At 45.4% G+C, this 71,657-nt stretch overlaps 2 protein-coding genes across 3 annotated transcripts; both read right to left on the minus strand.

Moving 5' to 3' along the window:
- Nucleotides 1-27,700: 27,700 nt before the first annotated feature.
- LOC115659640 (putative methyltransferase DDB_G0268948) lies at nt 27,701-37,710 on the minus strand. Of its 2 annotated transcripts, XR_004002613.1 has the most exons (8): nt 37,628-37,710; nt 35,258-35,386; nt 34,852-35,012; nt 34,157-34,370; nt 31,792-31,892; nt 31,244-31,381; nt 30,712-30,860; nt 30,116-30,199 (listed from the first exon to the last, which is right to left on the minus strand). XR_004002613.1 is itself a non-coding variant. In XM_030580079.1 (7 exons), the coding sequence occupies exons 2-7, from the start codon at nt 35,366-35,368 to the stop codon at nt 30,109-30,111; spliced, it is 816 nt and encodes a 271-aa protein (XP_030435939.1). In that variant the 5' UTR covers nt 35,369-35,386; nt 37,628-37,710; the 3' UTR covers nt 27,701-30,108. The 2 variants fall into 2 exon arrangements, 1 of the variants encoding a protein (XP_030435939.1); XM_030580079.1 differs by lacking the exon at nt 30,712-30,860 and having other exon boundaries at nt 27,701-30,199.
- Nucleotides 37,711-40,633: 2,923 nt separating this feature from the next.
- Nucleotides 40,634-47,890, minus strand: LOC115659639 (putative methyltransferase DDB_G0268948). The gene is made up of 7 exons (XM_030580078.1): nt 47,705-47,890; nt 45,033-45,161; nt 44,628-44,788; nt 43,933-44,146; nt 42,390-42,490; nt 41,843-41,980; nt 40,634-41,075 (listed from the first exon to the last, which is right to left on the minus strand). The coding sequence occupies exons 2-7, from the start codon at nt 45,141-45,143 to the stop codon at nt 40,985-40,987; spliced, it is 816 nt and encodes a 271-aa protein (XP_030435938.1). The 5' UTR covers nt 45,144-45,161; nt 47,705-47,890; the 3' UTR covers nt 40,634-40,984.
- Between the last annotated feature and the right edge of the window lie 23,767 nt (nt 47,891-71,657).

The following is a 71,657-nucleotide window of genomic DNA, read 5'->3' on the forward strand; positions in this document are numbered from 1 at the left end:
GGATTTTCCCAATTTGGCTGCTACCTGAAAGTGGATTTGATTTAAATGTTTTTACAGATTCTGTAGGTATCCATTTTTATTCCCTCTAACTGACTGCCTCTTGTGTCAGATTAAATGGTTTGGTAATCGCATCAATCGGCCTGTCATCACTTTAAAGGGTGTTTTATCAGTAGATGCAGCTGGTGTTGCTCTCAATGCCATTACAATTACAGGCATGAGAGTGTTCCAGTTATGTCCATTGGCATCAACCAGTTTCCTCAATATCACTTTTTATAATCCAATTGGTTCATTCCACCATCCCAGATACTGTGGTCTATATGGGATGTGTAGTCTCTGCGGGACTCTCATTAATTTAAGACAATCCCTAAAGAACTGTCCAGTGAAATGTGATCCCTGGTTTGATTCTATCTTTGCAGGGATCCCCCACTGAGAGAAGATTTGCTCTACTAGGACCTTGGTGGTGGCTTTTGCAGTATTGGCCTTAAGAGGAAATGCCTCTACCCACTTTGAAAAAGGATCGACCACTAATAGTATTGGTTACCTCTTTGAGTCCTTGGTAAAGGACCTACAAAGTCAGTCGGCTAAGCCATCCAAGGACCTTCCTACACCTGAGATTTCAATGGTACATTTCTTTTGGATGGAGTTGGATTAGCTTGGGCACATGCCAAACAGTTATCACAATACTGTTGCACATCCATCCTAAGAAGTGGCCACCCTGGGACAGTGATTGTAACTGCTAACCAGTGGATAGATTTTATCAGTGATGCATACCTAATAGGTGCGCCATCAGAAGATGTGAACCCATTTGTCTCCCAACATGGGTAGAAACTCTGTGAGAGAATTGCATACCTATGCGGAGTCTGAAAACAGACAGATACTTTGGGATGTGGTGGTGATGGAGAACTGCACACAGTTCAATATGCAAGCCACTGCTGCTAATTCAGTATATTGAGCTGAATGTGTAATGCATGAATATGCCTTCTCCCAAGGCACTCCTTTCTCCTTGGGAAGAACTGCATAGATATCAAACCCTGTATAAGGTTTGCCTGGATGGTAATAACTAGAACTGTTAACAAAGAAATGATTAACGGAATCTGTTCCCTGGATGAATGGTTGGAAAAGCTTTTGATTTTCCTCTCCCCTTAGATCCAGTTGATCAAGATTGGGCACACATATGGCTCTCCTTGATACAGTAGGTCAGTTGGTAATAAAGATGATGTTCTAATAGGTTTTACTGCAGTATCTTTTCCTTGCAGCAGCAATGCCTAGTGGGCTAGGTGAGCATTTGAGACTTGCCCATCTTTTACCCTGTTGGACAGTAAGAACTGAAGGGGAGTGTGCGATGAGTGTAATATGATTGGGCTGAGGCCAATTAGAAACTAAAACTGTTGTATGGCCCAGCTGGTTGCCAATAGGTACTTTCACAATTTTCATACTTACATTTAATGTCACCAATTGAACTTGAGGAATAGGCCCCAGGTCTGATTTTCCCATGCCTTTCTTGTGAAGCCACAGCCACTAACGCATTATCATTCACCGCTACCTCCAGATGGTAGGGTATCCGAAAGCTGTTACTGATGGCAAGGACAGTAAGCTACACAGCCTCTGGATCAAAGGACTTGATTAGATCTGACATCTTGGCCACTATAGGGGCATAAGTGGGTGTGACCTTATTCAGGCATCTGTAATCAATTGTGAGACACCAAGAACCATCTGCTTTCTTTATGGGCCAAACAGGGGAATTGGCAGTGGAAGTACATCTACGTAGTACTCCCTGTGTCAGTAAAGACTTGATAGTCTTTTCTATATATGGATTTGCCTGTTCTGGGTAAGGATATTGTCTTTGGGCTGATATATCTCCTCCTTCCACAATAATTGTGACTGCCATACATCTGCAATTATGTTTGTGTTTAGCAAAAGCATCTGCATACTTGCGAAGTAACACCTGTAACTTAGGTTGGTCTGCATGGTTAGCCACTATTTTGTTTAAATTATACCCCTCAGGTTCAGAGTCCTTCATTGGAAATACCATACCACAGTCAGGTATGATCACGGCTGAGTTATCCTTTGCCTGCTCTGAGGTAAGACACAACAATTGGTTATCCAAATTAAGAACAAATCCCTGTTTGTATAGAAAATCAGTTCCCAATAGGCAATTCCTTGTGTCTGCTAATTTCTTCAACGCAAAGGTATGAACCTTTTCTTAGGTGACCAATTTGTACTTCAGTGGGTTTAGAAAGTGTGGTAACAACCTGTTTACTTGCAAAAGTTGCAAGTGTTTTCATATGCCCTGATGACAGAGAAAAGGATCTAGGCTCCTTGACACGGCTAATGCTAATTGCTACCCCAGTATCTATAATAAAATTCCTGTGGCAGTACCCCAACCACTGCAGATACTGTAGGTCTCCCGCTTGCATCACTGCCTAAAAGGGCTATGACTACATTCGGGGACAATTGCCATCATGCTGAGTAATTTGTAGAGAATGCAGACAAATAACCTACGGGTTTTTCCTTCTCTCTGTGAAAGCTGGCTGGCCCCCCTTAATAGTTTACAAGCGGCCAGTGGGGGGGAGCAGTACACAGTACTGCTCAGGGACACAGGAGCCTGAACTTTAGCACACTCTCTTTTCTTCTGCCTCAAAGCAGGGAAATCCTGCTCCAAACCAGTCAGTACTACCCAGATAATGGGAGCATGAGATTTTACACTTACCAATCAAGTGTTAACACGCAAGGGTCTTTGTCTGAATGTGTATAAAAAGTTTGTGAAATTTGTGTAAGACAGAGTCTTTTGTACCAAGGTACAGGCTCTCCTTTTTTCTGCAGAATAAAGCATTTTTCCTTGTCCCTGTCAGGCTGTTAATTGGCTCTCAGCTAGGCAGACCCGATATTTTGGTAATAGTTTCTGGCGACCCAGATGGGACTCTCCTAGCTCGGACATTGGACTCTGGAGGCTGCGGCGAACTAGGAGCAGTGCCACTGGGGTCTTTAACCCCTCTTCCTCACTTCTCCGTGGCCCCTGGGGTTCGTGCTCCGATAAGGTGAGCCCTAATAGAATAAGGAAACACTATCTGGTTCTGGTTAGAGGCGGGCCTCTTATCTGGTAATCTGGTTCTGGTGCACTATCTGGTTCTGTTCTGTTTAACCGGTTACTGCTGTTCTTCTGCTCTGTATACATTTGGGCATTAGGTGTGTGGGCAGAACTGAGCCTCTCGTTTGTAATTCCTCAAGGTGGAAGCCATTGTGTGCGATGAAGCTCTGAGGTTGAATTGAGATCCTTCTGTCCCATCCCCTGTAGTGGTCAGTACAATAGAAGTAGAAAAACCTGAATTAGACCATAATTCCCTCTGCTCGCTGTGTAATTCTCTTTTCTGTTTGAGTGTCAGCAGATGGGTGAGTCTCTGGATAAACCCTCTAAGGATCGTTCTTTGAATTATATGTTAAGTAAATGGCCCCTGCCCGGTGTTCAAAAAGGGATGTCAAGGAAGCACTTTTTACAACTTTGCACCAAGGATTGGCCAGTCCTGGGAACTGCATGGCCCGAGTTTGGCTCCTTTAATATTCCGCCTCATTTAACCCCTTTGCGCCTGATATTGGAGGATCAAGCGCCAGGTCAAATGGATTATTGCTTTTTGTGGGATGATGAGGCTCATCGTCGCTTAAAGAAGGCACACATTCAGGCCCCTCTGTTCCCAAAAGCCTCTGGCCCTCGCGAAGCTGATTGTTGGGAGGATATTTCCCCCATGTATTGCCCCAGACCGCGGCCACCTTCGATGGTAGCACCATTGACTGTGGCGGATTCGGTATCCTCCTCTACAAAGCCCGGGACTGCAGATGTATCAGAACAGGTCCCGCCAATAAAAATTGAGGAAGCCACGATTCAAGCCAGTGAGCTTGAGCGACAGGTGGTGGGTACACTTCTTCTCTGACCACTGTCCTTAGTCCGTCTCGTATGAGACAGGGAGTAGTCTATATGGAAGAAGCAGTTAATATTCAGGCACCCCTTTGGACCATCCCAGTCCCCACAATGGAGGGGAATGTGGTAGACCATTATGTCCATGTCCCTTTTACTACTGCAAATCTTATGAACTGGCAAAACACTACGCCTCGCCTTAGAGATGACCCGGACATCATTCACAGGCTATTCCATGCTATTTTTCAATCTCATAATCCTGATTGGCAGGATGTGGGCCAACTTTTAGATTGCCTACTGCACATGGAGGAGAAGAAGCCAGTCCTAAGGGGGGCCAGGGAGGCTGTGGAAGCTGCCGGTAATAGGCACGATATTATAGCTCTCACTAACCCTACTCAATAAAACCCGAATAATTCAGCCCACTAGGCAAACTTAAAAAAATTCCCAACCCATATTTTGACAGATATAAAACAAGCAGGAGAAAGAACTCTAGATTGGTCTAAAGTTCATAATACTGTGCAAGGGAAAGAAGAACACCCTTCTGACTTTTATGAAAGACTTTGTAAAGCATTTTGTACTTTTACTAATATAGACCCCAAGGCTGCGGACACACAGTCCACGGTCAGGCTTATTTTTCTCTCTCAGTCAGCTCTGGCTATTAAGAAGCAGTTGCAGCAGCTCGAGGGTGCTAAAGGAAAATCTCTGGAGGAACTGGTAAGAGTAGCCACCTGTGTGTATCACACAAGAGATAAAGTTCAAAAGACCAAACAAGTAAAAATGCTAGCAGCCCTTGTAAACATGGGGAGTAAGAGATAAGGTGGGAGGCGGGGACCCCCCAGGTGGCAACCGAAACCGGATGGGGGCGGGGGGCCAAGCCGCATTAATAAGACATGTCATTACTGTAAGCAACTTGGTCACTGGAAAAGAGAGTGCCCAAACCGACGTGCCAGACGACAGTCCCGACCTCAGTACCTGATGGCTGTGAACAGAACAGACGCGGTCAATAGTGAGGAATGACGGCGACCTGGGGGTCCACTTGTTACCTATTCGAATGACTTTACCACTTATGTTTGTTCCTCCACAGACCCGCTGCTCTGTTTAACTTTGGGAGGAACCATTTATTCTTGTCTTCAGGACTCTGGGGCTGCCCTTTCCACTGTTACTGCTAAGCCAAAAGAAGGAAACCTTACAGATAAAAGCATTCAGATAATGGGTATAGGCGGAAAGTCGTTCAAGTGTCCTGTATTGCAGGAGGCTGCTGTAAAAATCTCCGGTGTCTCAGCCTCCCATGCATTTTTGCTGGCTCCTGACAGCCCAGTTAATCTCTTGGGCTGAGACTTGCTGTGTAAATTACGTGCTCAGATTTTCTTTACAGATGATAAAATCATTCTTCGATTGCCTCAGAATCAGCTCCCCCAGCTATGTGCCGCATTAACCCAGGCTGCTGAGGACCCGATTCTGCCTGTGAGCCTGATGAATCTGCCTGAACGACTCAGACAAGAGGTACACGCCTCCCTGTGGGGCACTTCCAAAACAGACCTTGGCTCTTTCCAGGCAGAGCCTGTACAAATAACCCTGAAGCGAGACATTGACATTCCTCGAATCCGGCAATATCCAGTCCCTCGAGAAGCTTTGCTGGGCCTCTGGGATCTTATCAACACATTCCTACGGTTGGGAATGCTTGTTTGTACTGAATCTCCTTTTAACACCCCCATTTTGCCTGTTAGAAAACCTGGCCTGGATTCAGAGGAAAAACCGGCATACCGATTTGTCCAGGATTTGCGTGCAGTGAATAAAATTGTCTAGGCTAGACACAATGTGGTACCTAACCCTCATACAATCCTGACTGCCATTCCAGCAGGTGCTGCTTGTTATTCAGTAATAGATCTGTGTAATGCCTTTTTCAGTATTCCTCTAGATTGGGACAGCTGAAATATCTTTGCATTTACATGGACGGATCCAGAGACTGGAAGAGCAGAACAACTGACCTGGACTCGGCTACCCCAGGGATATGTCGAATCCCCAAATATTTTCTCCTCCATCCTGGCACGTAATTTGGCTAATATTAACTTACCGGGTATGCAGCTCAATTTCAGTCCCTACCCGCTGATGTCCCTGCCCATTGGATCACTCCAGGAGACTGGGTCTACGTAAAAAAGTGAAAACACGAGCCTCTCCAGCCCCAGTGGGTGGGCCCTTTCCGGGTCCTCCTTACTTCTCACACTACAGTTCGAGTGTGGGAGAGAAACACTTGGACTCATCACACCCGAGTCAAGCTAGCCCCTGGGCTGGGGCCAAAAGCAGATGACTCTGGACCTTGAGGGAGCCCCGCCTGCTCTTCCCACCATGACCCGGAGGAGCCAGAAGCAGACGATACCTGGAAGCCTGAGCTTTTCGAGGGACTAAAGCTCCTGTTCTGATGGAATAAGTCCTGAAACTTTACTGACTATGAATTTCTGGGGGGTGATACAATGGTCACTTGCTTTCAGTTTGCCCTTTATACATGCCAACCTCCACCCAGCAATTGAGTCCTTACAGCGATTGGCTACATAGGGACTCCTATCTGATTGCTGGCTGTGCCACCAAACTCATTCTGAAGAAGGAATAGGGTTGTGGGCTGTTCCTGCAAATCTCTCCGAAGTACTCTCCTTGCAGGTAGTACAAAAAACTGAATGGGCCTGGGTAGGGGAATACCAGTATAACAAATACGAGAAGGTGTCTGAAGTTTGGCATTATTGCTGGGCAGCTAAGGGGGTCCCTCTTTTTAATATCCTTGGGATTGGGTATAACCTGCCCCTTTGTTTGGAAAATACTAAAGGAATTGAGAAAAGGTAGGCTACCTTCCCCTTAAGGCCTGTGACCAAACCCTTCGGTTTGATATTGAAACTGGGATGTTTCCCCCTTTGAATACTTCTGAGAACGCCCAGAAACTCCCTTGCCTCCTAGACGGGGCCTTTACTGTAAGGTCAACAGGCATTCTTTATCAAGGGAAATGGATCCCCTCGTTCCTCCTGCTGGGCCCTGTAAATAGTACTCATACGTTTTATATGGATATTTACTCTGGCATTGTGTTGCCTCACCCATCCCTTGAAAAAAATGTCTGAATACCCACAGCCCATGGAATCGCTTGCAAGTTTTACAGCTAATTTGTTTGCTGTTATGTATTGTGGGGGCATCCTAAATGCTACCCATGCCCTGGGACGCTTAAATATCTCCCATTGAAGGTGCCAAGACCGCATGGTAGGTACCCCCAAGCAGTGGGATGTATTAGTAACCTGACGCCACCGAGTCGCGGGTAATACCCTTACCCTCTATTTAGAGACCCCTGGCTTGTATTTTATCTGTGGCCTGAGCACGTACAAGGCTCTCCCTCCCGGCTGGCAGGGTCGGTATGGTGTGGCCCAGGTATTGCTTGATGTTCAAATTAACACCACATTAGGTTCTAGTCAAATCCTCAACCTGGAAAGCTATTCTCACAAGCTTTTTACCCCCTCCATAAGGGCTAATACCAAGCGCGCCGAGAATCCCTTAGTTGCTAAGCAGACAGGATTTCATTCCTTTGTCCATGCATTCATTCCTGGGTTGGGGGTAGCTGAACTAGAGAGAGCAGTTGTAAATATTTCTGCAGAGCTTAAAAAAGCAGCTAATGCATTAATAGATGCTTTCCAAAAGTTGCAACAAAAAATTAATGAAGTAGCAGAAGTAGCTATGCAAAATAGACGTGTGCTAGATGCCATGAATGCTGAATTGGGGTGGGGGGGCTTGTGCTCGCATTGGGGAAAAATGTTGCTTTTATGTTAATCACTCTGGCTTAATTGAACAGGATTTACAGGCTATTAAGAATGCTGCTGTTGTTTTCCATGCTGTATCTCTTAATCACATGTTTAGTTTTGAGGACCTTCTCCCAGACCTTGGGTCATGGTTTACTGGCCTTTTCCGTACAATTGTTAAATGAATTATTTTCTGTCTTTTCTTTCTATGTATTGTTTGAATAGTAATACAATGTGCAAAATGTCTGTATAATGCTGTAACCAAAGGTTCTGCTGTCAGTAAAACAACTTAGTACCTGTCTCTTCAGCTTGATCGTAAATTACATAACGGGCCTGGCAATCTGGGCTTGCCAGGCCCAAAGGGGGGATTGTGAAAGCTGGCTGGCCCCCCTTAATAGTTTACAAGTGGCCAGTAGAGGGAGGAGCAGTACACAGTACTGCTCAGGGACACAGGAGCCTAAACTTTAGCACTCTCTTTTTTCTTCTGCCTCAAAGCAGGGAAATCCTGCTCCAAACCAGTCAGTACTACTCAGATAACGGGAGCATGAGATTTTACACTTACCAATCAAGTGTTAACACGCAAGGGTCTTTGTCTGAATGTGTATAAAAGGTTTGTGAAATTTGTGTAAGGGAGAGTCTTTTGTACTAAGCTACAGGCTCTCCTTTTTTCTGCAGAATAAAGCATTTTTCCTTATCCCTGTCAGGCTGTTAATTGGCTCTCAGCTAGGCAGACCCGATATTTCGGTAACATCTCTCTTTCTCCTTCTTCTGTCCGCCAGAGAGAATGAAATGGGTCAACCAAGGCCACCAGATGGTTCGAGGGTGCTGGGTCTTGGCCATCCATCATCAGCTCGTTCACGCTGGCTTGGAGTTCCCAGATATCCTGCCATTGAGCCTCAATCATCTGCTAACCTTTTTAAAACATCATTACAACTGAGTCCTCATCTTTGTGAGGAGGTGGTGACTTGGGTCTCTGCAGGTATGAATTGTTCTATGCAGCATCTGAAAAGAAAGAAACATGGTACCAGGCCCCTACATGGGATCCAGATGCATAACCCTATCGAGGGGCACACCCACTTGAAGATCCAGGGTTACTACGTAAGTTAGGGTCATTTGCCAACGCTGGTACCCTGGGAGTCCCTCAATCCTCAAAGTGGGAGTAGCTCATGGTTCCTGAAGTATTGCAACAGTGGCTCCACACTGACCTATTTTAGGACCTCCCTGAGAATATACCTTGGCCAGTAAGGCTACTGCCTCCTTTAAAGAAGTATCCTCAATTATATGTATGTTAACCATTTTCCATAAATGGGGAAGAGAGTTATTAACCAACAAACTAAAGTATGGTGGCTAATCTGTTTCCTCTTTCATGTGACTATGCCATGCTGCACTTAACCTCAGGTGAAATTGATGTGGGGACTGAAGAACTGTATGAATTCTGAGTTATTGCGGCCTCTTGGTGGCAATAAATACATAGATTTGTCAACTATCCTGCCACCACTAGTGTGGGTCATCGGGCCCGATGCTACTGCTAATATCTTATCAGTACCATTCGTTATAATTTCAGCCTTTAACAAAACCCCTTAAATGTGTGTATCACTTTAAATAATACCACTATTACTCTCTATCTTGCAAGATTAAATTTCAAAATCTCTAATCTAAAACTCTAAGTTAAACCACAGTACAGAACAGGAAATACTGGGATTGATGCCAAGCTGCAGCCACAGGAAATCAGGTTCTGTGTTCTTAAGAGTGAGTAAGACACACAATCTTGCTCTAACTCTCTGTAACTTTAACTCTTTACTTATGCCTCAGGTGAGATTCTAAGGGTGCCCGGAATCCTTGAAAATTCCTGTCACATACTCCTCGAGTCTCCTGGCTGACTCGCCAGTCTGTTAACTGATTTAGGGTGTTGTTAATATTAATTTGGATAGTATGGGTTTTAGGCTCGCCAATCTGTTTGATCCAAAGATAAAAGTTCTTGTCCCAAATCAGGCTCCACAGAATTTACAAAGGACCATCAGGGATATGACAGGAAGCTCACACTGAGACAGATAGCTAAAGAGCTATCAAAGCTAACTTAGAGTTTACTTGAGTAACTTAAACGTAAAATCAAAAGCTAATAAATAAAACTAAGAACAAAAGCTTAGGGAAACCAAGCTTAGCCTGGTCCCCTTGGAACTTAGAAAGTTAAGAAAAACAAGTACAGTCTACTAATAGTAATAGTTGTGGTAGATAGACAGAGGAATAGAATAGAGTAGAAATAGAGAGTAGGAGTACTCTAGCGAGGTGGCTCACATCTTTTATAGGGCACAAGTGCTGGAAATCCTTCCTCCTATGCCCAAATTTCATTCCTCACCCACAAAATGTTAGTGTACGCTTACTCCATAGGCTAGTATGTTGGTGCTTATTGATGACATGTCCATACACACATTATTTTTATTCTTTTTAGTTATGTCAGTTCTTTCCTTGTGGTGTACCTGTTAAGTCTGTGGGTACAAACTTGGAAATCCCCTATACCATTATCCCATTATCTGTGTCCAGATAAAAGGTCTTAGACATATGTGTGGATATTTATCTAGGTAAAAGGTCTTAATATAGATATGCTGACTTTGCCTTAGCTTAACATACAGCATATGGCCTGTAGGTCCCTTTGCATTATAGTCAAACTTACTTTAATATAAATGTATACAAACCTATTACAAGAAACCAAAATACTTAAACTAAGATATATGTAGATAGATAGATATATGCATATGCAAGCAGGTTAATCCTATAGGCTACAACAGGGTTGGCAAGCGAGCCAATTTTTAATGGCACGTTGGAGCCTACTGAGACTCCAGCATTCTATTAAAAATCCTGCCCAGCCTGGCCCAGATCCCGAGGGGGGCAGTGGCTAGGGGCGGGGGTCTCTGGAGGGGGGAGTCAGGGAGTGGGGGGGGTTGGATGAGGCATGGGCATCCCTGGGTTTGTGAGGGGGCAGCACATGGATAGGAGTCAGGGCAGTCAGGGGACCGGGAGCAAGGAGGGTCCTTGGGGGGGCAGTTAAGGTGAAGGGTCTGTGGAGGGGGTGGTCAGGGGACAAGGAGCTGGGAGGGGGGTTGTATGAGTTGGGAGTTCTGGGGGTCCTGTCAGGAAGCAGGGGTGTGGAGAGGGGTTGGGGCACGCAGGGAGTAGGGGTGGGGTTGGATGGGACAGGAGTTCTGGGGGTCCTGTCGGGGTGGAGAGCGGTTGGATGGGGCATGGGAGTCCTGGGGGTCCATTTGGGGATGGGGGTGTGGATAAGAGACGGGGCAGTCAGGGAACAGGTAGGGTCCAGTCTGGGGACAAGGAACAGGGAGGCTTAGATAGGGGGTGGAGTCTTGGGGGGCAGGGGTCCCAGGAGGAGGTAGTCAGGGGACAAGGAGCAGTGGGGTTGGGAGTTCTTAGGGGGGGAAGTCACCCAGCCCTCTCCCCTGAGTCCTGACCCCCGACCCCCCCCCCCCCACACCATGCCCTCTGCCCTGAGCCCCACACACCTCCCAGGCCCCTGCCCTGAGCCCTGTACCTCCCTCATACATACCCAGCCCTCTGCTTGACTCCTTCCTTTCCCCCACCCCCCCAACCCTAGCCCTGACTCTGGCACCCCCACCCATACCTAGCCCCCCCCCGCCCTGACACCTCCAGCCCTCAGCTCTGACTCCAGCCCTCTGGATCCTGGCTGACGGCCCCACACAGTTCACTGCTGGTCTGGGGTTCTGGCTGACGGACCCTTGCCAGCCAAGGTCCCGGCTGCAGGCCTCGCTCAGCCTGCTGCCGGCCTAGGTGAACAGAACCCCAGACCAGCAGTGGGCTGAGTGGGCTGGTGGCGTAAGATCAACATTTTAATTTCGTTTTAAATGAAGCTTCTTAAACATTTTGAAAACCTTGTTTATTTTACAATACAACACTAGTTTAGTTATATACTATATAGACTTAGAGAGACCTTCTAAAAAACATTTAAATGTATTAGCGGCATGCGAAACCTTAAATTAAAGTGAATAAATGAAGACTCGGCACACCACTTCTGAAAGGTTGCCGACCCCTGGGCTACAATGACCTCCTGAGGTCCCTTCCAAACCTGATACTCTATGATTCTAAGCTAAAGGTGAGTGTGTGATACACGTCCCCAATCCAGAAGACTTGGGTCTGTTACAGCTGCAGCTAAGGATGCATGACTTTTTAGCTCAAATTGTAACAGCTTGTGCTTTTTTCTCGGAAGGCAGAGCCGGCTCCAGCATTTCTGCTGCTCCAAGCGGCGAAGGGAAAAAAAAAAGAAAAACCCAATTGTGCTGCCGCCGAAGTGCCGCCAAAGACTGACACGGAATGACTGAGCTGCCGCCAAAGTGCTGCCGAAGAGGAAGAGAGGGACTGAAGGACCCGCCACCGAATTGCTGCCGCAGACCCAGATGTGCCACCCCAATAACGGTGGGAGTGCCGCCCCTTTCTATTGGCCACCCCAGGCACCTACTTCCTTCGCTGTGCCTGGAGCCAGCCCTGTCTGGCAGTTTGGTTCAATACCGGCTGTGTTGGACAAGATGGCTGCTATCACATTAGCACAGCCTGTTTTTCTCTTCTCTTTGCAAAGCCAATGGGCAGTATTTTTTTTTTTGAGTGCTTCTTCCCTGAATACATATTCTAACATATTTGCTTTTTCAATGAAAGAAAAATTGATATTGATCAATTAGACAGCAGCAAAAGCTTGTCAGACAAAATGTTAAGAGTTTGCTTTCAAAAAGGTTATGATGAACGAAGAGGTTATTTTTAGAACAGTATTGATAACTCTCAGGACTTTATCAGGAGTCTTGCAGCAGACAATGTTTTTGTTAGAGCCCCAGCTCCTAAAATCAAGTTACTACCGGAGAATCTCAGCTTCGAATGTTTTAAAGTAAATTCCTAGCCCTCATGGCTGCAGAAAAAAGCATGAAAATGTTCATCCAAAATACTCCAATTCTTAAAGGCAACTACAATGAACACAACATTTAATCTCATGATTTTTCCAAGATTTGACTCAATTTGTAAACACCTGGGGTTGCAACACTGTGAAAAGTGCCTTAATGGTATACCTTTTTAAGGGAAAGTGGCAATGTGTTAAAAACACACTCCAGAATCAGTTCCACTCATTGCATTGGCTGAGGCTGCATTACAGGTATCTTAAAGCCAAAAATACATTTGTCTCACATACTATTAATGTAGCCCTTCTAGTCAGCCGTAGCAATTATCCATCCTAGATTTGTTTCATGTAAGGTGAAATATGTCTAGCGGGTGAAACAAAAGTATCCATAGCCCAGCTCTTCAAAGATATCTGGGTGCCTAACTCCCAGTGGTGTTGGGAGCCTGAATACCTTTAATTTATTTATGTGGGCTCAGCTCCTCAGTACCAGTCAATCTGACCCAGTTTATCTAGCTGCTTGGGTCACTCCAGTGACTCAAAGCAGCCATGAACTCGGCTACTTACCCAGCCAGTTTAACCAGGGTTACTGATACATTGTGCTGCCTGAGCAGCTGGTGTGTACCAGTGAATCTGCCTCACTCTTTTTTCTCACAGAATTACTGTATCTTCAGAATGCAGCTTAACATGGTTATTACTATATGGATTTGCTAATAGAATTTTCCCCTTTTGGGGCACAATATTGATTTATTATTGCCTTAGGCCCTTGCCAATATTTTAGCTCAGAATTAACCACTCCATAACAATCCGAGTTACAACAGCATTTATAATAATCACACGTATCGCTGTGCCAAACAGTTACTCTTTGTTAGCTAGCTGTCATAAACAGATAGCTAAGGGTTAATGTCTCTTTCACCTGAAACACCTGACCAGAAAACCAATCAGGAAACCGGATTTTTTCAACTTTGGGGGGAGGGAAGTGTGTGTCTGAGTCTTTTGTCTGTCTGCCTGTTTCCTCTGAGCTTTGGAGAAGTAGTTCTATTTTCTAGTCTTCTGTTTCTAAGTGTAAGGACAAAGAGATCAGATAGTAAGTTCTATGGTTTCTTTTCTTTGGTATTTGCATGAATATAAGTGCTGGAGTGCTTTGATTTGTATTCTTTTTGAATAAGGCTGTTTATTCAATATTCTTTTAAGCAATTGACCCTGTGTTGTATCATCTTAATACAGAGAGAACATTTGTATTTTTTCTTTCTTTTTTATATAAAGCTTTCTTTTAAGACCTGTTGGAGTTTTTCTTTACTTCAGGGAAATTGAGTCTGTACTCACCAGGGAATTGGTGGGAGGAAGAAATCAGGGGAGGTCTGTGTGTGTTGAATTGGCTAGCCTGATTTTGCATTCCCTCTGGGGAATAGGAAAGTCCTTTTTGTTCCCAGGACTGGGGAACGGAGAGGGGGAATCACTCTGTGTAGTTTCACAGAGCTTGTGTCTGTGTATCTCTCCAGGAGCATCTGGAGGGGGGAAGGGAAAAAGGATTATTTCCCTTTGTTGTGAGACTCAAGGGATTTGGGTCTTGGGGTCCCCAGGGAAGGTTTTTCAGTGGGACCAGAGTGCCCCAAAACACTCTAATTTTTTGGGTGGTGGCAGCAGTACCAGGTCCAAGCTGGTAACTAAGCTTGGAGGTTTTCATGCTAACCCCCATATTTTGGACGCTAAGGTCCAAAATCTGGGAATAAGGTTATGTCACTAGCGTATTAGGTATTTAATGGAATTGGAACACAGAATGAGCCATTGGTCTCCCTATGTTGTAAATCAATAGCTAGATTACATGCTGTTAACATTTCACTGCTCTTAATTAGAAAGGATATTTGGAGGATACATATTCTGCAGGGGCTCTTTTACATTCACTGAGTTGGAGGCCCAGTTGAAACCACTTTAAAATGTGGGCTCAGGTCCTCAAAGATGTTTAGGCTCCTACCATCCACTGAAATCAGTAGAAGTTAGGCGGCTAAATACCTTTTTGCAGGGGTCTGGTGAGAATGTTGTATATTGTTCTCGGTGTAAAGGAATAAAAGAAAAGTAGTGCTTGAGAAAGATGGCAGTAGATTAGAGCGCGAAGTTGACTTTTATCTGCAAATATATTTGGGTGTGCTATGCACATGAGCATTTCTATAGCAATTACATTGCAAATGAAGTTTGTAGGTGTAGAAGAGGGGATTATGATGTAAGTGATAGTCCAGTAAGAGTTTGACTGAGAGACTCAGATCCCCGAAGGCATCAGTTGATTCCAGTGGGAGTTAGGCACCAAAATACCTTTGAGGAGATCTGAGCTAAACTGACTAGGTCATTTACTATCGTTGTTTGCAGAGTTGTAGCCAGGATATTCAAGAGACATGGTGATGAGCTAATTTCTTTTATTGAACCAACTTCTGTTGGCGAAAGACACAAGCTTTCAAGGTACACAGAAGACCAGAAGAGCTCCATGTAGCTCAAAAGCTTATACCTTCCACCCACAGATGTTGTTGCAATACAAGATATTGCCTCACCCACCTTGTCTAGCTCATTTTGATCTACCACTGACCAGCAATCAGATGGCACAAGAAACTGGCATGACCGCTGACCTTACCAGTGCTACATTCATTAAGAACAGCAGGATGACGTTTACTTGATCCTGTGGGAGCACAGGGCGTTGTACTTGGTGATGTTTCAAGTTCCCTTCCAGCCCTACATTTCTGTGATTCTGTGTTGACAGACAATATTACAGTAAACTGTCTCCTGTAGATACCCAGATGTAGCTTCACGGAGTGCATTACAGGTGAATCATATCATAGGCGCATTTAACTTATGCGAATTCAACTATACACGCTCGACAAAAAAAAAGAAAAACAACAAGATACCTGTAAATAGTGCAGGTGATTCCACCCAATGAGTGTATGCCCTGCAGTGAGCGTGAGATGGGAGATGTGAATCTGCTGTTCCCTCAGCCAGTCTCAGTTTCTGCAGGCCTCTTGTAGTGTGAGCATCTCGCCACGCTGAGCGTAAATCTAGTGTTCAAATATACATATTTTTCATATAACATGGCCCTAAATGCAAGCCAACTACTTCATCTGGTGCTCAAGCAAAGAAACAGCGATCTGTTCCAATGCTGGAGGAAAAGCTGGCTGTGTTGGACTTACTGAGAGATGGTATGTCAGTCTCCAATGTGGCGCGTAAATATGGCCACAACAAATCTAGCATCCATGCCATCAATATTCGAGAGAGAGCAATTCATCAAGCCGTGGCATCAAGTGCTCCAATAACTGCTAAGGTGGTGAGCCAGAAGCATGATAAGACTTTAGTGAAGACTGAAAAGGCATTAAACTTATGGCTGGAAGACATGAATCGAAAAGGTGTGCCTATCGATGGCAACACATTACGAGAAAAGGTTCTTACCCTCTACGCGCTGTTCAAACCTCCCACTGAAGAGGGACAGCCTTCTGGTAAGAAGGAATTCAAAGCCAGCCAAGGTTGGCTTAACAGTTTTAGGAACTGCTTCAACCTCAAAAATGTGTAGACTACTGGTGAAACACATAGGCGGCAGGTCTGTATAATTTTTGGGGGTGCCCAAAATGGTGGTACCCCCCTGCTCCCACCCTGTAAGCTGATATAAAATGAAGCTACACCACGTCGGCACCACAAGATTACAAGGGTCAATTAAAAGTGGAAAGTCAGAAGGAGCACTTGCCTGCTTCAATATAAGGTATTATATTTTGTTGCACCTGTTGTGACAAAGTGGGAATGTTCTTAATGTTTTCTCTGACTACTGTCTGGGTGCCTCAGTTTCCCCTGTAAGGTGCCACCTGAAGGTGTTGGGGACAAAGAGATCAGGTGGCCTCCTTGTCCGGAAGAGACACAAAGGCCAGAGGAGGGAGTGAGTGTCAGTTTGGAGCCGAAGCTTATCATGCTTCTGGGGAAATGGGGAGAGGCCTAGAACTTGGGTCTGGGCTCCCCGCCCCCTAAGATGGACCTGACTGAGGAGTCCTGTTTTCTGTACCTACAAGCTCTGTTTTAGACTGTGTTCCTGTCATCTAATAAACTTTGTTTTACCGGCTGGCTGAGAGTCACGTCTGACTACAGAGTTCGGGTGCAGGGACCTGTGTGGCCCCCCACCCCCATTTTCACCCAGGCTGAGGGGGGTAAAACTCTGCAGATAAACTTTTGAACTCTGGGGTGGCACTGACCAGAGACTTTTGGGTTGTTGGACTTTGGGGTGATTGGACTTAAGACCCTAAGGGGGAAAGGTCACCACCATACTCGGTGGTGAGTTTTTTTTGCTTATGGTTTGTGTTATAATCCTGTTTGTGGTGTTTCTCCAACGTGATGTCGCATTGTTTCCCTCCCTTATTAAAAGGATTTTGCTACACTCAGACTCTGTGCTTGCGAGAGGGGAAGTATTGCCTCCTAGAGGCGCCTGGGGGGTGGTATGTAAGTGTCCCAGGTCACTGAGTGGGGGCTCGAGCCGGTTATGCATTGTGTTATTGAAATGGAACCCCTGGATACTGAACCCGGCCCTTGTTGCTGCCAACTCAGAGAGGCAGAAGGGTGACATGTATAATCACCTCCTTTCACTGGTACAGTCTTTACAATCCCAAAGGATCAGATCTATTGTTTCCTGAACCTTAGATGCTATGCATTATCCCTCTTTATGACTGTTAATTAGAAATAAATTATTTTTTAATCCAAAATGTCCAAGTAGAATTCTAAATTGAGCCACTTTGCTCTTCCTCTCAGGGCCTTGGATTAGATCAGCATTTTCAACTGCTGGGCATACTTCTCTGAATTCTTTTCTCTTTGTTTCATTTGCCCACAATTCATGTCATTCCTTCCTTAGCTCATTTTTGATTAGGTGTTTAAATTCCTGTTTGCTTAAGGGGATCCCTAGGTAGTCTTGTTTGTGATTAACAGCACTTTTTGCCAGTTTATCCACCAGTTTGCTGGACGCTATCCCTACATGCACCGGGGATCCATGCTATTTCTATTGTTATGTCCAATTGCGCCCGTTCAGTTAGCAGTAGTATTTCATTAAGAATATCATTTATGCTGTCAAATTTACCATTGTAAATTGCCTACAGCTCTGATAAGTCAGACAAGATAGCCACAGCTTCTGGCTGTACATCTAAAATCTAATTCAGTGCTAGCATAATCCCTGTTAGCTCCGTTGTAAAGATGAATACAAAGTTAGTTAGCCTCACGTCTTTCTTGAGCCCGAGGGCAAGCAGAAAGCTATTCTCATTCCCTGTTCCTTCCTAGAGTCATCTGCACATATCTGGCAATCATGTCCCTATTCTCACACATATATTGATTTGCTACATCCTGTATCAGTCTTCTTTTATTTAATTCATTTTATAATTCCATGTCTATCTTGGGGGGATGGTTTTCCAGTGACAGAGTATTTTCCCATAGTTGTAGATTTTGGTCTTTTTCAATCCTTTCTTTTCATCAAGATCCTTTATCTACTTCTGTACCTTATTTACAGGGGGAATTTTGATTTTTTGTCCTATCTGGCCTCCATGTAATTCCCAACAATCACTATATGTTAGCTTTGTGTTGTCACCATTATTATCTAGTACTCTGGCCCAAAAAGTGAAGTCTAGGTGTTTCATTGTAAGAGTGAGAAGCATTTAGCTGGCTGCTATCTGTAGTACACACAAAGGTACAGGCATCACATCCAATATCCAATGCCTGTGCTTGGATATAGTCTAGTTTTCTCAGAGTGGTGTTCATTGCCGACCCAAAGGCTTCACGTCCATACTCAACAATTGGTGTAATTTGCGCTCTATATAGCATTTCCACTGTTTTCTTATCTGCTCCCTAGGATGTTCCTGAGGTACTTTTAAATACATTAATTCTACCTTTCCACTTACCTTTAATATTTCCCCTCCAAGTGAGCATGTTATAAATATCACATCGAAGAATTTGTAATTTTCCCCACCATGTTTATCTGTCCCTCAGATAGATATAACTTCACATCTTTTTTGATCTTCTTTGCTGTTATGATCTTTCCCTCAGTTATGGCTATGGAGAATTTGAAGTCTCACCTATTCTCCCTTCTGTGCTTCTTTTAAGTGCATCACTGATTCTCTTGGCAGTGCTTCCAAGGTTTCTGCGTTTGGTCCACATGATAGTGGTCAACACATAATGTGATCCCTATTCCTTTAGGGAGGACATTTACCATACTAATGAGAGTTGGGCTAATTGGAATTCCCCTGTGGAGTTCCATTTGCAATTGACTATACACTGGAAGAAGCTTTCCCTAGTGGGACTTGTATCATTCTTTTCCTTAACAAGTCTCTTATCCACCTGTTCATCCTTCCTGTAATACCCATGGAGGCCACTTTATGACATAGTCCCTCTCTCTATAATACATCATAGGCTTTTCTTATGTCCTAGGTTACAATCATGAATTTGTTTGATTCTCATGTTTTTTTGTGCTTCTGTCTCTATCGACAATGTGGTCAATTGCACATCTACCTCTGCTGACCCACTTTGCATTCCATGTAAGAACCTATTTCTTTCCGAGTGTGCTATTAATCTCTCCATTACTAGTCGTTCTGTTGTTCTTGTGACACTGGCACACCAGGTGCCAGCTCATGCCAAGGCCCCAGGCCTCACGGAAAATTGACAAACGCAGAGCTGGAAGCCAATCTAGTTCACCTGGGTTAGTATTTTTAGAATGGCTGTTAAGTTGATAAGAAGATGTTTGATTAAATACTTGTAGGATGCTGCAGGTATTGATCTTCCTTATAACCTTTATAGCCTATACTATACATTATATTGAGTGTTTGCATTGTAAATCTCTCTAATTGTGAAACTCACCAAATAGGAAAGCAGCATTAATTGACACACGAGGCACGATTGGAAAAGTTATGATTATCCGATTTGTGTGCATGTATCATTTTTGGAATCTGAAGTTATAAATATTGACAATGTACCTATATTTCAAATGTGCTTACTCTCGGTTACACCTACAACCAACCTTTCAGGTACAACAATGAAGAAGCAAAGACAATGGACCGTGGAAGAGCTTAGCCTTCCTGTGAACATTTCAACCAGTCTATGAGTAACGGCTGCTAGGACACAGCAAGGGCATGTGACCAGACCACATGACGCTGAGCTCCATTTTGGTACCTGTATTTATCCACAAACTGGGCTGGGAACTTTGGGTGGGAACCCTTTGTTTCCAGCTATGAAGAGACTATATAAGGTGGGGAGTGACATCATGATTGGTCTTCACTCCCCCACAACCCAACACCTGAAAGAAGTGCTGAAAGACAAAGGACTTGGGATGGGAGAGGTGAGCCCAAGCTGCAAAGTAAGTGCAGCTTGTATCTTAAGAATCTGCAAGCCTGGTTCTAATATCAGTCAGGGTAAGAGGATTTGAATCAGTAATCTATCCAGTACTTCAGGCTTAGTTTGCGGTTTTGTTTATTTATTAGGTAATCTGCTTTGATCTGTTTGCTATCACTTAAAATATACCTTTCTGTAGATAATAAGCTTGTTTTATGTTTTCTCTTAACCAGTGTGTTTTGAGTGAAGTATCTGGGAAAATCTCAGCTCTGTGCACAAAGGCTGTTGCGTATCTTTCCCACATCAAGAGGGGAGCAAATATATTAATGAGCTGACATTATACAGATCCCTGGGCAATGCAAGACAGTATAATTCTGGGTTTATACTCCAGCAAGGGAGCCAGGCTGGGAAGCTGGGAATTTGGCTGTTGTATTCTGTCTGTCCTTGAGCGGCTTAGGTAATGCACTCAGGTAATTCAGTTGGTGTGGCGCCACCTGCTGTAATGTTGGGTGATAACAGGCTTTGGAGACACCGGCTGAATCTCCCGCAAAGCGGTGTGAGAGAGGCCTGCCCAGCTGGAAGGTTAGAGGGACCGCGGTTCCCACGGCTCCAGATTGCACCCTGGGGGTCACAACCTGTCACAATCACCTTGCCCACCTTGGGTCTCTAACATCCTGGGACCGAGACAGCTACAACACTGCCCTGAATTTGGCACTCATGGTCGTGAGCTACTCCTGACAGTGTGATAGTTTTACCTAAACATGCCGGGAGCGCAATTAGTCTGTATGCTTCAAGTCTTGGGCACAATTTACCTGTTTTCCTCACTGGGAGGATCATTGAATGTTTCCAGTCCTTAGGCATTTCACCTTGTCTCCTATTGTATCATTTTAGTATCACCCTGTGATGGGGTCCACTCACTTCATGTGAGCGCCCCTATCAAATGAGTGTCCTGAACCTGCACTCCCTCTGCATTGTGCTGTTTGCAGTGACCCCTGCTGGCCGTTAAATATCTCTGGTGGTTTCCAGTGACTCAGCCCTCCAGCCAAGTCACACACAGTTCATGTGTGAAACAAACACACAAACAGACCCTTTCTGGGGGTAAACAGTCCAACAGGGCCTGTCACAGTACCCTGGTTATTGCCCCTCCTGGGCTAGCTTTCAGAGTGTCTTGACCCCTTTTCACTCACTCAAATATCATCTGCGGCTCTGATATGGAGCAGTCCCAGTGGTGTTGGAGTGATATTTATATTGGGGGTGCTGAGAGCCATTGAACCAAACTGTAAACCCTGCATATGACAGAAACTACATCAAGCCAGGGGGTGGTGCGACACCCCCAGCACTCCTAGCAGTGCCCCCAGGGCTTCCTCCCTGGTGTCCGAGCTCTCCAGCTGGGTGACTGTTTACAGTTCATCCCTCTTCTGGGAATGTGTGTGCAATTAATTTCCACAATTACTGACCCTCTTTCAGCTCATCAGCCCCTTCTCTGGGCTACTTTCTTCCTCAGGGTTTTAGTCACGCCAACTGTAGTGGAGGGAAAACCCAAGCCCACCCACTACTCCAGGTCCCAATCCAGGGACCCTACAACTAGCAGCCGCCTGCTGCTTCCTTTTAACTATCTGTTACGGCATTTCCCTTGTCCACTTCCATTCTTAGCCCTGGTACCTTCCTTGCAGCCTGACTCCAGCCAGCCAGGAGCAATATCCTTGCTCCTCTGGCTCCACCAAGCAACTGAACTGCTCTCTCTAGCAGCTCTCTTTCACATGAGCCTGCTGGTCTCTGACTGGCTGCTCCCTGCAGCCTCTCGAGGCAGCTTGGAGGGCCCATCTCTACTGCTCCCTTTCCTGGGGCGGGGTGCAGTAGGACTGCAGGGCCTAGTAAACCCCATCACACAACCCAATCTTCCCTCATTTATGTGTTTAAGTATTTCAAAGCTTATTTCATCCTTTCCTGGTGCAGTGCATTTTACTCCTTATTATTGCTTTTTAGAGTTCTCTCATACTAATGTTTTCATTTAAAATAATAGCCACGTCCTCCTCCCACCTCTTCATCATCACTTAATTTCCTCAATGCATGTTCTTTTCCTCTCCCTAATCTCTATCCTCTGAGCCTCATCATTACGGACTTTCTCAAGGCATGGTATTATATGGCTCTTATTCTTTATTCCATTCATTTCCCTAATTTGTTTCTATACCTCTGCTGTATTGGTATCTTTATTTACTTTACCACAGTTTGGTCTCCAGCTTTCTCTTCTTGCCCTCTGTGCAACTGCCTTCGTTTTTTTACATTTCATTATTTTTTCATATTTCCTCTCTATTTAATGAATTCTTTGCTGTCATATATGCCTTCTTCCTTCCCCTAACTGCCATTTCACATGCCTTGTTCCACCATGGCACAGTGCTCCTATCTTGACACAGCATTGGTATCCTAGAAGTAGCTAGGCTGGCTGTCTTTATGATTCTTCTAGTAACATTACAAGAGAATTCCTCAATATTTTCATTTATACATTGCTCATTCCCATGTTCCTCACTTTTGTTTCTAAACAGTTTTCAGTTTGCTTTGTTTAGATTTCAAGTGGAGATATTTTCCTCATCTTCAGTATTTCCTTTTCCTTGCTATATAATTGACGTCGGGAAATGGTCACTACCCATTTCCTCCTCTCTGAACATTTCCCAGCTGCATTTCTTAGCTATGGTGCCAGAAGCTGTTCCCAAATCAAGTATGAGAAGCTTCTGCCAGAAGTATTGGTCCTGGTAGGTGCTCCATCATTTAATATTGCTAAATTATTCTCTTCAAAGAATTGTTCTTAACATTTCCCCTTTTTATCATTTTCCTCACTTCAGATCACCACAGATAATGAACGGGCATGTGACATTTGCAGTTAATTCTTTTAGGTCCATCGCCTTTAGTTTCCTGCCTGTGTTATAAACATTATAAAATCTTAAAGAAGCAGTGTTGTTTTGTATCAGTATCTCAATAGCTTTATATTTAGCCTTTTAACCTTTACTTCAGTTGGTTCAGGTCCCCTTAATGAAGGTGCAGACACCCCTACCCTTTTCTATTTTGCAGCCATGTCTATATAAGCCATATCCTGGGAACATACTATCCAGTTTTTCTTGTCATGCAAGTCACAGAATCATAGAATATCAGGGTTAGAAGGGACCTCAGGAGGTCATCTAGTCCAAGTCTCTTGTACGCATCTTATATCAGGCTGTGGTTGCATGTCATTGGGTATTTTTCTTTAATTCCTGCCTGTAGGGGGGTTGGCCAGGGCTCGCCCCCATCTGGGGTGGCAGGGAACCAGACCACCTCGCTACTTCGGTCGGGGTATTGAGGAACTAGCCTAGCTGTGCGGCAAACAGTCAGCAGCTCAGGCCCTCAGGCAGGGGTGGCGCAAACAGTTAAACAACAGGCCCAGGCCCTGGGTCAGGGCAAGGCAGTGAAAAGTCTGTGGCTCAGACCCTCAGGCAGGGGCTGCGCAGACAAAAAAGTTTAGGAGGCCCAGGCCCTGGCTCTGAAGGACCTGGGAGAGGGGGAGACTGACACCCACACATTGGGTGGAGGGGGGGGACACAGGCCCACCCACTCCACTGCATCCCAGCTCAGGGCCCTAGCAGCAGGGGAAACTCGCTGCTGTGTCAGTGGGGATCCTGGCCGCAACACACTGACATGGGCTCTGGGTGTGCTGCTGCCAGACTGGGGTCGGCTGCCCCCGGGCTACTTCTGACCTCCCCCTTGTAGGGTACCTGTGTCTGGACGGTGTCCTCCAAGGGGTCAAGCACCGTGGGTTCCTCTGGGTACCCAGCAAGCGGTGGGCTTGGCAGCTCCTCTGGGTAACCTGCCACAGGCAGGCTTAACAGCTTCTATGGGGTCTGGCCAGTCCTCAAGTAGGTCGCCAACTGCAGGAGTCTTCCCACTAGGAGCTAGGCCACAAGTGTCTGGCTTCTCCAGCAGCCAGGCCTCTAGTGAGCTCTGGGATTGGGCTTTTGTACTTCCTGTCCTGTGCCCTGACCTCTGGGGGGCGGGCACAAGTTCCACTGGCTCCGCCCACTTTGGTATCCGGAGCGGCTCATCCCCCTCTGGGGCAGCAGGGAACCAGACTGCCTCGCTACACAGCCCCTGCGCTATTAGGCTATAGGCATTCCAGCTGAAAACAGTCATCATTCTTTTAACACTTCCTTTATGTAGGCTGCTGGCCCATAGGTACTTAGCAGCAGTTTTAATTATAATTCTCATGTTCTCTGTTTTCTTCCCTGTTTGAAATGTACAATTTATTACTTCAGGCATGAACACGATGAATCTCTCTGTTTCTTTTACCCCGATGTCACCCATTACTTCCTTCCCATTAATTTGTTGCTGGCAGTTTCCTTTCCTCACATCAGGTTTCCTTTTCTCATATCAGGTTTTCTCCCCCACCCTTTAGATAACTCCTAGCAGTTTCTACATACGAAGTGTTATTAGTGATTTTGGTATTTTGTATTTCTCCAGCTTACTTTGCCTCAGTAGACCCTCCACATGCTGAACTGTGTTCCCAGTTGCCACATTTTTGTTTTGTTCCTTCCTCCCAATGTTCACCTCCATGCTTACTGCACCCTACTGTCCTTTTGCAATTATCTGCTGCATGACCAAATCTTTGGCACCCCTAGCATCTCACAGGATGAGGCACATAGGTCTTAGTCCAGAACAGCAAACAGTGGTTCTCAAACAGGGTCCAGGGCCCCCAGGGGCCCACGAGCAGGTTTCAGGGTGTCTATCAAGCAGGGTCAGCATTAGACTCACTAGGAGCCAGGGCAGAAAGCCGAAGCCCCATCGCATGGGGTTGAAACCTTGGGCATTGAGCCCTGCCACCCAGGGCTGAAGCCGAAGCCTGAGCAATGTAGCTTCGTGGGGGCCTCTGTGTCATGGGATCCCAGGCAATTGCCATACTTGGTACCCCTTGACGCCACGCCTGTCTTCTATATGCAGAAAACCAGTTGTTGTGGCACAGGTGGGCTGTGGAGTTTTTATAGCGTGTTGGGGGTGGGGGTGAAAAGAAAAAGGCTGAGACCCCCTGCCCTAAAATTACTCTGTTTGGCAGCATCTTTCCCTTAAATGTGACCAGCAGAGCTGTGGAGGGTTTACTATCACCTCTTCTGCTAATTAACCTGCTAGCAGTTATCACCTTATCTTTGCCTATTCCTTGCTCTTTCTTCTCACATTTCAGTTGACACACCATATACTATCCCTCAGTTTCTGTGAGGAATTTGGGCAGCAGACAGTTATTTTTTATTCTACCTAGCACATTTATCTGAAGGAGCTGCTCTCTTGTTTTTGTTTTCATATTTCACTAACAAGTCTCCCCCAGGTAGTTTCCTTGGTCTTACTATATTTCCAGCACTTTTTTGGGCGGGGGGCGGGAGGAGATCCATTCTCAAATCCTCAAGGGATACATATCTTCTATTTGTACGTCCTTACCTAGGGATTTTACTGTTATGTAATCGTCCCCATTTTCCTCTCCTGCCCTCCTACTTGCTAGTCCTTCCTCTGGTCCCAGAGAATCTAACCCCCTTTCTGCTGCAAACTTCTTTGTTTATAGTCAGCAATCACACCCTTCATCCTGGCTTTTTCTCTCTCCCAGGTGCTGTGAGGTACGTTAATGGGCTCTGAGGTTCACATTAACCCCTTCCGGACCTCTGTGTGTGTGTATGTATGTATGTATCTCTGTGGGTGAGTGTGTGTGGAGGGGATAACAGGTGCAATGTTTTACAATGTTGGGTCCAGCCATGCTCATGCAAGCTGGAAGACAAAATTGAACACCGAGAGAGGAGGAATAAGAGAGCCCTAATAACTGAAGTGGAAAAGGTACAAACACAATAGCTTCTCAATTACTCATTTGCACTAAGAGAGTGACTGATTTCTGTAAATGATCAGCTCGGGGTAAAATCACCTCCTTTGCACAAACCCAGAACAAGGCCTATGTACCACTTAAAGCCTTTGCAATAGGGCTTAAATGGGATGTAGGAGGGGCCGGTGCTCTTTACACCCTAACACTGCATTTTGAATTTTACCCCCAAGCCTGTATTTTGCAAACTATCTTCAAAAGCAGGCCCCATGCTTAGGGTGTCCAGGTGTCTGGTTTTCGACTGGAGTACCCGGTCAAAAAGGGACCAGGCAGTGGTGCTATCCTGTTTTCTGTAGGGGACAGTCACCTCATGCAAAGGGCCAGAACAAAATAAGCAGTTCATGGGCTGTGCTGACCTCCTGTATAATTTCATCCATTAGGACTATATATATACAGGGCCGGCTTTAGGCCGATTCAGCCGATTCCCCGGAATCGGGCCCCGCGCCTAAGAGGGCCCCGCGCCTTAAGCGCCTTTTAAACTTTTTTTACTTACCCCGGCTGTGGTCTGCTCCGGGGTCTTCCATGGCCCCGCTCCCCTGACCAAAGCGCCGGCGGGAGCGTGGCAGCCCCACAGCCCCACTCTCCCAGCTGGAGCCCCAGCCTGAGCGCGGCAAGCCCCGCAGCCCCACGGTCCCTGCTGGAGCCCCGGCCGGAGCGGGGCAAGCCCCGCAGCCCTGCGGTCCCTGCTGGAGCCCCTGCCGGAGCGCGGCAAGCCCCGCAGCCCCTGCTGGAGCCCCGGCCGGAGCACGGCAAGCCGTGCTGCAACCCCGCTTTCCCGGCCGGAGCCCCGGCCAGAGCGGGGCAAGCCACGCTGCAACCCCGGCTGGAGCCCCGGCCGGAGCGCAAGACCTACCCTGCAGCCCTGCTCGAGCTCTGGGCCCTTTAAATAGTCCCCAAAGCCATGGGATAGCGGGGACTCCGGGGGCTATTTAAAGGGCCATGGCTCCAGCTGCCTCTGCCCCCCCATCCTTTAAATAGCCACCTGAGCCCCTCCACCCCCATGTATTCTCCAGGGCTCCCGTGGCTATTTAAAAGGGTTGGGGGGGGGGGTAGAAGCAGGGGAGCCCCAGGCCCTATGAATAACGCCCAGAGCCCTGGGATAGTGGGAGCCTCGGGGGCTATTTAAAGGGTAGGGGCTCCAGCTGCCTTTGCTGCACCCCCTGCCCTGCCCGCACCAGCCCTGCCCCCCCTGCCTGAAGCCAGCTCTGCACCCCTTGCCCACAGCCAGCCCCTGCCAAACCCCCTGCCCTATCTCCAGCCAACCCCTGCCACACACCTCTGTGGCCCTGCTCAAAGCCAGCCAGCCCCACACACAGCCCTGCCTGCACCAGCCCTGCACACCCTGTCTGCCCTGCCCACACCCAGCCCCGCACCCCCTGCCCTCTCTCCAGCTAATCCCTGCTGCACCCCCCTGCCTGAAGTCAGCTAGTTCCACACTCCTCTGTCTCCAGCCCTCTCAACCCCTGCTGCATCCCCCTGCGGCCCTGCCTGAAGCCAGCCCACACTACACCCCCGTGTCCAGCCAGCCCTGCACCCCTTGCCCTGCCTGCAGCTAGACCCTACCTCCAGTCAGCCCCTGCCCTGCCTCCAGCCAGCCGCATGTCCACTTGTGCCCTGCAGTTCCCAGGGCAGTAACCCTGCACACCTGATTCAATGAGGGGGGCAGGGAGCAGCTGGGACCCACACATGTGCACACCCGCAGGGAGTGGCAGGGACCCACACATGTGAAATGGTGGTCATTAATAAGTAATCAACAGCATATATGATGCAATGTACATTATATATAATTGTATTATTTATATAGTTATGGAAAGTAAATAATACATGGAAGAAATAAAAGGCTTTTTTTTTTTTATACTTTTTTTTTTTTTAGTCATCCCTGCCAGGGCCCCACCGAAAATGTTCGAATTGGGCCCCACACTTCCTAAAGCCGGCCCTGTATATAGATATATATATTTTAAAATGGACAGATTTATGAGAGCGGTGACATGAGAAGCTGAGACACTGCCTCACCATGGGAAGCCAAAAAATGCTATAGCGCATCAGATCAGTGGCCCATCCTTTTTAGTAGCCTGTTTACAGCAGTGGCCAGTTTCAGATCTTTTCCTTCAAAAGTTTCTGCAGATGTCTAATCATTTCATCACCCATCTGTGAACACTTTTGTCTGCTATCTCCTTTCTGAAGCAGAGTGCCCAGAACTGAGCACAGGGTTCCTAGAGAGGCTGTATTACTTTCAACCCAACTCCTTATGCATCCGAAAATTTTGTTTGCTCCTCTCCACTGATGCTGAGGTCTCTCTCTGGAGCCGATACGATTAACCTGGAATCCAGCAATGTGTATGAGTAATTCAAATGATCCCTTCCACGGTGTGTTACCTTGTCTTTATCAATGCTGAATTTAATCCACCACAATGTTATCCATTTTCCTAGTGTGGTTAGATTCCTCTGAAATTCCTTTTCTGATTCTCAGAATACAACAGGGTAAACAGCTGTGGCCTTGTCATCTCTTGGGAGTTTAGCTGCCCCTCTCTGCATATCTTCACCAGCTGACTTTCTTCAGTTGCACAGTCATAGCTCATCTTTCCTGCCCTTTCCTATTCATTTCCGGAAGAGGCCACAAGACACGTTCTTTTTGCTTTTTCTTACAATAGCACTTGCTTTCCCTGCTGTTGGCACTTACTAGAAGTTCAAATCTCTCACCATCCCACCATGCTGCCACCATATATGTCACAGTTACCAGGTTAACTGCACCTCTGACCCCACCTGGCTTCTGAGTGCACACCCATTCAGGTCCCAAGCTGTCACTCTCTTCAGGGGGAGAATTATGCGATTCTCCCACAATGCAGGGGCCTGCAGCCCTGGCCCTAAACTGTGATTACCTCACATGATTCATTTTCAGTGCCTCTGCTCCCAGGAAGCAGTGACAGTGTTAACCAGTGACCAGGCAGCCTTCTTAAAGCAAAGTCTATATTTAGAACCACAGCACTGAAGAGAAAAATCTTTAAATAATAAACCTGTCTAAATGCATATCTTGTCCGCGACCCTCCAGATGCATGTCTATCCTCTCGTGATAGGTGCTTTTCAACTGTTTAGTGTCCTTTTGATCTCTGACAAAGTGGGTATTCACCCACGAAAGCTTATGCTCCAAAACGTCTGTTAGTCTATAAGGTGCCACAGGACTCTTTGCTGCTTTTAATCTCTAAGCTCCCAGCCTAGCAAAACAGCATCACTTTGAGCTGGAGACCGGAAGTAGGTTATTGTCCTGTAATTGACGCCCAGTGTTTGTTGGGAGGTTTGCTTGTATGTGGCTATTGTGTTGCTTTCTTGGTTGTTTTTCCTGCCGTCCCCTATTTGACTAGATCGATACATTCTACAGGAATGTCTTAAGCCAGAATACAATAACTTCCCTTCACTGACCAGCTCACATACAGTGTTCATAAAATTACTACATCTCGACATTCTTAGATTATTACATAGCTCCAAATCCATCATAGTAATTGTAAGTCACTCTCATTAATTCTAGCTTAGAAACTTAGAGACAGATTTTCAAGTGCTCAGCACTGACCAATGGAGTCAGATTTTCAAGAGAGCTCATTCATGGCCAGATTGTCACACACAGCTAGGCACCCAAGGTGCTGAGATTTCTAGAAAATCCTGTCAGTTATTTTAGTGCCTAAATGGAAGCCAAGTTCTTTTGAAAATCTGTAGCCTGTAATAAGTTCTGTAATTGGCATGTTTTGGGCTGGTCTCTACTTCACTTAATGTGGAGTGCAGACAGTAATATTTGTTTACCTGGTACAGCCCTTTGAGGGCTCTAGATGAAAGATGCCTGTGAAGTATTATTACTATAACCCTACAACATTATTGCTGTTCCTATTTGCTTACCCCATTGACAGGGAATTACATATAGCAGTTGATTTGCTGCAAGCTATTTTCACTCAGTAGGATTATAAAGCCTTCTAAAAATCTCTCAGCTTTTAGGTAACACAATGTTTATTACATATTCCATATATGATCCAATCTCCGCAGCCTTCTATGTGGCAAAAGGTCCTTGATTTCTTTCAATGCTCGTTGAACGATGGCCAGACAGAACACTGAGCTTTTCCTCTTTAAATAGGAAAAAAACATCCTATGAATGCCCTTCTAATATTGATACGATTTGACTTGGTGCTTCCATTGTCTCCCATTGAAGAGTAGGGTGTTTTACCATTGACTTTACTAGGATCTTAATCAAATATTTTAAAGGTGATAACATCAGTTATCAGTAAATACCAAAAATGGGATTATTCTTCTGACTATAGGGTCGTTGCTGGATTTTCCATTCATGGCCCCTTACAGCCCAGAATACAAGCACTCCTCATCCAGATCTCTACCTGGGTTTCATTAGAGCAAACTTCCATGGTCTCCAGGAACCTGAAACAAGAAATAGAGGAAGGGTCACTTACTTTCTCATTGTTTAGAAGACTCCTGTCCTACCAGAGGCAGAGGTGACAGCCAGTTCTTAGCATCGCAACCTCAGACTTTGTCTTCACTACTGCACTACATCGGTGAAGACATGCTATGCCAACAGGAGAGTGCTCTCCTGTCCACATAACCACTGCACCTCAATGAGTGGTGGAAGCTGTATCAGTGGGAGATTGTCTCCTGCCAACATAGTGTGGTGTAGACCTCGCTTTAAGTCAATGTAACTTATGTTGGGTGCTTTTTCACCCCCCTGAGCGATGAAAGTTACATTGATGTAAGAGCTAGTGTAGAGAAGCCCTAAGATTTACCTGTCCCACCAAAACCACTCTACTCTTACCAGAAAAATTGATACACAAAAGGTAATTCAAGAAAAACTTCTTATATCTAAAGCAGTTTTAGCACATTACCTGTGCCAGTCACTAACCGTAATTACTAAGGACCATATGGTAGGCTGCCCATACCTGCAACTCCTTTTGGTGTTACTGGGTTTGTATGAAGGGTTGCATGCTGGCTTCAGTCTCAAGAAATTGTGGTTTACCGGGTTTAAAATGGAACTAGAAGCTCAAGCTCTCAATATTTTATTCCTTTGTTAATCAAACTTGAGGATGTCCTAGAAGTAAATACTGAGTATCAACTACCAGAAGGAGGAAATTAGCTAAGTTGCCTATTTTATGAAGTATCAAGCTAGACTTCACCAATGACAGCAATGCCTATAATGGATTCTGGCAGAAATACTGGGCCATATCCCCAGCTGGTTAAAGTCAGCATAGCACTACTGAAGTTAACGGGGCTTTGCTGATTTAAGCCAGCTAAGGATCTGGACCATAAAAAGCCAACGGCTCACAATACTGACCCACAGCAAAGATGGCTGCACCGGTGCAATGACTGCCCCCACCCCCCCAAGTGTTGGAGGAGTTGTTGTGACCTCACTCTTCACCTATGTCATACAAGGGAGCCACCCACACTCTGCTTGTTTTCTTAAATTGTTTTTACCTTTGTTCAGTTTTTTGGAGGAGGGATTTTGCTCCTTCAGGGTCGCTCCTCAGAAAGGCTTGATACATGGAGAAGGACTGGAAAAACCCGATCACCCCAGAAACAGACATGGGAATTCTGTCTAAGATCTGGGTAACTCTGCAAGAGTGGGAAGAAACCAGAGCATTGGAGAAGTAAGCCTGGAGGGCAATGGAGCGATGCTGATTTACATAAGCTGAGGACCTGGCTCATGTGGATTATTAAGACGTGGGGCATGATCTGTTATCCCTTCCCCTTTTTGGGCATTTGGTTATGGGGAAACCTCTCTCATTTGATGAAGAGGCCACACAGATGAACCAGAGAGACCAGGGACTGGAGATGTGTTTGAAGGACATTGGACCAAATGATCTCAGGGCTACCTGCTAGCTTTAAACTCTATGAATCTTCTGCAACTTGCAGTCTCAAAATGAACACCAATGAATGCCATCCAAGTGCCCAATATTCCAGGGCTCACACAGCACACAATGCAAGAGATTACATACAATTCATTTTTGTCCTTGTCTTCTCACCTCTTCTTGTCTGGAAAAGGCACAGACTCAAACACCTCTTTATACTCTGCAATGACAAGATTTACTTTTTCATCTGCGTATTTATGAAGAAGGTCCTGGGTCTGTAAAGTCAGAACAGAAACAGCAAGAATGTTACGTAAAGCCTTGATCCTCCACTCCATCTGAGCTGCACTCCCTGTTTCAGGACTGCCTGGCCTCAGGGCCAGTTAGAGCTACACAGGAGAATAATGTACTAATACAGACCCTTCAGACTTTCCCTATATAATACTCACAGAAGTTGTGTGAATCGGCTACATTTGAACAATTTCATTTTGGGTTTAACGGTCATTTCCCTCCCGCAGTTCCCCCACCCACCCACCCTTTTTTCTTTGTACTAGAAAGAATCTCTTTTTCCTGTGTTAGTATAGTAATGTTCTTTTACAGAGAATTCCATGAAAAAACTGCCCTCTTTCAAAATGGCAGACATAACCTCTTCCACTGTTCTTACTGGGACTTAGGCCATAAGGCTGACCTCAGTTAAGATGCCCTCTATCAAAATGATCACTGCCCACCCAATGAGAATGAAGCCACCTCAGGGAAGATGGTGGCCACCTGTGCCATCAGGAGGCAGACAGGAATATTGTGACAACTACATGAATGGAGACAGCAGCCATTTTTGTTCAGGCTTCCTGCAGCCTTACTCTCATTGAGAGCAACGGGAGATAGATACCCTCCTCAAAATGGCCACCTAAAAGAGTGACACTGTGGAGGCGGGGGAAGACAGAAATATAACATGCCTTCACAATCAGTTTAATCTAGAGAGCCCATAGCATTATAATGCCTTTGTCAGAATTCTATAGGCATTATATGGCATCAATAGGGGACAGAATTAATGTTTTTCGGGTACCTTGTCTGAGTCATTTCCTTACTCTAAGGAAGGAAAGTCTAACACTAACTCTGAATGTCCTGGGTTTGTAATACTTCGTTAGGGGACAATTACAACCACTAATGTATTGTATCCCAAGTTATTCATATGTACCCTGAGCCATACCTCAATGTGAGGGTACTTTTTGTTTGGGAATGGGTTTTATGTGATGGAAGCTGCGTGAACACAAGCCAGCCTTCCCAAATATACAACTTCACCCAGCACCATTCCATAAGGGCTGGATCCAAATCCCAGTGGAGTCAAACAATTCTTGCTTACTTCCATGGACTCAAAATGCCAGAATTAAAGTTCTTTGTGTAACCTTAATTTTTCCACCTTGTACATCTGCTCTACTATAATACAGTCTTTAAGTTACATGATTGGATACTATTTTTTCCACAGGACCCATCTCACTCAGTGCGCAAGATGGGCAATGCTCACATAACGTGTAACTATTCAATATTTTTCTTTATCCTCATTGTCCAACGTGTGGCCTTATTTCCTGTATACCCTATTCAAACCCTGCCAGGCACAGTTAGAAAACACTATAATGTTTGAGTGCTTCACAAACATTACACATCCCAGCCTCCACCCTAAAGCTCCTCATTCCACCTCTGACTTCTCCCACTTGCTCCCCCATCTCACTCTCAGGCATCTTGTCCCACTCCCCTTGCCCAACCAGTGCTAGCCACTAACATGTAGCTTGCTCTGTGGCCAATTACCCTGTTCTCACTGGCTCCCAGTCCCAGGCTCTTCACCCTCCCAAAGCTCCTTGTCCCAATCTACTTCCTTTACCTCCACCACGACTCATGTCCTCTCTGAATTGAGCCAGGCATGCTGCCTGCTCGGAGGACTGGTGCCCAGCACCACACTGACCTGCAGCAGGGAACCTCCAGCTCAGCCCTAACAACTTCAGGATGGAGCATACTCAGTTGCTGCGTGGGAATGGTGCAGTCACAGTTGCTGGGCGAGCAGCAGGAGCTGTGAAGAGCTGAAGCATGCTTATCGCAGATGGAATCTTTGGAAAATTTAGCTGCCAAACCCTCTACTGAGAATGTTCAAGCTGAATTTTTTCAAAGACTTATAACTTGGCCAAGTTCGGGTGGTTTTCCCATGGGGAAAAAATCAAAGGCACATGCCTCGCACAACCCTTCTGCAAATTTCAAACCGCAAGGAGGAGTTAGAGTTTCTCAACACGATGGGTATAAGAATTTGTTTTGAAATGGGCAAAGGCACTTATTAGTCTCTATTTCTGTTTTTTGTAAATGGCTGACTGTTTTTGCTGTGTCAGACAGGCAGAAAGGAACATTTCATCCCAAACGGTTAAGGTTCGGCAAAGTTATAAACAGCTCAAAACAGGGTCTTATATTTGAAAGTGTCTGGCAACCTTAAAATATACTATACACTTCCCACCATATGGAGTGTTTGTTTGTTTTTTAAAGGACTGTTTTCTTCTCCCACCTCAGTGAAGATTTCTGTAAGCCTCTCTGAGCAGTCTTTATAGTGCATACTGAAGTTTGTAGTGTAGGTGCTAAGAGCCACACAGCCATGTGGCTTGAGAACGCGATCCACTTCTTTCATGAACTTCGGCATATCAAACCAGTGGGCAGCTGTAAAAGCAGTAATGAGGTCCACAGAGCCATCCGCAAATGGCAGCTCCTCTGCAGGGCACACACTATAAAGGGAAACAGGGAAGATATTTCAAATGGGAAGGAGGAATTTCTACTGTGGCCTGATGTGCATGAAACTTATCACGTGTGGACTCTTCTGAGAGGAAATGTGATGTTGTTGAAAATCTGACATTGAAAAGTTTAACTATTTTGTTCCGTTGGAACTGAAGAGTGATTTGGCCTAAGAATGTCAGCCCAAGTTTTCAAAATTGGAGCTCCAAAATGCATATTTAGGCATTTAATTAGGAACGACCTGATTTTCAGAAGTTGAGCACCTGCAGCTCCTGCTGACTTCAGATGCAGTCATGAGTTCTGGGTACTTTGTGAAAAAGCAGGTCCAACATGTTTGAAATCAGGCACCTAAAAATGACTGACCTTGTTTGAAAATGCTGGCCTGTATCTGTCCTGTTCACAAAGTGCTGCTGTGTGCAACGGTCAGCACTCTGGACACACTGAAGGGAAAGCATCCTTTTACGGAACACTTACTGGTAAGAAACATTTGGGAAGGAGGCAGCTTGTTTGGCTTCCTCTATTTGAGCTTCACTGATGTCTGTCCCAACCACCTTCTCAAAATGAGCTGCGAGGACGCGAGTGCTTTGTCCCGTCCCACAGCCGACATCCACTGCCAGCCGAATGGGGTCTACCTTCTGAGGAGAGAACAGACACGTCTCAGCAAGCGAAGCACAAATTCTTACGAAGGACCAAATCTTAGTCCTCTTTACACTCCTATACACATACACAGTCCTAGTCACAGAGTAAAGGCTCTGATTCTCCAGGTAATTAGAGTAATGTCTGTGGTATCCTATTGGTTTCACTCCCATTGCATTCTATAGGTCTTCTCCACAGTAGAATTAATAACATGTATTCTCAGACTAGGGAGAGTGTCACTTACCTTTTCTTCCAGGTAGGAGAAGATGACACTTTGGAGATTTTCTGGGGGAGAGAATCTGTATTTCTGATATGAAACTGCATGATCTCGTGCCTCGAACAAACGCACAGCCATGTTCCAGCAAACTGGCACCTAAAGGGATTAGGCAAATTCACTTTGTTACATTAGCCATAAGATCAAACTCCACTAACATCTAATTAACTCCATTAAATATTACTCAAGTTAGGTACTGAAGTTCTAGCCTTTGGAATCAGCTAAGGGCAAAGATACTTCATGTTCAGTATGGGTCAGCGAACTTTGCTTTTCAAGTGTCTTGGTCTTCGGTATAGGTGGTAAATGTAAAAAGCAGAGTAACAGGGGTTTGTGGGAGGAAATACGACGTGGGTCAGTGCTGGAAATCAGAAGGGAACTGGGCTATGCTGATTTGCAGCAGCTGATTATCTGGGCCCATGTTTACAGCAGGGCTGGTTAAAATGTGTCAAATTATTTTTTGTCAAAAATATCTTTTTTTAAACTATTTGTCAAAAAGCGTCACTTATACATTACAAAATGTGGCATTTTCTTTTTTTGTTATTTTGAAATACTTTTTACTATATATTTTTTGTTTTTTCTTATTTTCTGTTACCCTGTGTCCTCCCTGGTTTTTCTCTTCACTCATTTTTGAAAATTGTCTCTTTCCCCTCTGAAATAACTGTGCGGGTGGGGAAGAGAAAAAAGAGGGGAACCCTGTCCCCCCAAAAATGAAAGTGACAAAAATACCAGGAAAAATAATTTAAAACTTCAAAAACATTTTAGTAAAAACTAAAAAGGGGGCACTTAATACCCTGTAAAATGAGAACCACCTTTCAAATTTCATTCTGTCTTGTTGAAGCTCTTCCACTGTGTAGAAGCAATTTAACATTCATTGGGCCACACAGAGAGCATAAGAACTACTGTTTAGCCTGTGGTTTGGGCACACATGTGGAAGACTCAAGTTCAAGTCACTGCTCTGCCTGGTTTAAGACCAGGAATGGGAACCTGGGTCCCTCAAATATCACGTGAGGGCCAATCAAGCAGGAATTCTCTGTGGCAGCTGAATTCCGCAATCTGACAGGATAGCCAGGCCTGAGCTGTTTATAGTCCCAAAGATATTCATATCTTATGAAATAACACTGCCTATATGATAAATGATATAACCACATAATACAAAGTCACTGGGCATATCGCATGCTGTTTAGAAAAAAACCTGCTAAATACAAAAACCTGTACATTGTTCTATATCCAAGGTTTTATCATTTTGCATAATCTCGATACCAGAAATCAATATCATTTCATTTACTGATTTTTACATCCGTCTTGGACAGAATGCAGGATAAGATACAGAAACAGGTACTTTGTATCCTCCTGTTATCTTGGTTAATAGGCTTTCCCCCCTATAATTAACAATGAAGAAATTTAGCAATAGCTGGATTTTCCTTCTAGGTTTCCAAAAATGTCTTCTTGTGGAAGAGGCATTGTGATTGGTTCAATGCCCTTGGAGAAGTCTCCTGCTGCCAAAAGGCAGCTAGCAATAGCTGCCAACCTAAGCACCTTGCCATCTCTGTGTATATCCTTACACTATAGGACAACATTAATCAAAACATCTTTGCTTGTCTCTTCAATGCATCCTGTCACATTTTTGCATAAGGGGACTCCTGGGTAGGTTATTTGCCTCCACATCAGATTTATCTGGACAATATTTGACTCTGAAGTTTAAATCAGCTAATTCTGCAACCCACTGGTGTGCTATGGCATTCAGCCTTGCAGAGAGAAAAAGGGGTTGATAGCATTATAAATCATGTCCACGAAGGATTGTGTGTAGTAGAGGTTGTTGGGAAACTCGTCAGTTATAGCCCTTTACAAAAACTCCTTTGGAAACTCCAGCTTCCAGCATCTGAATCTGTCATGGGGACAGGGCGCAGATGAATACATCAAGGAGGATGGGAGTTTAAGACCTCTAGGCGCAGCTACGATGGGACTGGTATCAGCACCTGAATATTACAGAATAGAAACTACCATTCTGTCTCTAAAGGATTTCAATGTATTTCAGTTCTTCATGTTTTTATTATCAAACCCAGAAGGGCATTGACAACAAAAGGCTTCAGGAAGCAGAGTAAAGGACAGAGAGACAATTAATTATAACAATTTATAGGAGGTAAAAGTTAGGGCTGAGCCGTCATCACTTGCCCTTGTGTAGCCCATTGGACAAAAACATTTTCAGTCAATTGTTTTTCAACCCCTAATAGTGCATTTCTTTCACAGAGATTAAAACTTCTCAACCTGACAAACCATGCCCGGCACAACTTGCCTTATGATACAAACCAAAACAAACTGTGAAAATAAAAATAACTGTACCTTGTATCTGTGTATGTCACTGAAACAGATGGATTTGCTGCCCAGGAAGCAAGAATTCCTGCCGTAGTTGATGAATTAGCTGTATTCTTTCCACAGCTTGGGGGAAGCCAGCCAGCCTGTGAAGCCAGAAGTTTTGATTTGTTAGTGCCCAGGTCAACTGAGCACAATCCATTGTTTTAGAAGCGCGAGAACAGAAGATTCCATTGGCTGCTGGTTTTCAGCTGAATAAGTATAACCAATCAAATGCATTTTAAGAACTGGCCAGTAGAACTCTCATTTACAATGTTTCTTCTTTTTCTTGGAAAACCAGTGTCAGTTAGACTGAGACATCTCTTTATCGAGATGTGTGTCAGAGAAACAAAGTTTAACTCTGCTGAGTATTTTAGAGTAAATACATTTTATAGTGTGATTTTGATTACTTCTGAATCTTACATTGAGATTTGCATTTGGAACCTTAAATTGAATTAAGTTTGATGAATGCAAAAGGATACTGTCAGGTACTTGTAGGGTTGAATTTGTTACTCCTTTCCTCTCTCTTGGCTGTAAGGTCCCCTAGAGATATGGAACTGAAAAGCTTTCCCAACCAGCTGCCACACTTGCTATAAAGAAAATTTCTTGTTTCTTTTAGAGCACCTGGCAACATGCCTCTGCTTCATGTGAATTGCTGTGTGTGTAGTGCCAGCCTCCGTGATTTCTATGAAGTTCTGTTATCTCCAGTACGACTAACGCCCAGGAATGATGGATGGGGCATTTTTTAATTCTGCTTTTTGAGAGATTAAACGTATCTAGGGAAGCATGTTACTTTCTGGGAGCTGATAAATTACCTTTGAAATCTGGATGTATTTTACTACATACAAAAAAGAAATTCACTGAAATGAAAGGGAGATTTTCCTGACTATGGGAAAGATTTGGGAACATAAAACATGGGAGAAATATCAATTATCTAGTCCTCCTCCACCCGTTCTAATGGTAGTGTACTCAAATTGCAGCTATTATAAGGAAATTTATATTTCCCACAAGCTTACTTCAGTGTGATCACTTTACATTGTTGCAGCAAATACTGAGTTTGGTTGGTCATTTGGTGGGACAGAGAAACCACTTCAAACAAAATGGGAAAATCTTGGCCCAGAACTCACACTGAACTTTTAGGGATAGAAAAATCTGGTTCACTTTAAAAAAAATCATCATCCACTTCCCGTCCTCCCTCCCCCACGTCACCTACATCTCTGTGCTTTCTGGTTTAAGCCAAGAGTGGAAGTGAAAACAAATATTGACAAAAGGCTGTTCTTGCTTTCCTGGTCTGGGCATAACCAGGGCCTGCTGGAACTCTGGTAATTATAAGGCTGCACTAGTGACAAACAGCTAAGAAATGAGTGATTACAAAAGGAAAAGACCGTCAGTCTCTTCTTCTCCTTCACAGCCCTCCTTAGGATCCACCCCTGCCAAATCCGCGTGATTGCTGGCTGAAGGGCAGATGGCACTTCCTCTAGCTTTTTTGTTTTCAAATCACACCTACTTACCTTTAATCACCTAAATAATCCCACTGAAGCCATGATAGTGAAGTTAATCATGTCGGTAAGTGTTTGCAGGATCAGGGCCCTAGACTGTCAGGTCTCTGGGGCAGGACCAGGCCTTTGTATGTGTGTGTTCAATGCCTGACACAACAGAATGCTACTGGAATATTAAATACAGTCATAATAAACTGTCCGAGAATGTAGTGACTATTGTGGTGTTTGTACAGCACCTGACACAATGGAATTCTGGTCTAAGGACAGGGCTCCTAGGCACTACTATAATACAAATAATTAATAATACTAATAACCACTAGCTTTAAGGATGATCTTCACTTACACCTCCAGCTCGAAGTGTAATTCCCAACTTGGAGACATACCCCTGCTAGCTCTGATCAAGGTAGTGTGCTAATAATAAAGCAACAGCAGCGGCACGAAGAGTGGGAGGGACTAGCTGCCCCAAGATCCCACCTGAGACTTGGGGCAGCTAGTCCCTCCCACTGCTTGTGCTGCCATGGCTGCACTATTTTTAGTGAGCTAGCTCAATCGGCGCTAGCGTGGGTATGTCTCCTCAAGCTCAAAGTGTAGACATACTAATAGTGATGAATGCAGAATCCTGTATGCCTGATAATTTATGCATGTCTCCTTGGCAATCCCTCCATGTAACTGTCTATCCCTTCTTGATAGATGCTTTTTAACTATTTAGTGTCCTTTTGATCTCTAAGCTCCCAGCCTGGCAAAACAGCTTTTGAGCTGGAGCCTGGAAGTTGGTTATTATCCTGTAATTGACCCACAGTGTTTGACGGGAGGTTTGCCTGTATGTAGCTATTGTGTTGTTTTCTTGGTTTTTTTTCCTGGCAGTCCCCTATTAAGCTAGATCAATACCTTCTACAGGAAAATGTTATAATCCAGTATACAATAACTACTCCTCCCTGACTAGCTCACATACAATGTTCATAACATTTCTACATCTCAATATTCATAGATTATTACATAGCTCTATGTCCATCAGAGCAATGGTAAGTCACTCTCATTAATTCTAGCTTAGAAACTTAGAGACAGATTTTCAAGTGCTCAGCACCCACCAATTGAGTCAGATTTTCAAGAGAGCTCATTCATGACCAGATTGTCACACACAGCTAGGCACCCAAGGTGCTGAGATTTCTAGAAAATTCTGTCAGTTATTTTGGTGCCTAAATGGAAGCCAAGTTCTTTTGAAAATCTGTAGCCTGTAATAAGTTCTGTAATTGGCATGTTTTGGGCTGGTCTCTACTTCACTTAATGTGGAGTGCAGACAGTAATATTTGTCTACCTGGTACAGCTCTTTGAGGGCTCTAGATGAAAGATGCCTGTGAAGTATTATTACTATAACCCTACAACATTATTGCTGTTCCTATTTGCTTACCCCATTGACAGGGAATTACATATAGCAGTTGATTTGCTGCAAGCTATTTTCACTCAGTAGGATTATAAAGCCTTCTAAAAATCTCTCAGCTGTTAGGTAACATGTTTATTGCATATTCCATATATGATCCAATCTCTGCAGCCTTCTATGTGGCAAAGGATCCTTGATTTCTTCCAATGCCTTTTGAACGATGGCCAGACAGACAGAACACTGAGCTTTTCCTCTTTAAATAGGAAAAAACCTACCCCATGAAAGCCCTTCTAATATTGACATTATTTGATTTTGTGCCTCCTTTGTCTCCCATTGAAGAAGATAGGAGTTTTGCCATTGACTTTACTGGGATCTTAATCAAATATTTTAAAGGTGATAACATCAGTTATAAGGAGATATCAAAATCAGGATTTTTCTTCTGGCTATGGGGGTCATCGCTGGATTTTCCATTCACGGCCCTTTGCAGCCTAGAACAGAAACACTCCTTATCCCGATCTCTACCTGGGTTTCATTAGAGCACACTCCCATGGTCTCCAGGAACCTGAAACAAGAAACGGAATAATGGTCACTTACTTTCTCACTGTATAGATTGACTCCTGTCCAACCAGAGGCAGAGGTGACAGCCAGTTCTTGGCATCACAGCCTAACACATACCTGTCCCACCCAAAACATTCTACTCTTAGAAAAATGGATACACAAAAGGTAATTCAAGAGAACCCTACTATATCTAAAGCAGTTTTGTGACCTGTGCCAGTCACTAACCGTAATTACTGAGGATCATATGGTAGGCTGCCCATATGGGAAACTCCTTTTGGTGTTACTGGGTTTGAATGAAGAGACTTAGCCACCATATAGCCCAAGAGATTGTGGTTTATTAGGTTTAAGCTGGAACTGGAAGCTCAAGCTCTCAATATTTTATTTCTTTGCTAATTACTCAGTGCCGAGTATCAGAAGGAGGAAATTAGCTAAGCTGCCTATTTTATGAAGAATCAAGCTAAATATCAAACTTCACCAGTGACAGCAATGCACATAGAGGATTCTGGCAGAAATACTGGGCCATATCCCCAGCTGATTAAAGTCAGCATAGCACTACTGAAGTTAAGGGGCTTTGCTGATTTAAGCCAGCTAAGGATCTGGACCATAAAAAGCCAACGGCTCACAATACTGACCCACAGCAAAGATGGCTGCACCAGTGCAATGGCTCCCCGCCCTTTCCCCAGCGTTGGAGGTTGTGAGTGACCTCACTCTTCACCTATGTCATACAAGGGAGCCGCCCACACTCTGCTTGTTTTCTTAAATTGTTTTTACCTTTGTTCAGTTTTTTGGAGGAGGGATTTTGCTCCTTCAGGGTCGCTCCTCAGAAAGGCTTGATACATGGAGAAGGACTGGAATAGCCCGATCACCTCAGAAACAGACATGGGAATTTTGTCTAAAATCTGGGTAACTCTGCAAGAGTGGGAAGAAACCAGAGCATTGGAGAAGTAAGCCTGGAGGGCAATGGAGCTGTGCTGATTTACATAAGCTGAGGACCTGGCTCATGTGGTTTATTAAGACTGGGGCATGATCTGTTATCCCTTCCGCTTTCTGGACATTTGGTTATGGGGAAACCTCTCTCATTTGATGAAAAGGCCACACAGATGAACCAGAGAGACCAGGGACTGGAGATGTGTTTGAAGGACATTGGACCAAATGATCTCAGGGCTACCTGCTAGCTTTAAACTCTATGAATCTTCTGCAACCTGCAGTCTCAAAATGAACACCAATGAATGCCGTCCAAGTGCCCAATATTCCAGGGCTCACACAGCCCACAATGCAAGAGATTACATACAATTCATTTTTGTCCTTGTCTTCTCACCTCTTCTTGTCTGGAAAAGGCACAGACTCAAACACCTCTTTATACTCTGCAATGACAAGATTTACTTTTTCATCTGCATATTTAAGAAGGAGGTCCTGGGTCTGTAAAGTCAGAACAGAAACAGCAAGAATGTTACGTAAGGCCTTGATCCTCCACTCCATCTGAGCTGCACTCCCTAATTCAGAGCTGCCTGGCCCGAGGGGAAGTTAGAGCTACATAAGAGAATAATGTAAAAGCAGCAAAGAATCCTGTGGCACCTTATATTCTTTGCTGCTTTTACAGATCCAGACTAACATGGCTATTCCTCTGATATAGGAGAATAATGGAATAATACAGACCCTTCAGACTTTCCCTATACATAATACTCGCAGAAGTTGTGTAAATGGGCTACATTTGAACAATTTTATTTTGGGTTTAATAGTCATTTCCCTCCCACCGTCCCTCCACCCACACACCCACCATTGTTCGTACTAGACAGAATCTCTTTATGCTGTGTTTGTATAGTAATGGTCTTTTACAGAAAATATCCATGAAAAACTGCACTCTTTCAAAATGGCGGACATAACCTCTTCCATTGTTCTTACTGGCACTTCGGCCATAAGGCTGACCTCAGTTAAGATGCCATCTATCAAAATGATCACTGACCACCCAATGAGAAGGAAGCCACCTCAAGGAAAATGGTGGCCATCTGTGCCATCAGGAGACAGACAGGAGTATTGTGACAACCACGTGAATGGAGACAGCAGCCATTTTTGTTCAGGCTTCCTGCAGCCTTACTCTCATTGAGAGCAATGGGAGATAGATACCCTCCTCAAAATGGCCACCTAACAGAGTGACACTATAGAGGCGGGGGAAGACAAAAATATAACATGCCTTCACAATCAGTTTAATCTAAAGAGCCCATAGCATTATAATGCCTTTGTCAGAATTCTTTGGGCATTATATGGTATCAATAGAGGACAATTAATGTTTTTCGGGTACCTTGTCGGAGTCATTTCCTTACTTTAAGGAAGGTAAGTCTAACAACAACTCTGAATGTCCTGGGTTTGTAATACTTCGTTAGGGGATAATTACAACAGCCACTAATGTATGGTATCCCAAATTATTCATATGTACCCTGGGCCATACTTCAACTTGAAGGAAATTTTTGTCTGGAAATGGGTTTTATGTGATGGAAGCTGCCTCGCACAACCGCTCTGCAAATTCCAATCTCTGCTCCAGAGCGGGGGGGAACTAGACCTTCTCAATACAATGGATATAAGAATTTATATTTAAATCGGCAAAGGCACCTATTATTCTCTATTCCTGTTTTTCGAAATGGGTGACTGTTTTTGCTGAAAAACTTACAAAAATAAATAAATAATCCTGCATGTGGCAAAGAGGCAGAAAGGAAAATGTCACCCAAATGGTTAAGGTTTGGCAAAGTTATAAGCAGCTGAAAACAGGGTCTTATACTGCAAAGTGTCTAGCAGCATTAAAATATATTATAAACTGCTGTCTGCAGTATCTTTTTTAAAAAAAGAGGATTGTTTTCTTCTCCTACCTCAGTGAAGATTTCTGTAAGCCTCTCTGAGCAGTCTTTATAGTGCATACTGAAGTTTGTAGCGTAGGTGCTAAGGGCCACACAGCCATGTGGCCTGAGAACTCGATCCACTTCTTTCATGAACTTCGGCATATCAAACCAGTGGGCAGCTGTAAAAGCAGTAATGAGGTCCACAGAGCCATCTGCAAATGGCAGCTCCTCTGCAGGGCACACACTATAAAGGGAAACAGGGAAGATATTTCAAATGGGAAGGAGGAATTTCTACTGTGGCCTGATGTGCATGAAACTTATCACGTGTGGACTCTTCTGAGAGGAAATGTGATGTTGTTGAAAATCTGACATTGAAAAGTTTAACTATTTTGTTCCGTTGGAACTGAAGAGTGATTTGGCCTAAGAATGTCAGCCCATGTTTTCAAAATTGGAGCTCCAACATGGATATTTAGGCATTTAATTAGGAATGACCTGATTTTCAGAAGTTGAGCACCTGCAGCTCCTGCTGACTTCAGATGCAGTCATGAGTTCTGGGTACTTTGTGAAAAAGCAGGTCCAATATGTTTGAAATCAAGCACCTAAAAATGACTGACCTTGTTTGAAAATGCTGGCCTGTATCTGTCCTGTTCACAAAGTGCTGCTGTGTTCAACGGTCAGCACTCTGGACGCACCGAAGGGAAAGCATCCTTTTACGGAACACTTACTGGTAAGAAACATTTGGGAAGGAGGCAGCTTGTTTGGCTGCTTCTATCTGAGCTTCACTGATATCTGTTCCAACCACTTTCTCAAAATGAGCTGCGAGTACGCGAGTGCTTTGTCCCGACCCGCAGCCGACATCCACTGCCAGCCGAATGGGGTCTACTTTCTGAGGAGAGAACAGACATGTCTCAGCAACGAAGCACAAATTCTTATGAAGAGTCAAATCTTAGTCCTCTTTAGGATTGTGTATGTGTGTAAGGTTGTAGTCACAGAATAAAGGCTCTGATTCTCCAGGTAATTAGAGTAATGTCTGTGGTATCCTATTGGTTTCACTCCCATTGCATTCTATAGGTCTTCTCCACAGTAGAATTAATAACATGTATTCTCAGACGAAGGAGAGTGTCACTTACCTTTTCTTCCAGGTAGGAGAAGATGACACTTTGGAGATTTTCAGAGGGAGAGAATCTGTATTTCTGATAGGAATCTGCATTGTACTGTGTATCTAACAAACGCACAGCCATGTTCCAGGAAACTGGCACCTATGGGGATTAGGCAAATTCACTTTGTTACATTAGCCATAAGGTGAAACTCCACTGACTATGTAATCATAATACTTCTTATAGGATCAAAGGTATAACCAATTAAATATTAGTCACATTAGGTACTGAAGTTCTAGCCCTTGGAATCAGCTAAGGGCAAAGATACTTCATGTTCAGTATGGGTCAGCGAACTTTGCTTTTCAAGTGTCTTGGTCTTGGGTATAGGTCGTAAATGTAAAAAGCAGAGTAACAGGGATTTGTGAGAGGGCCAGATCATCTAGTGCTGGAAATCAGAAGGGAAATGAGCTATGCTGATTTGCATCAGCTAATTATCTGGACCTATGTTTACAGCAGGTCAAGATAGTAAAAATAACCTTTTTTAAAATTGACTATTCGTCCAAAAACAGTAACTCAAACATTGGAAAAATGTGACATTTCTTTTTTTTTGCCATTTTAAAATACCTTTTACCATTTGTTTATTTTTTTTTAATTCTCCTCACTCATTTTTTAAAAAATTGTCTCCTTCCCCTCTGAAATAACTGTAGGGGTGGGGAAGAGAAAAAAGGGAGACAACCCTCCAAACATGAAAGTGACAAAAATACCAGGAAAAATATATTAGAACTTCAAAAACACTTCAGTAAAAACTAAAAATGGGGCACTTAATACCCTGTAAAATGAGAACCACCTTTCAAATTTCATTCTGTCTTGTTGAAGCTCTTCCACTGTGTAGAAGCAATTTAACATTCATTGGCCCACACAGAGAGCATAAAAACTACTGTGTAGCCTGGTGGTTTGGGCACACACGTGGGAGACCCCAGTTCACATCTCTGCTCTGCCTAATTTTAGACCAGGGATGGGAACCAAGTCCCTCAAATACCAGGTGAAGACCAGTCAAGCAGGAATTCTCTGTGGCAGCTGAGTTCTGCAATCTGACAGGATAGCTAGGTCTGAACCATTCATAGTCCCAAAGATATTCATATCTTATGAAATAACACTGCCTATATGATCAATGGTAAAACCACATAATGTCACTGAGCATATCACAAGCTATTTAGAAAAAAAAATCAGCCGAATAAAAAAACCTGTACATTATGCAAAATGATAAAACCTTGGATATAGAACAATCTCACTTCTTTTACGGATTTTTACATCCGTCTTAGGTAGAATGCAGGATAAGATACAGAAATAGATATTGTGTTTCCTCCCCTGTTATTAGGCTTTTTCCCTCCCAATAACTTACAATGAAGAAATTTAGCAATAGCTGGATTTTCCTTCTGGGCTGCCAAAAAATGTCTTCCTGTGGAAGGGGCATTGCGATGGGTTCAATCATGTCTGGCTTCAGGGGTTTTGCCACCCCAACAGCCAAAAAAAAAAGCTGTGATTGCGATCTGCAGCAATTCAGCGGGAGGCCCTTGCTCCGAGTGGGAGTGAGGGACCCTCCGCCGAATTGCCGCCGAATACCTGAAAGTGCCGCCCTGCTCCAGAGTTGCCGCCCCAAGCACCTGCTTGATAAGCTGGTTTCTGGAGCTGGCGCTGGGTTCAATGCCCCTGGAGAAGTCTGCTGTCAAAAGGCAGCTAGCAATAGCTGCCAACCAAAGTACCTTGACATCTCTGTGTACATCCATGCACTATAAGACAGCATTAATCAAAACATCTTTGCTTGTCTCTTCAATGCATCCTGTCATATTTTTGCATAAGGGGTCTCCTGGGTAGGTTATTTGCCTCCACATCAGATTTATCTGGACAATATTTGACTCTGAAGTTTAAATCAGCTAATTCTGCAACCCACTGGTGTGCTATGGCATTCAGCCTTGCAGAGAGAAAAAGGGGTTGATAGCATTATAAATAGGGTGACCAGACAGCAAGTGTGAAAAATCAGGACAGGGGGTGGGGGGGGGGTAATAGGAGCCTATATCAAAAAAACACTCAAAAATCAGGACTGTCCCTATAAAATCAGCATATCTGGTCACCCTAATTATAAGCCATGTCCACGAAGGATTGTGTGTAGTAGAGGTTGTTGGGAAACTCGTCAGTTATAGCCCTTTACAAAAACTCCTTTGGAAACTCCAGCTTCCAGCATCTGAATCTGTCATGGGGACAGGGCGCAGATGAATACATCAAGGAGGATGGGAGTTTAAGACCTCTAGGCGCAGCTACGATGGGACTGGTATCAGCACCTGAATATTACAGAATAGAAACTACCATTCTGTCTCTAAAGGATTTCAATTTATTTCAGTTCTTCATGCTTTTATTATCAAACCCAGAAGGGCATTGACAACAAAAGGCTTCAGGAAGCAGAGTAAAGGACAGAGAGACAAGTAATTATAACAATTTATAGGAGGTAAAAGTTAGGACTGAGCCGTCATCACTTGCCCTTGTGTAGCCCACTGGCCAAAAACATTTTCAGTCAATTGTTTTTCAACCCCTAATAGTGCATTTCTTTCACAGAGATTAAAACTTCTCAACCTGACAAACCATGCCAGGCACAACTTGCCTTATGATACAAACCAAAACACACTGTGAAGCAATAAAAATAACTGTACCTTGTATCTGTGTATGTCACTGAAACCAGAAACGGAGGGACTCCCTGCCCAGGAAGCAAGAACAACTCCTGCTACAGCTGATGAATTAGCTGTATTCTTTCCGCAGCTTGGAAGAAACCAGCCTGAGAACCCGGAAGCTTCGACTTGCTAGTGACCAGATCAACCGAGCACAATCGACTGCTTTAGAAACGTGAGAACAGAAGATTCTATTGGCTGCTGGTTTTCAGCTGAATAAATATAACCAATCAAATGCATTTTAAGAACTGGCCAGTAGAACTCTCATTTACAATGTTTCTTATCTTTCTTGGAAAGCTGCTGCCGCTTATCAAGAGCAGTGTCCATGGCACAAGACATTTAATCTTGCCGAGGATTTTAGGATTAGGCGTCATAGCATCATTTTGACTACTTCTGAATCTTACCGTGAGATTTACATTTAGAACCTTAAATCGAATTAAGTTTGATGAATGCAAAAGGATATTGTCAGCAGGTATTTGTGGGGTTTAATTGCTTTTCTTTCCCCCTCTCTTGGCTGTAAGGGTCCCCTAGAGATGTGGAACTGAAAAGCTTTCCCAACCAGTTGCCACACTTTCTATACGGAAACGTTCTTGTTTCTTCTGAAGCACCTGGCAACATGCCTCTGCTTCATGTGAATTGCTGCGTGTGTAGTGCCAGCCTCCGTGATTCGTTATCTCCAGTATGACTAACGCCCAGGAATCATGGATGGGGCATTTTTTTTATTCTGCTCTTTAGGAGATTAAACCTATCTAGGGAAGCATGTTACTTTCTGGGAGTGGGTAGATTACCTTTCAAATCTGGATATATTTTACTATACACAAAAATAAATTTATTGAAATGAAAGGGAGATTTTCCTGACTATGGGAAAGATTTGAGAACATAAATCATAAGCGAAATGTCATTGTTGCAGCAAATAACTGAGTTTGGTTGATCATTTGGTGGGATAGAGAAACCACCTCAAACAAAATGAGAACCAGCTCTTAGCTGAGAACTCATGCTGAATTTGAACTTTTAGGCATAGAAAAAGTCTGGTTCACTTTAACCCTCCCCCCCCCACAAATCTCCGTGCTTTCCTGTTTAAGCCAAGAGTGGAAGTGAAAACAAATATTGACAAAAGGCTGTTCTTGCTTTCCTGGTCTGGGCATAACTGGAGCCTGCTGGAACTCTGGTAATTATAAGGCTGCACTAGTGACAAACAGCTAACAAATGAGCGGTTACAAAAGGAAAAGACCGTCAGTCTCTTCTTCTGCTTCACATCCCTCCATAGGATCAACCCCTGCCAAATCCGCCAGTGATTGCTGGCTGAAGGGCAGATGGCACTTCCTTGAGCTTTTTTGTTTTCAGATCAAACTTACTTACCTTTAAGCGCATAAATAATCCATGTTAGTTAAGTTAATCATGTTGGTAAGTGTTTGCAGGATCAAGGCCCTAGACTGTCAGGTCTCTGGGGCAGGACCAGGCCTTCGTATGTGTGTGTTCAATGCTTGGCAGAACAGGATGCTACAGGAATATTAAATACAGTCATAATAAACTGTCCGAGAATGTAGTGACTATTGTTCTGTGTTTGTACAGCATCTGACACAATGGAATTCTGGTCTAAGGGCAGGGCTCCTAGGCACTACAATAATACAAATAATTAATAATACTAATAACCACTAGCTTTAAGGATGATCTTCACTGTATGGGGGTGAGTTTCACCCTTAGGTTATGTATACACTTCGAGCTGGAGGGGTAATGCCCAGCTTGGAGACATACGCCTGCTAGCTCTGATTGAGGTAGCGCGCTAAGAATAAAGCAACAGCAGCGGCATGAGGAGTGGGAGGGACTAGCTGCCCCAAGATCCCACCTGAGAGTCTAGGGACACACTTGGGGCAGCTAGTCCCTTCCACTGCTTGTGCTGCCATGGCTGCACTATTTTTAGTGAGGTAGCTCAATCGGAGTCAGCCTGGATAGGTCTCCTCGAGCTGGGCATTGCCCCCTCCCCCAGCTCAAGGTGTAGACATACCAATAGTGGTGAATGCAGAATCCTGCATGTCTGATCATTTAACACCCATCTGACGCATGGGAGAACAAAATCATTGTAATCCAAGACTTCTCTGTAAAATGCAGTTAGTAACTGACTCTGTGCCCCAAACTACATTGAGTAGGAGGTCAAATAAATAGAAAGCCCTCTTGAAGCAACAGAAGTTGGTCCAATAAAAGATATTGCCTCACCCACCTTGTCTGTCTAATATCCTGGAAGTCACACTTGTATAAGACTGCATACTCTTGAAGTTCTGTCGGTATATACCAGTTCTTCTTTGAGTGATTGCTCATATCCATTCCAGTTAGGTGTGCGCGCTGCGTGTGCACGCTCGTTGGAAGATTTTTACCCTAGCAACCCCGGTGGGTCAGCTGGGTTGCACCCTGGAGTGGTGCCGCTATGGTGCTGGATATATACCCCTGCCGACCCAACCGCTCCTCAGTTCCTTCTTACCACCCATGTCGGTCGTTGGAACAGTGGAACGTGGCTTAGCTGTCCTCCACTTCCCTAGCTTCTCCTTGTTTATTCGATATCTTGCTGTATATAGTTGAATTAGTCTATAGTGTAATTAGTTGATAGTTCTTAGATAGTTAGTGTATATAGTTTAGCGGGGTTTGGGCATTAGCCTTTCCCCGCACCCGGTGCCGGGGCCCATGCCCGGTTCACCAGGGTTCAAACCGTGCTTGGCCTTTAAAAAGCCAATGCCCACGAGCGATCCCCATGACTCTTGCCTAACATGCCTCGGGGAATCGCACATCTCAGATAAGTGCCGCATTTGTAAGGCTTTTAAGCCGCGGACAAAGAAGAAGAGGGACTTTCACTTGAAGACTCTCCTTATGGAGGCAGCCCTGAACCCTCCATCCTCGGCACCAGACCGCACTGGCTCCGCCAAGACACCTCGGCACCGGCCTTCTCCGGCACAGGGACCTGATCAGAGGCCCTCCGCTGCCTCCATACCTTCAACGCAGACTCCCCCTCGTCCGGACCGCCCGGCACCTACTACTGCTGCAGCACCGACGACTGTGGTACTGTCGACTCCGGTCCCAAGAGGGCCATCGAGTCCGGTCCTTGAGAGCTCCCCACTGAGGCCTGTGGTTGAGCTTATGGTCCCCTCCACACCGGAGACATTCTCCTCAGCCAGGGTCCTTATCGCGATGACTGAGTCTGTCCTGCCTCAAACCCTGGCACCGCCGGTGCGGGTAATACATTCCAGAGGTAAGCCAGCCGCAATGAGACCTCCTTCACTGGAATCAGCTAGCCGGCACCGATCTCGATCCAGGTCCCGGCGCCGCTCGCGGTCTCATGGATGGTCCTGGTCTAGACGCCGCTCGCAGTCCCGGCACCGCTCACCTAGGCAGTACCGGTCGTATTCGTGGCACAGATCCACTTCTCGTCCTGCCCGGTACTCTCGGTACTGCTCCGACTCTAGGCACCGCTCCCGGCACCGAGACTCTCGCAGCCGGTCCTGCCGCAGGCCTTCGAGATCCAGGTTGACCTCCCGGCACCGCGCTGGTTGTAGGTCCTGGTCTCGCTCTCAGCACCGATATGACTCTTGGTACCGATCCCCGGCACTGAGGAGATCTCCAGCGGCGAGAGTGAAAGACTCATACCAGGCTCGCTCGGCTCCTCCCTGGCCGTCCCGACACCCGTCCGTGTCTTCTTGGGCAGATAGTGCATATGCCTCAGACACCGACGTGCCTGCTGCATTATTCCATGAGCCCCAGCCTCAAGATCATGGGTCGCAGCAGTGGGGTTTCTGGACGCCTTGGGCGTACCATCAGGCCCAAGGCTCTCACCCAGGTCCATCGCACTCGGCCACCTCGGAACACCGGGTGCCGGAAGCCACGATCACCCGCCCTCCTCCTCCTCCTCCTTTGGAGGAAGGGTTGACCCAGCCTCAGGACTCCCAGCTCGCCAGGGAGACAGAGACCATCCACCAGGAGGAGCCCTCGTCAGACCCTCTTGTTCCAGGACTGTCCTTTTCATCCTCCCCTGACGAGGCTGTAGCTGGAACTTCGTCTGTTGGCCCTCCACCAATCGACCTCAGGGCCCACCAGGACCTCCTCAGGCGTGTTGCACAAAATATGAACTTGCAGGCCGAGGAGGTCCCGGATGTACAGGACCCAGTGGTGGACATTTTGTCATCAGATGCCCCCACTAGAGTGGCTCTTCCCTTCATTCGGATGATACAAGCCAATGCCACCATGATCTGGCAGTCTCCGGCCTCTGTCCCACCTGCTGCACGAGGTGTAGAAAGAAAATACATGGTGCCCTCCAAAGGCTATGAATATCTCTATGTCCACCCTCCTCCTTGCTCCCTCATTGTACAGTCGGTTAAAGAGAGGGAGTGCCATGGCCAGCAGGCCCCAGCCCCTAAATCAAAAGACGCGAGACGCATGGACTTGGTAGGGCACAAAATCTATTCTGCAGGCGCACTCCAGCTCCGCATGGCCAATCAGCAAGCCCTCCTTAGCCGCCATAATTATAATACCTGGGCAGCAGCGGACAAATTTAAGGAGTTGCTTCCACAGGACGCATGACAGGAATTTTCGGCGATCCTCGATGAAGGAAAGAAGGTGGCAAGAACTTCCCTCCAGGCTTCCCTGGATGCCACGGACTCAGTTGCCAGGACTCTAGCCTCTGGAGTGACTATGCGGTATATCTCGTGGCTGCAGGTCTCCGGCATCCCCCCAGAGCTCCAACACACAATTCAGGACCTTCCCTTTGAGGGCCAAGGGGGGCTGTTCTCTAACTAACCCTAGGCTGCAGAGCCTAAAAGACAACAGGGTCATTATGCGCTCGTTAGGCATGCACATGCCAGTGACTCAGCGCAGGCCCTTCCGGCCCCAACTGCACCGCCCTTACCCTCAGCCCAGGCAGAGGCAAGACTTCGCCAGACGGCAAGGCAGGACCGGTTGCCGAAGGCAATCGGGCAACAAAGGGGGCCAAAACCAAGGTTCCTCCAAGCCTTCCTCAGGGCCAAAACCTTCCTTTTGAAGGTGCTCCTGAGGGCGTTGTACCAGTTTCTTTAAAGGATCCGTCCCCTCCTTTCTCCCACTGTCTTTCCTTTTCCCTCCCTGCGTGGTCCCAGCTAACGTCAGATCGCTGGGTCTTACACATGCTGGAATTTGGATACCACCTCCAATTTATTTCAAGTGACCCCTTCCACCCCTCTCACGAGCAACTCCTCCTCCAGGAGGTGCAAACGCTCCTTGCCAAAGGAGCCATAGAGGAGGTACCGGAACACGAATGGGGCAAGGGGTTTTACTCCCGCTACTTCCTAATCCCCAAGGCAAAGGGAGATCTCAGACCTATCCTCGATCTGCGGGAACTCAACAGATACATGATAAAGTTGAAGTTCCGCATGGTATCCCTAGGGACCATCATCCCATCCCTGGATCCCAAGACTGGTATGCCGCCCTCGACATGAAAGATGCCTACTTCCACATAGCCATCTTCCCACCTCACAGGAGGTTCCTCCGATTCGTGGTCAACCGCCAACATTTTCAGTTCGCAGTCCTCCCATTCAGCCTCTCTACAGCCCCAAGAGTATTCACGAAATGTATGGCTGTAGTTGCCGCCCACCTCCACCGCAGTCGGATACACGTGTTTCCATATCTAGACGACTGGCTCATCCGAGGGAACTCCGTCACGAGTCGTCCGTCACGTCCGCATTGTCAAGGACCTTTTCCTACATCTAGGCTTAATGATCAATGCGGAAAAATCTACTCTGATCCCCACTCAGAGGATAGAATTTATTGGTGCCACCCTGGACTCCAACCCTGCCAGAGCCTGTCTACCACTGCCACAGTTCCAGACTATCGTGGCCATCATCCAGAGTCTGCGAGTGGCTCCACTGACTTCAGTACGCACTTGCCTCGCTCTCCTGGGCCACATGGCGGCCTATACATTCGTGACGAAATAAGCCAGACTGCGCCTCCGGCCCCTCCAGTCATGGCTCAACTCACGATACCGACCAGCCAGGGATGCTATGGACATGGTCGTCACCATTCCCCCGACCGTCCTAGACTCTTTAGAGTGGTGGCTGGACCCCTCCATAGTGTGTGCAGGGCTCCCGTTCCATCCGCCCCAGCCCTCAGCATCTCTGACAACGGACGTATCATCCCTTGGTTGGGAAGCTCACCTCGGACATCTACGCACCCAGGGCCTTTGGTCATCTCAAGAGCTGACCCTGCACATCGATGTCCGGGAGCTGAGAGCAGTCCGACTCGCTTGCCAGATGTTCTGACAGCACTTGCAGAGCCGTTGTGTGTCAATATTCGCCGACAACACAACGGCCATGCACTATATAAACAAGCAGGGCGGCACGAGGTCCTCGCCCTGTGTCAAGGGGCCTTACGACTCTGGGACTTTTGCATAGCCCACTCTATACACCTCATCGCGTCCTTTCTCCTGGGAGTTCGGAACACCCTGGCGGATCGCCTCAGCAGATCCTTCCTTTCCCACAAGTGGTTGCTTCACCCGGACGTTATTCTTTTGGTCTTCCGGAGGAGGGGGTTTCCCCAGATAGACCTCTTCGCGTCCTGCGAGAACAGGAAATGCCAGATGTTCTGCTCCTTTCAAGGCCTCTCACCGGGCTCAGTAGCGGACCCCTTCCTTATACCGTGGATGACGCACCTGCTATACGCCTTTCCACCATTTCCGCTTGTCCACAGGGTCCTACTGAAAGTACGCAGGGACAAAGCCCGCTTCATCATGATAGCTCCAGCGTGGCCTCGGCAACACTGGTACACCATGTTGCTAGACCTGTCCGTAGCTGACCCTATTCCCCTGCCTCTTCACCTGGACCTGATAACTCAGGACCACGGCAAACTGCGTCACCTGGACCTTCAGTCCCTCCACCTCACGACATGGCTCCTGAGTGGCTGACCCAGTCTGAGCTACGTTGCTCTGCCCCAGTGCAACAGGTGCTCCTGGGTAGCAGGAAGCCGTCCACTAGAGCGACATATTTGGCCAAATGGAAGCGTTTCATGTGCTGGTGCGTGGAGCAGAACTTCCTTCCTGCCGAGGTCTCCATCTCCACCATCTTGGATTACCTCTGGTCTCTCAAACAACAGGGCCTAGCGGTATCGACTTTGAGGGTCCATTTGGCGGCCATCTCTACCTTCCACCCAGGGGAGAATGGCCACTCGGTATTCTCACACCCGATGGTGTCTAGATTCCTTAAGGGCCTTCAGCACCTCTACCCCTAGGTGCGCCGCCCTGCCCCAACCTGGGACCTTAACCTGGTTCTTGCCAGACTCATGTCCGCCCCATTCGAGCCGTTAGCAACTTGCTCCTTTCTCTACCTCTCATGGAAAACCGCTTTCCTGGTGGCCATCGCATCAGCGAGACGAGTCTCCAAACTTCGGGCCCTCACGGTAGACCCCCCATATACTGTGTTCCACAGGGACAAGGTGCAGTTGCAATCACATCTGGCCTTTCTCCCCAAAGTGGTATCGGCCTTCCATGTTAACCAGGTGATCTTCCTACCTGTCTTCTTCCCAAAGCCACATGTGTCTCGCAGGGAGCAGCAGCTATGCTCTCTGGATGTCCGTAGAGCACTCGCTTTTTATATTGCGCAAACAAAACCATTTCGCAGATCCCCTCAACTCTTTGTTGCGGTGGCTGAGCGTATCAAGGGCCTACCTGTCTCCTCGCAGAGGATTTCCTCCTGGGTGACGTCGTGCATCTGCACCTGTTACAACTTGGCTCATGTTCCATCGAGCCACGTCACTGCTCACTCTACTAGGGCTCAGGCCTCATCTGCTGCTTTTCTCGCTCACATACCCATTCATGAGATTTGTTGCGCAGCTTCCTGGGCCTCGGTCCATACCTTCGCCTCTCACTATGCCCTCATTCAGCAGTCTAGGGATGACGCAGCCTTTGGCTCTGCAGTTTTACACTCTGCGACATCTCACTCCGACCCCACGGCCTAGGTAAGGCTTGGGAATCACCTAACTGGAATGGATATGAGCAGTCACTCGAAGAAGAAAAGATGGTTACTCACCTTTGTAACTGTTGTTCTTCGAGATGTGTTGCTCATATCCATTCCACACCCGCCCTCTTTCCCCACTGTGGGAGTAGCCGGCAAGAAGGAACTGAGAAGTGGCTGGGTCGGCAGGGGTATATACCCGGTGCCATGGTGGCGCCACTCCAGGGGGCGACCCTGCCGACCCACCGGGGTTGCAAGGGTAAAAATCTTCCAACGAGCGTGCACGCACGGCTCGCACACCTAACTGGAATGGATATGACCAACACATCTCGAAGAACAACAGTTACAAAGGTGAGTAACTGTCTTTTCCTTCTCAGATTTATAGGAAAGTTGCTCCCTCTACTGCCCAATGAAGTAGGTGCAATATCTAGTCATTTAGACCACAAGGGCTTGTCAACACATTGAAATTGTATCACTTTAACTTTACTGATACTGATACTGCAGTACAACTGGCTTAGGGGCTGTCATAACAGATCAGTTCATTGGTTAGCCTGGTGCAGTCTGCTGCCTTCAGAAATGGACAGTACCAATGCTTCAGAGGAGACCTCCTCAGTAGGGATCCAACTGGGCAGCACTGTGCTGTAGTGCACGGCGCAATGTGGGGAATCTCTTTCTGCTCCCTGCAAGTGATTGTTCCTGAAGTGTGAGATAAATTATCCATCACTTTCAGAAACCCAGATCCAGGGGCCTGGTCCTCCTTGCGCAGTCACTGACTCCTGTGGAAGATGGATGCAAAACACAGTCAGGCTGAGTTTGGAGCATTGTGCAGGCACTTTAAACAGCTATAGAAGGTGCCCGGCAATGGAAAACCAGGCCCACATAATCTGTCTCAATGCCCTGCTGCAGCAGTGAATCCCAGTGACTATATGCTGTGTAGTTCCAAATGTCCCACCTGTTAGCTTTGTTGAGTGTCCCATTTGTATTGTATGATGGGCTGCCGGAGGAGTAGAAGGGACAGATTTTCATTCCCCCTTCAGAATTTCTAACATCTAAATTAAAAGCAAAATCACTGATATCTGACCACATTAGAGATAGATCCTCAGTCAGTAAAAACCACTGTAGCCTGGCCAGAGTCAGAGTTATAACAGTTTACACGTGAAGTCACGAAGGTACATTGATTTATATCTGAAGTCAGAGCTCTAACTTACAGCAGCTGTCAATTCCAATTCAGCAAAGCATTAGCCAGTGTTCTTAGGTCCATCTTATCCAGCAAAGCACTTAAGCCCCTGTTTAATTTTAAGAATATACTTAAGTCTCATTGAAGCTGATGGGACTTCAGCATGCGTCTGAAGATAAGCAGGTCTAAAGTGCTTTGCTAATAAGGTAGGACTGCTGAATCAAAACCTTATTGCTCAGGTTTCCAGAAAAATAGCAGACAGCTGACTACATTTTCTCTTCGTTAATTTTATTTGCTGTCACCCTTTTCCACCTACTAGACAGAAGCTGTAATCAGCGAAGGGCCATTAGGTGTCCTGCAAGATCTCTCCAAACTTTGATTTTGAAGTTGGGTGCACAAGGAACTGCCCATCTTGAGTGTACATCACTCAGCGTACGGGAGGTGCAGTTCTCTCACAACTAGCTGCTATTGGAAGTTCTCTTTCTTTTGGGTGTAACCCGTCTGCCAGGGTGTTGTCACCAGCAACAAGCATTGGGTTCAAAAAGCTAGGAATCCCTCTTCAAACTGGCAAGACCCACTGGCTCAAGGCCCCATCCAGAGTTTCTAGGATCACCAAATACCTTCCCTAGGTATCTTCAATAGGCAACCATTCTCCACTGCAGGCAGTGGGCCTGGATATGAAACAAGGAAAACATTAGGGGAAAACAGTGTGAACGATTTCACTCTCATCTCCAAGCACCCCTTGTGGCTGGGCACCTAATTCCAGGCTTAAGGTCTCATTTCCTTTGTTGGGCCTCTAAGGACGCCACCACAGTCTCAATAATATCCATCCTTGGGGCGGTTTATAATGAAAACAAGCTGCAAATAATCCATAACAAATGTCCCAAAACACAGTCCATTTATCATACCCAGTGCACAGTCTTTAAAATCCTGTGGCCTATAATCCACCAAGATACACATACCGTGTTCTGGTGTATTCTACTGGACCCAAGCCCTTCTTCGGTCCTCTCCCATCCTTTTGTCAGCACAGCCACCTCAGCCCTTCCAGCCAGAGTGCAGCCCTGCTCTCCCCCGTGGGAACCCTGCAACCTCTCTGCTAAGAGGTGCTCACCCTCTAGAAGAGCATCCATCACTCGCCTGCAACGTTAGCCTTTTCCCTCTTGCCAGTGTGCAAATGTTGGCACGTAAGCCCTTCTGCTGCTCCCCAACCTTCAGCTCTCTGGTCCTTGGCCCCAGCTCTTCAGCATTGAGATGTCAGTGGGAAAGCCTCCCCTGCCTTCGGACCTCTGGCCCTGGCTCTCAGCTTAGGGAGACCAGCTGGCAAATGCCTCTGCTGCTCTCTAGCCTTCCTCCAGGAACCTGTTCCCTGGCTGTTTTTCCCTGATCCTTTATAAACTCAGGTGCTGCCCTGCCTTAATGGCTAACCTGGGGGCGCCTTTGCTGACACAAGGGAGCAGGACATACCTCATGTAAAAGGGCCAGCCACCCAATGACACACAAAAACAATATATTTACATGAATGATAAATAAAAACCCTCCCCCCAGTAACTCTGCCAGTAGCCCAATACCAGCTCCCCAGCCACCAGTAATGAATGACCAATAGATAAACATCCCTTACTACGTCACTTCCCCCTTCTCCATCCACTAACCCCTATCTGTGGGTTTGTGTCACTGGGTAGTGTGACCTCAGAGGCCTCAGGAGCACTCAGACAAGCCTGTTTCCGGTCTCTTGGAAAGTGCTGTATGGTCCTAACCGGAGGCGTCACCACCACTGGAGGCGTCACCACCTATCCCAGCCAACTCTGAGTTTGCAGGGATGCTGAATTCCCAAAGTGTCACTGGAGAAGATCTTGGTGGAAAGCTTAGGCAAATGTAGCTGTATTTCTCTCATTTCACCAATAGATAGGGGCAGAGAGCTCCTTCCACTCTGGAGCCTCTGTTCACTTTCAATTCTGAGTAAAGAGCTTATGCCAGGGGTGGCCAAACATACCGACTTTCCGAGCTATATACAACAATCTTCAGAGATTACAGAGCCAGGGTGCATCTGCCAAGGCTTGGGGCTTGGGTCCTGAGGGAGGGGCCTGCCGGGGCTCGGGGCTTCAGGCCCACTCCTCCTTAAGCCCCAAACCCCAACAGGTGCTCCCCATGGGGCTAAAGCCTCAAGATTCCCCACCCTGCTGGGCAGAATCCCCTACTCCATCGCCCTGCAAAGCAGAGGTCGTGAGCTTCCCCACCCCCGTCTGGTAGGTGGAGAATGAGGGAGAGGGGCACGTGGGGGAGGGGGGCTCCACGAGCTGCACTTCAATGGTAAAAGAGTCGCATGTGACTTGTGAGCCACAGTTTGGCCACCGCCGGCTTATACAGACAAAGCAGCTCTGCGGTCATTCTTCCCTTTGTTCACCAAGAGATGTAGGCCCATTCCATACTGAAACTGAGCAAAGGTAGCGGGCCCATCGGAATTTTTCTGTCTCATTAGATGTTGCTTTGTACAAATTAATTCATCAAGATTGTGAATTCAAGTAATGGTGGTTGTGATTTTGTCTTTGTGGGCTAAGTAAGTGTTTGTGGGGCCATGCTGAAGAAAAGAGGATGGCAGAAATTGAAGGAAGCCAAAGAAAGAAGGCAAAGACAAGAAGTAGCGCTGACAGGAACGCCTTCTCTCCTAACGTTTTCTCCTCCTCCTAAGTCTGGTGGTATGGAAGTCCAGGGGAATACCAGCCCCGGTGAACCTGCTGCGCCTGCGCCTGATGAAAAGCAGCAGCCTCCTGCGATTTCTCTCGCTGCAGTCTCACCCTACCCCTCTGAAGACTTCCCCAGTCACAGCAATATAAAAATATCCTCCTCCAATGATCCAGGCGAGTGGGACATGACTTCTCAAGATCTCATTGCATATTGGACTGAGACAGGCCCACAGAAACGCCAGAATCTAGATGCTGGCTTTTCATTGACAAAGTGAGAGTACACCAATCAGAATCATTATCTGACCAAATCAATGTTTGAATATGTGAAGCCTAACAAAGTGAAGTGAAGAAACAGATTGACAGAGCCAGAAGAGTACCCAGAAGTTACCTACTACAGGACATGCCCAACAAAGAAATTAACAGAATGCCACTAGCCATCACCTACAGCCCCCAACTAAAACCTCTCCTGCCCATCATCAAGGATCTACAACCTATCCTAAAGGACAATCCCTCACTCTTAAAGATCTTGGGAGACAGGCCAGTCCTCGCTTACAGACAGCCTCCAACCTGAAGCAAATACTCATCAGCAACCACACAACAAAAACACTAACCCAGGAACCTATCCTTTCAACAAAGCCTGTTACCATCTTTGTCCACATATCTATTCAGGGGACACCACCATAGGACCTAATCACATCAGCCACACTATCAGAGGCTCATTCACCTGCATATCTACCAATGTGATATATGCCATCATGTGCCAGCAATGCGCCTCTGCCATGTACATTGGCCAAACTGGACAGTCTCTATGCAAATGAATAAATGGACACAAATCAGACATCAAGAATTATAACATTCAAAAACCAGTTGGAGAAAACTTCAACCTCCCTGATTACTCAATTACTGATCTCAAAGTCACAATACTCCAACAAAAAAACTTCAAAAACAGACTTCAACAAGAAACTGCAGAATTGGAATTAATTTGCAAACTAGACATCATTAAATTAGGCTCGAATAAAGACTGGGAGTGGACGGGTCATTATACAAAGTAAAAACTGTTTCCCCATGCTCATTTTTCCCTACTGTTACTCACGCCTTCTTGTCAACTGTTGAAAATGGGCCATCCTGATTATCACTACAAAAGTTTTTTCCTCCTATTGATAATAGCTCACCTAATATCTCACCTTAATTAATTACTCTCGTTACAGTTGGTATGGCAACACCCATTTTTTCCAGGTTCTCTGTATATATATCTTCCTACTGTATTTTCCAGTGCATGCATCTGATGAAGTGGGTTTTAGCCCACGAAAGCTTATGCTCAAATACATTTGTTAGTCTCTGAGGTGCCACAAGTACTCCTCGTTCTTTCTAACAAAGAGATTGACAAGCGAAAATAGCTCATCTATTCACCTTCTAAGAAGAAAGTGAACTGTTTTTATTGCTGCCTGTTTTCTGATACCAAAAAGTGGGGAATGTTCTGTGAAGGCTTCAGTGATTGGAAGAATACTGCATACATTACCAATCATGCAGTGAGTGAGCAGCATGCATTGTCAGTTAGCAACTACCATGCATGAAAGAAAGTTAGTGGCAGAATTGATACCCAAATGGAAAACCAGTTTTTCGAAGCTCGGGCTTATTGGAAGAACATTCTCAGATGCGTAGTTGAAATAATAGTTTTTCTTGCTGAGCGTAGTCTGCCATTCCATGGCTCAGGTGAGACCATTGGATCAAAGCACAATGGCAATTATCTTGGCATTCTAGAGCTAATCGCTATGTTCGACCCTTTCTTAGCTCAGCACATCAATGAACATGCAAATCATCATATCTATCAAAGACAATTAGTGATGAATTCATTGTGCTGCTGGCAAAGAAGATGCTATCAGCCATTGTAGACGAGATCAAAGATGCGGGATATTTTTCAGTGTCTGTTGACTCAGCACTGGATGTCACATGTAGATCAGCTGACTCATCTTGCGTTATGTGCTACCCAGCGGACCAGGTAAGAATTTCATGACCTTCATAAACATCACCAGTCACACAGGGGAGTAACTTGCCTTGTACCTACCCGATTTCCTCACCGAAAATGGGATTAACGTCAGCCTTTGTCATGGCCAAAGCTAGGAAAATGCAAGTAATATAAGTAGCAAATATTCAGGGATGTAGGCAAAGATAAAAGAGCACAATGCTTTGGTTGATTACATACCATGTGCTGCACACTCACTCAGCCTTGTTGGCCAGTCTGCCATGGATGGTTGTGTTGAAGCAGTTTCTTTTTTTGGATTTATCCAAGAATTGTACAGTTTTTTCTCTACATCAACCCGTTGCTGGATGATTCTTAGAGATTCACTACCAAAGGGATGCCCAGTGCCCAAATTGCTCTCAGGGACACAGTGGAGTGCCAATGCTGAAGCTGTGAATGCAGTTGTTCTGGGATATCCCAACATCCTTGAAGTGCTAGAGAGTATCAAGGATGATGAATCTCAAAAATTAGCAAGAAGAAAAGATGAGAAGATCCTGAGTGATGCAATGCGCACTTTGGAAACTTGTATTTTGTGTGAGGTCTGGAATGATATACTTCAGCCATTCAGCAGGTGCAGTGTAAGCTTGCAAAGTGTTCAAATTGACCTTTCCACTGCTGTAAACCATACTTAGGCCCTTCCCTCCCATTAGCCTTAGGTCCCTCATAACCTTAATCCGGCCCTGCTTGGGCCCACAGAAAATAAATGGAAAAACATAGGAAAACAGAAAAAAAAACCTGATGGGAAAATTTAAGCAATTCATATAGGGCTATATTTTCACAGCGACTCCATTCATGCCTCTAAATTCATGCACTCAAAAACTAGTGCATGCACATGGAAACTGGGTAACTTGCACATGCACAATGTGGTCATTTGGGCTGTGCAATAGTGGCAACACAAGCTTAAAAGTGACTTCACAATATCCTGGAAGAGAGGTGTGCGAGCAGATATCATATCCAATATATTTTTCAGCCAATATGTGAGCACAATAAAAAGGGGAGGAAAAAGAGGATTTGCCACTAATTTATTTATTCTAGGATTTGTTAGTTCATAACCACCACTTAAAATGTCGTGTGGTTAATTTAATACTGGTATGTTCCAGTGCTTTGAGTTGGGACTATACTTATGTTCACTGTGGAGTCCCTTTGGGGTTGATCCAAAGCCCATGACAGTCAATGGAAGGATTCCCATTGACTTCAGTGGGCCTTGTAGCCGGGCCTGGATGAGCATGCCAGTCAAAAAAAATTATATAAACTGTCTCTTGGTTTTGCAATTTTCATTTCTCCCAATAGTTGTATGTCAGTTGCCTCATACAGGTACCTTAAAATTCTTAACGAGTTTTCCATTCTCTCTAATCCTGAGACATTTAATCTTCTTCTAATCACAGCTCTCTTTAATAAAGTCACAGGGCCTGACTGACCACTCAGTTACAGCTGTTTATACCATTGCACCATCACTGAGGCTGAAGCATCCACTGGAGATGCACAAGTTTTATGCTAGTGTTTCTATAGATTCAAACATTCTGAGGCTAGAAGGGGCCATTATGATTATCTGACCTCCCCTAGCATTGTCTGACCTCCTGCATCTCACAGGCCACAGAATTTCACCCAGTGATTCCTGCATTAAGCCCAACAACACAGAGCAGGACTAAAGAATGTCTTTAGAAAGACATTAAATTTTGATTTAAAGTCTCTAAGTGATGGAGAAATGACCCATCCCTTGGGAAGGTGTTCCAATTACCCTCTCTGTGGTAAACCAGACCCTTAGATTGTATTCAGACATTGCTCCGTCTGGGTCACCTTTTCATACAAGCTTATTCAAAATGTTTCCAGTAGCCTGCTGCAGACCTAATAAACAAATGCCAAATTTAGATACACAAGTTCTGAAACCATCTGATTAACTATGTTTTATAACGGAGGCTGTTTTTATAGAAAAAAGTGTAGATCAGGGGTCCCCAACGTGGTGCCCGCAGGCACCATGCACCCACGTCCTGGCCAGTGGTCGGGCATCTGCCAAAATGCCGCCGAAATTTGGCGGCAATACCTCTGGAGGACGCCACTTGCCACCGACAAGCGGTGTCATCCAGAGGTATTGCCACCGAAATGCCGCCAAATTTTGGTGGCATTTCGGCAGATGCTTGACCGCCGCCACGGTCCTTCATCTGGTGCCCGCCAGATGAAAAAGGTTGGAGACCACTGGTGTAGATAGATGAACACCATTCAACTAGTCCCCTGTACACACATGCATCAAGGCATCAAGGCCTACCTTTCCAGAAGTCACCAAGAAGATGTACCAGTTCTGCTCCTCTTGGAAGAGGAAACTCGGAGGCTGTGGCCCTCATCCTGTGGTATATTCGGGCTTAAGAACATACAAATGTAAGAACGGCTCTACTGGGTCAGACCAAAGGTCTATCTAGCCCAACATTCTGTCTTCCGACAGTGGCCAATACCAGGAGCCCCAGAGGGAATGAATAGAACAGGTAATCATCAAGTGATCCATCCCCTGTCACCCATTTCCAGCTTCTGGCAAACAGAGGCTGGAGACACCATCCCTGCCCATCCTGGCTAATAGCCATTGATGGAGCTATCCTCCATGAACTTACCTAGTTCTTTTTTGAACCGTGTTATAGTCTTGGCCTTCACAACATCCTCTAACAAAGAGTTGCACAGACGTTGTGTGAAAAAATACTTCCTTTTGTCTGTTTTAAACCTGCTGCCTATTAATTTCATTTGGTGACCCCTAGTTCTTGTGTTATGAGGAGGAGGAAATAACACTTCCTTATCTACTTTCTCTATACCAGTCATGAGTTTAGAGAGCTCATTCATATCCCCACTTAGTTGTCTCTTTTCCAAACTGAAAAATCCCAGTCTTATTAATCTCTCTTCAAATGGAAGCCATTCCATACCCCTAATCATTTTTGATTCTTGGTCAACTGGATAAAGAAACATTTTTCAGTAAAAGATGTTCACAATCCACGCCTAGATTCCTCAGCTGCAGCGGAAGAGCATTTGGGGTAGTTGAAGGGTTGTTTGCCCTAAACTATCTTTAACAAGCCTTTGCTCCCTGACCTGATCCTAGAGGAGCTTTAACTGGACTACTGTTAAAAACTAGAGCACCCTCAAAGCTGCTCTAATTTGTGCTGGCTGCCAATGTCCTCATGGGACCATTGTGCCAGCAGCAGGGATGTCAGGGCACAATGCCATGACCCCTGCATCAGCAACCAAGGAAGGCAAAGAGGAGCAGAAGGCTGCATCACTGAGGATGCATACTTGGTGCCCTCCAGGGGCTGGATGCATTAGCTTAAGCAACCTCCATTTTGGACCAGGGCCCCAGTCTCTTTAGGGTACATCTACACTGCAGTTGAAGGTGCAATTGCAGCTTAAGCAGGCATATCTACTCTAGCTTTAATCTTTCAACACAGCAGTGAAGGTGTGGTGGCCTGGTCTTCGGTGTGGGCTGTACAAACCTGCCAGAATCCAAGGCGCGTGCTTGCACTTCTAGCCTGCATGGGAGTTCATGCTGGCATGTCTTCAGTCAGGGCCGGCTCCAGGCACAAGCCCAGCAAGCAGGTGCTTGGGGCAGCCAAGGGGAAGGGGTGGCACATCGGGCTCTTGAGCGGCAATTCGGCAGCGGGTCCCTCGATCCCTCTCACAGGGAAGGACCTGCCGTTGAATTGCCGCCAAAGAAGAAAGCGGTGCGGTCAAGCTGCCGCCAACTGCGATTTCGCCTTTTTTTTTTCTCTGCTGCTTGGGGTGGCAAAAACCCTGGAGCCGGCCCTGTCTTCAGTGCTACTTTTGGCTGTGCTGCAATCACTGTAGACATACCATTAGACAGTTACCAAGATTCACAACTACACAGCTCCTTGGTGCCTCTTATTCCTGACATCATCTTGTTCTACTTTTCAGGGATTTATGTTACCAGATTAACATAACAACCAGGTCAATTTGGGCTCCTTATTTAAGATTTAATTATAAAACTGAGTTCTCTCCATGTTTTACATAGGTCCCAGTCATTTCCATTTTCTTTTCCATGACAGCAATGGATTGTTGGATGGAATATTCCTGAGAGCTTCACAATTTTTCCACAGGCCAATGTCCATGCTACTGCGAGGGTTAGTGGATGGAGATGTCACACCAGACAATGGTTGCCTCAGGTTTCATACTTTCCTGCAGTTCCTCCAGGACAAGATGTTTAGAAACTTGGAGCCTCACCCTTTGTGATCAGGGCCCCAACACTGGGGAAAAGGTTGAATATCAACAATGAAAGCAAAATGAGATGAAGCTATAGTAAAGGGAACAATTTTCCATCTCTGACTTCTGTGATTCTATGTCACGGAGTACAGGGCTGTCATGATGGCTGGAGTGGTTCACAGCTGTGAGTGCCAACCTCAGGGTAGGCTGTCAAAAAGCAGGACAGACGCCCTAGTCATTCTGTAATTAGATTTCACCAACCCAGTAACAAATGTGAACTCCTGAAGCACTATAACAATCTTACCCTGGAATCACAGACCGTCCCCTTGGGCTCTCCAGTCTATCTTGCCATCCAGGCAATCTGGACTTAGTGATAGTTGGCTGCTATACACCAAAGATCACAAAAGATTCAGGTTGCTTCCAGTCCCAAGAGACCTCAGTCACTTAACCCAGGTCAATGGTACCTCAGATCTCCCACCAATAACAATGCTTGTAGCCAATCCTATTGTAAGCTAACTAAGTGGTAACATCTATACACAAATGAGTTACAGTCTGTGGTTCCAAAAGGTGACACAGTTGTAGTAATCTGTCAGCACTGAATGTTTTTTAAGACTAACCCAGGTTGACCCTGGTGTTTCTGCTCCTGTCTCCTAACTCCAGCCCAGTAAGAGTCCAAACAGCAAAGAAAGTTCCAGTTTCTCTTCGTCAGGATGAGTTCACATAGGTCTCTCCTTGCTGGAAGGAGTTAGGAAAGCAGTCAACAGGACCTCTGTCCTTTCATGCTACACAATGCCGCCTTTGCCTTCAGTGGGCCATCTTGTGTGCAGGATGAGCACTTTACTTTAATTAATACCTCTTTTCCTGTTTGGTAAGTTACATAATTACAGAGGTTTACGATGCAAACACGCAGTATAACTCTATGCCCTCTATACTATATAGAAGTTTTAATGAGATCAATACATGCAGCATCATACGAGCATTTATTAAAGTCTAAACATTCTTTTCAACTTACCATCTATTACCTATGTTGAGAATGCGAACACCCAGGGTAGCTGGTGTGGTTTCCAGCCATGAATTTGCCAGTGCTCAGCTGATGCCTACAGCCTTGGCAAGAGCTGGCATCCGGTCTGCCAGAATCATACAGCTCCTTCTAAGACTCTATACTCTGTATGGGATTGGAGCAAGTAGAGATAAGCAGCAGGGTGGGATGGTGATAGGGCATGGGCTGGAGTTTGGGAGAAATAGCTGCATCTTTGTTTTTGGTTCAGATGACTTCTTAGCATAGCTGTACTTTGGGCCAAACTAACTGCCAACATAAATGGGCACGTCTCCATCAAAATTAATTGAGGTGCTTTAGTTTATGCCAGCTATGAATTTATCTTTAGGAAAAGTCATCTGTTTAGCCAGACATTAAAGACAAGCTCACACAATATTTCCAAAAGAGCCAGGTGACTCTGCAAATTTGTTTGACAACTGTAGCCCCTTTCACTATTTAGGAATGATCCATGAACAGTTGTGTGATACGGGGAAATCTTTCATTACAAGAGAGCTGCCCTAATATAGTTCTTCATTCTTTTTTCTCTCTCAGATTCTACAATTCTAGAAGACAGTGTTGACCTTAAAAAAAAAAAAGGAATAATTGTGATCTCCCCTCCCCAGGTTTCTTTTGAAATTCAAAATTAATTTTTTTTTCTAAATTTAATTTTTTTGACCCTCTAATAATTGGTAAAAACACAGGTTGGTCATAAAAACTCATTGAAAGTTTAACAGAATTTTTTTGAATGATAAATCCCTCATATTGACTTCAGTGGAAGCAATGTTAGGCCAATGCTGAGTGCTTTTAACAATGCCCCCTATCATCTCTTATATTTACCAAAATGGCTGGTGTGTGTCTATATTTCTTTAACAACGTGCTGTGTTTTAGCTGCTGCATATGCACCCTGGGATAGAGACGTTTTTATATTAAACAGCAAAAGGCTCTAGCAAAACCAGTTAAATTATTGCCCAAGAAATTTTTGTTGCTTCTGGATACACTCTTGTCTAAATATCCCTATCTGCCATATGATAATAAGGCTCTTTCACACACACTGCAGTATATCTTTGCAATCAAACAGAGGGATTATTCTGTAATACTAAATGAGTTATAAGTAGCATTGATTGGAGTAACACCTGGTGTTCCTTGTATTGCAATTAATTGCAAGGGGATAGGATTTGGAGACTGAGGAATGCTCTTAATCAGTGATATTACCTCAGTTTGCCAGTGCCGGAAAATATTTACAGAGGTTTTAAATGAATACACTGGATGTATATTTCTTCCTTAATTCTTAGTCCTCAAAAATCAAGGTGAACTGAACAATCATTTGAGCCCCACTTTCCTGTACAGAAGACAGGAAATCTAGGGAGAAAACCCAATGGGACAGAATGGAAGGACCTGGCAGTAATGCTAGACGTGATCCCTTCACCTTTATAGTCCCCCACCCTTGCCAAGAATGGTTCTAGGTAACAACATGACTGGTGACTTCCATTCAGCCATTCTCTAATCCCCACAGCTGGACACAGGATACTGGACTGGGTGATCTGATATACTGCGGCAATTTTAAATTCCTATATTTATATAATCTTCTTTGAGATGTTTGATTTTTTACTCCAGGGCATGTTCCTAAAAGCTTAGTTCACATTTTAGTAACGCTACTGCATATGTCACTGCCCATTTGTGCATCGGTGCATGATTCTTCAAGGCTATGCTTGGCATTGTCTACCAAGAACGGCAATCAGCCAGTGTAAATGTGGCATCACAGGTTTCCTACTGATTGTTTCAAATTGCACAGCACCAGAACATTGCCACTTATTTCCCCAAAAAAGAGTTAGCCTTAGTTATACATTTTACCCCCATTCCTCCTAAAAGCCTTTAGCAAGGCTGTATAAACGTTGACCAGAACTAGATAAATTCATGGACAATAGCCACTGGTGAATCCTCCTATCTTATCCTGTTAGCCAGGATGGGCAGGGATGGTGTCCCTGTTTGCCAGAAGCTGGGAATGGGCAACAGGGGATGGATCACTTGACAATTCCCTGTTCTTTTCATTCCCTCTGAAGCACCTGGCATTGGTCACCATGGGAAGACAGGATACTGGGCTAGATGGATCTTTGCTCTGACCCAGTGTGGCCGTTCTTATGTTCTAATTGTATTTTGTGTGTGGGAGAGTGTGGGTGGAAGGGGGAGGGGAGTATTTCCTTTCATTAGTATTGAATGTCTGCCTCACAATTAAAATTTGCTCTTTTGCTCAGGTCATTTATTCAGTGCACATGGAAGATTTGCAAGAGCATGTTGCATTTTAATGAAAGGGAGGTTGCAAAAGGCTTAGTGGCTTGGCATAAGGAGGTATCTGACCCTGTTCTCATTGCACCATACTGAAAGAAACAGACAGCACACTGCTACAAGAGAAAATGTGAGGCTTGCTGCAAGAATCTTCCAGAGGGCAGTTACTATAAAATATCCATCTTCCTACAGCATGAACCACAGTCCCTGCTTTCCAGATGCTTTGAAAGCCAATGCGGAGGTTAGCAGCTGCATCCCTCTGCTGTTCACTGCCTATAGACTTTGCGAACTAGTCTGGCAGCTTGATCCACACAATTAGTTAACCAATTTACAGCTTGGTTTGGTGGGAAAAGTAAGGACCTGATCCAAAGTCAGTGGGAGTCTTACCGCTGATTTCACTGGCCTTTAGAGTCAGCTGTAGTGCTTCAGCACAGGAGACGCTGGTTCAAAGGTGACACTGATGAGTGCGCCCTTCCTATCCGAGGCCATAGAAGGTTAGAGGAGACACATTTATATTTTAGTGATGCAGGGGAGGAATGAAGAGGGTATAAGCACAGCCCCCGACTGGGAAAAGGTCTCTTGAATCATTAAAAATGTTACAAGTGTCTCTGGTCTGTGCTCTTCCTGAAAGGTGAGCCATCAAAATTATTTACACTGCACAGTGATGAGGCCATATAGCGTGCAATAAAAAGGAGGAAATGATAAAATTTGTTCACCTCATGCATCATTTGCAAATGGGCAGAAGCACCCTGTGGGTCATTTACAGCATGTTATAGAACGAGCTCTTCGATATTTCAGCACATCTTTATTATTTGCTTTTACGATCCCACTATGGCTTACATGTGGTTTTTCCGAGACTGATACCGTTCTCTTTTGTTCTTGAACAGGGGGAAAAAAAACACCTAGGAAGATTTATTAGCATGAGAAAGAGCAAAGGAATTTGAAACATCTCATTTTAGTTGGGTATTTTTATATAGTTCAGTTTCCATCTAAAGGGCAAGGGTTTATATTAATAGAGAACATATTCCCCAGGTTTCTGAGCACTCTTAAAGGCTTCTGCAATGGTGGAAAGTCTCCTTGGCAGAGAAACGAATTAAGGATTTTTCTGTTCGCTAGAGCCCATCCAACTGTTATTATTTGTAATACAATAGTGGCCAGATGTCCGAACTGTCAAGGCTGGATATACACACACATATCAAGAGACAGGCCTGCCCCAATGAGTCCATAATCTAAATACACAACACACAACTGGTATGTGTGCTGGGGGAATCAGAGGCACAGACAAGCCATGGGACTCGTCCGTGGCCACACAGCAGGTCAGTGGCCATGAACAGAACCAAGGGGTCTCAAGTCCTGGTCCAGTGTCATGTCTCCTGGACCATAGTGCCTCCACTGATTCACTGCAAGTAAATTATTATTGTTCATTCTGTACATTACAGTAGCACTGAGGAGCCAAACCTGAGATAAAAGCCCTACTATACTAGGTGCTGTACAAACACTAGGTAAGAAACAGTCCCTGCCCCCAATGGGAGGTCATATTACCTCTGTGGTTGGCACTGGTGGAGTACGGTGTCCAGTTCTGGGGTTCACAATTCAGGAAGGATGCTGATCAACTGGAAAAGATTCAGAGAAGAGCCAGAAGAATGATTAAAGAATTGGAAAACATGCCTGACAGTGAAAGGCTCCAGGAACTCATCTGGTTTAGCAAAGAGCAGATGTAAACAGGTGGTTGATCACAGTATAAGTGCCTACAATGGGAACAAATGTTTAATAACAGGGCCTTCAATCTAGCAAAGATATAACAAGATTGAATGGCTGGAAATTGAACCTAGACAAATTCAGATGGAAATGAAGTGCCAATATTTAGCAATGAGGGTAATTAACCATTAGAATTTACCAGGGGTGTTGGTGGTGGATTTGCCATCACTGGTAATTTTAAAATGAAGATTGGAAGTTTTTTAAAAGGATATGCTCTAGTTCAAACAGGAATTAATTCAGGGAAGTTCTAAGGCCTTTGTAATGGAGGTGGTCACACTAGATGATCCATGAGGTCTGTTACAGAACCAGAAACTGAGCCCAAATCTCCCAAGTTCCAGTCCTCTGCTTTAACCCACAAGAGTAACCTTCCTCTCTGTTACCTAACACATTTAGTCTCTATCTGTTTATGAACGTGTCGTGAGCTGCTTATAAATTTCATTTGATATTTGAAGTTATCCGCTGAATAATTTTTGCAATTCATTGTGACTATTTGAAGCCCAAAACTGGACACCGAGATCACATGTTATTGCCTCGTTTCCCTCATGGGATGAACGTGTCGCCTCGAATTATGCCTCCAGTACACATACTCACATTTGCCTTCCTAGTCTGTCAATCTAGTTCTTCTCTAGCTAGCTCCGGTTAGCTGATTCCTGCTACTCACACTCCAACTGTGATGCAGAAGATATTTCATTGCATGCATATCCCTTATTGATCCCAGTGGGCCAGATTCTGATACCTTTTGTATTAATTTAGATGGAATACATGGGCCCAAAGAGTCAAAATTGTTAACATGACTCTGAAACTTTAAAACATTAAACAGTTTTAAACAAAGTTTGG

Source organism: Gopherus evgoodei, chromosome 11 (genome assembly GCF_007399415.2).
Source record: "Gopherus evgoodei ecotype Sinaloan lineage chromosome 11, rGopEvg1_v1.p, whole genome shotgun sequence".
NCBI lineage: Eukaryota > Metazoa > Chordata > Testudines > Testudinidae > Gopherus > Gopherus evgoodei.

Excerpts from the sequence above, each read along its gene's own strand:
- LOC115659640 (XM_030580079.1), bottom strand. The coding sequence starts at position 35,368 with ATGGCTGTGCGTTTGTTCGAGGCACGAGATCATGCAGTTTCATATCAG. Across the intron at positions 35,013-35,257 it reads TCTCCTACCTGGAAGAAAAG|AAGGTAGACCCCATTCGGCT; the intron begins GTAAGTGACACT and ends TTCTCTCCTCAG. Across the intron at positions 31,893-34,156 it reads TTACAGAAATCTTCACTGAG|ACCCAGGACCTTCTTCATAA; the intron begins GTGGGAGAAGAA and ends CTGACTTTACAG.
- LOC115659639 (XM_030580078.1), bottom strand. The coding sequence starts at position 45,143 with ATGGCTGTGCGTTTGTTAGATACACAGTACAATGCAGATTCCTATCAG. Across the intron at positions 44,147-44,627 it reads TTCCCAAATGTTTCTTACCA|TGTGTGCCCTGCAGAGGAGC; the intron begins GTAAGTGTTCCG and ends TTCCCTTTATAG. Across the intron at positions 41,981-42,389 it reads CCTTTTCCAGACAAGAAGAG|AGTTACCCAGATTTTAGACA; the intron begins GTGAGAAGACAA and ends CCACTCTTGCAG.